A 72,089-nucleotide genomic window follows, 5' to 3' on the forward strand; every position below is an offset into this window, starting at 1 on the left:
GCGCTACAATTAAGGAAAATGAAAAACTGAAATAGATAGTGGTTAGGGTTGAAGTGGAATAGGCGAGTGGCTACCAACATTCACCTGGATCAGGTGGGAATGATATTTTGTTAGAAATTTCTATCTCAAGACAACAATAGTTCATCATGTTTTATAGTTTCCCCAAAAAAATGTCTTTTAGGGCCTAAAACAGGCTCCAGAAGTTTAGGGCCCAAAAACTGCAAAAAATACAAAATTACCAAAATAGGAAACTATAATGACAATAGGTAAAAATATAGGAAATGGTGCTAGGGGTCCAATTGGAATAGGTAGGTGGCCACCAATATCCACATGGATCAGTCTTCCTCCCTTAGGAAGAAATGCTCCCCATTGCATTGGTTGCCTCCATGAGATGCATAAACTTTCGCTAAACTTACTCCCTAATGAGCCACTTGCCTTGGTGTAGGAGTTGGACGAGATTGACAAATCAATGGATTTGAATCTTTTGTTGGCGAGTGCTCTTAATTTATGTTCCCATGATCTAATAAGTTGTGTTATGTGTAATGAAATATGGGTTGATCTCTGTTGTTTTCAACTGCTTGACAATGTCTAATGTGTCCAATAATGGTGGAAATTATGTGTGAAGATGGTCGATATTGTATAGTAGGTGTAGGCCAAGGAATGGAGGGATACTTAGCTTGAAAGAATTGTCTCCCACAACCTTGGTGATGTTGTAAGGCACGTACTAGAAAGGTTAAATCTTATTATGGGCTCTAACATGGCATTCCTTCTACACATGCAACTAAACCTTCTCATCCACTTGAAACTTATGTGGCACTAAATGTTGATCATTATCTTGTTTGTACTTAGTATTGGCTTTATCTAGTATACCATGAACCTATTAGAGGACTTGCTAAATGCATTCATTAAGCTTGATGGATTTACCATCTTTGGATTGAACATGTTGAGACTATGTTTGTGTAGTTGAAAGAGGCATTGCAACATCAATGGGAGACAATGTTATAAATCCCATACCCACTTGAAAGGTTTGGCTAGTTGATATGTCGAAAGATTTGTTGTAGTTGTGTTGCACATAGGGGGGACTCTCATCCCATGTTCATGGCTGATTAGAGTTTTTTTGTATCCAATACAACAACAACAAATAAATTTAGTATAACACCAAAATTTTGGGTCCCCCTTTTCTTTACAATATCCCAAGTAGGTATTTATAGATCTTAATTGATCATATCTTTCATTCAACTAACTGCCATCAAACCTTATGTTTTCTCATGTTTACAAGGTAAATTGCATATTCTCATGATATGTTTCATCTTGGTTCTCATTCTATTGAATGCATTAGGGTTTGATAAATCATGGGTTTACTTATGTTTTGGTGTCACAAATTACTCTATTTTTACCCCATTTCTATAAACATTAACCTCTATTTTATCTCAATTTAAACCTCTCTTTCCTGCACTAGTCCAAGATGACTACCTATTCATGCAAATGCTTTGTATTTTACAGTAAGATTTATTAAAGTGATTTATTAATCATTTTTACTTAGATTTCATGCCTATTAAGTACCTCTTGTAACTTATGTTAATTTTCTAGAAGTAATTGAGAAACTAAGTGTTAATTATGAGTTAGCCTGATCAATGCACTCAGATTCCTGCACTGCCAACGATGATTTTTTCGAGATTTCCATGTGTTGAATCTTTCCAGGCGGACATTTTGATCCATGACTCCCGAGTTTGGTTGCTGATTAACCGAGGATGGATATCAGTGGCACACAGTCAAGGATATTTGCAAAGGGTGGTCTATGACCAACAAAGTACATGTTCTATTATAACTGATAACCGATTTTGTAATGTTTGGTTGTTAGTCTGTTTGGCCGAAAGGCCTAAGTTGGATAATGACTGTAATTAGTGGAATATGGCTAAGGCTGAAAGCATGTATAAAATGTATATTGTAGGTAGAACTATCTAGTGATCCTTAGGCTATAATTTTATTTTCTATGTAATTTGGTATCACCCTCAGCTTTGGGCTCGAATCGCATTACTATGTAATACAAGGAACTCGCCATGTTATTCATATGCTTTGTTTCTACTGATCAAGTAATACAAGGAACTCGCCATGTTATTCATACGCTTTGTTTAATCTATCTTTCATGCGTACTTGAGTGTTGAATCGTCTCGTTTATTAAAAGAGAAACAAGCTGATTAGCTAGGGACCAGCCATCCCAACTCTTTTACGCTTGTGCTTTCGTCATTTGTAAAGACTGTGTGAATATTTCTGTTTGTAATTGGATGGTGTGAACAATTTTCATATTTACTTTTGAACTTCTGATTTAAATGTATTTCATAGTAAAGTGTGAGCGGATCCGTGGCTTGGAAGTTGATTGAATTTATTTCTTTCTTGTAATTCCTTTCTTGCATTTCTTTACTCGCAATTCTGGTCTAGATTTTCTTCCACTTGGATCGTGCAGAAAGCCTGTTCCTATACTAGTGCATGTACTTTCCTGCACTCTGGTTTAGTTATTTCTTTCACAACAAATATTGTATTTCTCTTATTTCTTACCATTTTAAGTTGTTTATGAAAGCAAATATATTATTAATTTCAGTAATCATCCTTAACATTAAGAGTTCATTTCTGAAGGATTTGAGAACGATTACATGAATTTATCATAGACACTTTATACTTTCATTTTATGACTTATGAACAAAGAACAAAAACATTTTAAGTGGATTGCCAAAGCTAGCTGATACATGCAGATCACTTAGACTATTGCTTTGATTACTTCAAGTTGCTTTCATTTTACAAAGTTTACTTCCATTGCAAGATTTAATTAATTAAAGCATTTCTTTTCCATAGATAATTTATCTCATAATTTTGTTTGCAATTGCAATTCTTTTCAGCACGTCTTTCAATGTTTTCGAAATTAAATTGGAAACTTTGGTGAAGTAAAATCTACCTTGGTGCAAGAGCTGGTCTCTTGTCACAGAAACAGAGTGTCCTAAGCCCTGAGGCTTTCAGCACCTCCACAAAGACATAAATCTTCAATAAGGGAGCTAAAATATACTTTTATAGAGAGGCATTGTACCTACACTAGTGCAAGCAAATTGCAATAATACAAGAAGTAGTTGTTTGTGTAGAAGGAAGATCAAGAGGAAAACAAATCTCTACAAGGGCCGACTTGTTAGACTGTTATCCATCTATTTGAAGATAAACATAGCATTTCGTTCGAACATTTAAGATTTCTTCCAGTTGTGTGAAAACTCCTTTACTTGATTTACTTGCAAATTGTTCTTTTACATTCTAGCACTAGAGTTTCTTTGGTGTCAATTCCCTTTAATATTGTTTTTTGTTTGATTCTGTAAAAAATTCCTTTAAGAAGTAGGATTATGAATATGAAAATTTCATACCACTTATGGCATTTCCTATGCTTCATCTCTAAGTTTACGAAACCCCTGGGTAGACAATTAAGTGTTGAGAAGTTTGCCTAAGAGCAATTCCTGCACCAAACATTTTGGCGCCATTGTCGGGGAGGCGATTTGAATTGGTAAGAATTTTCTGTCTTTTTGCAATCAGCGTAAGTCTACTATTATTTTTTCTGTAGTATGCTTCTATTGTTTGAAAGAATTTATAGATGCTTATTTATTTTCTGAAAATTGCATTTTTTTCGAATTTCGTTTTGTCATTTTTTGAAATGAATGCCTAAAAGAAGTAGGGGTACGAAGCCCACTATGGGAGGAAGAAATAATTCCAAATCTAAAACCAAATTTCATATTGGGCCTTCTTTTGTAGGCAGAAAGTCCAAACAAACTCAAACTCATCACACAGGAACAATGCACTCGGGCTGCAGTAGCAGTGGTCCAAGTGTGACACAACCCATAAAGGGGAAGAAGGGGACTATTGGAATCCACAGTCAGCCATCTCAGCCTGTTGAGAGATTCGTGTGGAATAACAACAATGGAAGTTGAGGAAGACAATGTAGAAAGAAGTGGTGAAAATCAGGTAAATGAGGAACAGTCCACTTTCGGATTCCCAAATGTGAATCCTAATACACAAGTAGAAATGAAAAATATTTCACCATAAACTCTTCCTCATTTCTATGGTAAGGTACATGAAGACCTAGACTCTTTCTTATTTGAGTTTCATATTTTGTGTTGAAGTTATGATTATTCATCTGATTCCCAGAAGTTAAAGCTGTTTCCCGCAACTCGCAAGGACGCATCACTCCGTTGGTTCCTAGGACTAGGAGGAAACACTATAACTTCCTGGTAGCATATGAAGAGAGTATTCTTATCGAAATATTAGAAATATTGTAAAATTAGAGATATTCAAGATGAAACTTTACTATTGTGCAAAATGATGATGAGATGCTAGAGGACTACTTGGATAGATTCCTGTACATCCTCTAAAGGTCAAAGCACAAATTTGATCTAAGTACCATTAGAACATTGTTCTTACTTGGGCTTACTAATGATGCTAGAATAATCTAAATCTGTTAGGACAAGGGGATATTGCTCAAAAACCTTTTGATAAGATCTATGCCTTGTGTAGGAAATTCTCGAGGAACCAATATAGATCCGGTAAACGAATTCAAAATAGAAACAGGAAAACCAAATCTACTGATGCTATGATTATTGGATTAGAAAACAAAATGAACAATATGAAAATTGAAATAATGAACACTGTTAGTAAACAAATAGACTCTTTGAAGTTTCAGCAAAAACTTGTAGAAGAGAAAGAGTCATTGTCTATTTTCTATCCATGATGTAGAAGAAAACATCCTTTAAGAGAATGTCCTTTCAATATTAAGGAAACTAATAAATGTGCAATTTGTGGAGAGAACCATGTTGTAGAAAAATATCCCTCCATACCTGGGCTTAAAGATGTACTTGAGGGAGGCAACCTGAAAGTGAATCACTACATGCTATGGGAGCCCAAAGAAATTGGCCTTAGGTAAGTGCAGGTATGGTTCCTGAACCTGCACCACATTTTTTTGGTTATAATGCACACTCATATTCCTATCCTAACACTAGTCACTCTCAACATTGGCAACATGGGAACAAATATCAGTATGGACAACCCTTCCAATCTTGGTGACAAGGATGGAGAGGGCCAAACGATTCACATGATTCACATCATTCCTATCCTGCATCTATGCAATCATACCCTCCTACATATGCACCTTACCCAATGCCACAACCATGATTACCTCAATTGAGTTAACTTATGCCACCATTACCTTTACCTCCACCGTTTTGACCTTCTTAGCTGCTTGATCAACCTTTACCCAACCCCAATAATAAAGTGGTACAAATGATCCATTCTATGAACTCGCTTTCTTCATCCAGATACCAGTCTACGCCAGTTGGAGTCAATGATCTCCAATTGAGATAAGAGAAGGTAGTAACCTCAGAAAATCAAAAGCAACCTATGGTGATTATCAATGAGCAAGGAGAGGAGGAAACTCCTAACCATTCCAAAGAAGATGACACCATTCAACGTATCCCTGTACCTTCTTGAGCCCTTGCCATTTTCTTCCAACTGACCTCCCTATCCAGAGAAGTTAGTTGTGGAGAAGAAAGACCCTATTCCTGAGTCTAGCCTGGCTTTTGAGCTTAGGAACCTTTTCATAAGGGTACCTTTGCTCCCAGTAATTAAAGAGATCCCCATTTGTACAAGAATCATTAGAGAATTCTATCTCAAGAAGCCAGGAAGGAGAAGATTAGAAGCTCAAGCTATTCAATTTATTGGTATGGTAGTAGAGTTAATGACGGGGTGTAGACACATGGAAAGATATACCGACACCGAAAACACTGTTGCCTCTATTCAGATAGGTGATGTCCTTGTCTCCAATGTACTTATAGACCTAGGGGCAGGCATTAATGTTATGACCAAGAAAACCATGGATCAACTTGGATTGGTCCATATTCATCCTACTCCCACTATGCTTGAACTAGCAGATAGATCTAAAATCACACCAGAAAGGGTACTGGATGATGTGGCCATTTCCCTAGACTCTTGGGAATATCCCACAGATTTCATTGTGCTTCAGCCAAAGAATCTTGTAGGAGGAAATCCCTTGGCTTGCTATGGCCAATGCTAATATCAGATGTCGTTCTGGTGATATGTATATTTCCCATGGAGATTCCACGAAGAATGTCACCTTGTATCCATCCTCTAGATCCATTTAGGAGCTCCGAGACACCTTATGGTTATACTACAGTAGTGATGAGGAGACTCAGTCTATTTCCTTGATACATCAAAACGCTGAGTCCTCGCAAGATGCTAAGATTCAACACTTCCCGAACAATGTAGACAACATGCCTAATTTTGATTCATTAAGTCATATTTTTAGTCTATATTTTCAAGAAATATATGACTCTCTACCTCCATCACCACCATCTCTAGTGACACCTTTGTGTACTCTTGAGCCTGATACCACTATTCTTGAGATTTTTCTAGGTAAATCCTTACATATCAATTCAGACTTGGATCCTTCCCAGCAAGAGTAGCTTGTGAATTTTTTGCGAAACCATCTTTATTCCTTTGCATGGGGTTATGAAGATATGAAAGGCATCCCTCCTGAAACTTGTACACACCATATTTATATTCAGGATGGAGCCTGACCTGTTTGACAACATGAAAGGCGAATGAACCCAGCTCTAAAAGACGTCGTAAAGAAAGAATTGCAAAAACTCTTAGATGCTGATTTTAGCTATCCCATTTCTGACAGCAAGTGGGTCTCTCCATTAGTATTAGTCTCAAAACAAGATGGGTGATGGCGCATTTGTATTGACTATAGAGAATTGAATAAGGCCACTCTGAAATATTACATCCCCCTTCCTATCGTCGATCAGGTACTCGATACCCTTGCTAGTAAGAAGTACTTTTCTTTTCTAAATGGATTTAGCGGATATAACCAGATTCAAATAGCACTCGAGGATCAAGAAAAAACCACTTTTACATGTCCATGGGGTACATTTTCTTATCGAGTGCTTCCCTTTGGGTTATGTAATGCCCTGACTACCTTTCAAAGGGAAGTCTTGGCTATTTTTGCTGGCCTTAAGTGTGTAGAAATCTATATGGATGACTTCTATGTGTTTGTTGATTCATTTCAGGAAGCCCTCAAGAATCTAGAAAAAGTTCTTCTTCGCTGCCAAGAAGCTCATCTCACCTTGAGTGACAAGAAATGAAAATTAATGTGCAAGGTGAGGGTGGTTCTTGGCCATCTTATTTCCAACAAAAGTATTCAGGTTGACCTTGCAAAAATTGAAGTCATTGAGTCTCCCTATACCCAAAACTCAAAGGGAAGTGGGAGGTTTTCTAGGACATGCAGGCTACTATAGGAGATTCATTGAGAGTTTCTCAAGGATAGATACCCCCCTCTTCCAACTTTTGGCTAAGGATAGTGAGTTTTCTTGGTCCACATCTTGCCAACAATCCTTTGTGACATTGAAGGAAAAATTAGTCCAGGCACCAGTTTTGAGAGGACTAAACTGGTCCCTGCCATTTCATATTCCCTGTTATGCCTCAGATACTACTATTGGCGCAGCTTTAGGACAAGAAGAATACAAACAATCTTATGTTATTTATTTCATTAGTAAAATCCTGTCACGCTCCAAACTCAATTATACGGTTAATGAGAAAGAGCTTTTAGTTTTAATTTTTTCCATTAATAAATTTAGACATTATATTACAAGATATGAAGTCTTTGTGCATAATTATCATTCCGCAATAAGATATTTAATGAACAAACCATTAACTAGTGGTAGAGTGACTAGGTGGTTGCTATTGTTATAGGAATTTAATATTACTATTGATGATAGACCAGGAAAATCAAATGTAGTAGCAGATTATCTTTCAAGGTTAAATAATCCTAGTGAAACAATTCTTGTTGATGATGATTTTCCTGACGAACATCTTTTTTCTGTGTCAACAAAATCCCCATGGTTTCCTGACATGGCTAACTATTTAGTCACTAGAAAATTACCGCTTCACTTATCCACTTGTGAAAAGCGGAATATCATACAGAAAAGTGCTGCATATCACTGGATCCAAGGAGACCTCTTTTAAACCAGAGTAAATCTCATTATCCGTAGATGTGCAAGAGAGGAAGAAGTGTTTGATATTTTAAAATCTACCCATGATGAACCTTGTGGGGATCACTTTTCCAATAAGCGGACTACATACAAAATGTTACGAGATAGCTATTTTTGGCCTTCCTTGTTTAAGGATGCCAAACAATATGTCAAGCAGTGTGATAGCTATCAGCAAATTGGCCAGCCTAATCAAACCAATGAAATGCCTTGATGTCCTCATGTTATGATTGAGCCTTTTGAAAAATGGGCCATTGATCTCGTAGGACCAATAAATCCGACATCATAAAATAAAAAGCATATTTTGGTTTGTACAAATTTTGTTACAAAATGGGTAGAAGCTAAAGTTGTTTCTTTTTCTACTGAAACAATTTTTGTTGATTTTCTTTTTACTGAAATCTTTACTAGATTTGGTGTGCCTAGAGAAATTGTTTTTGACAATGGACTGCATTTTATTTCTAATCTCGTACAGGGTGTGATGGAGCAGTACAAAATAAGGCACAGGAAATCTACAACATATCACCCACAAGCAAACAGTCAGGTGGAGTCCACAAATAAGGTGATTGAGTCCATCCTCACAAAAATGGTAAATATGCATAGAAAGTATTGGGCTGACAAATTATCGGAAGTATTGTGGCCATATCGAACCACTTGGAGAAAAATCACAGGACACACACCATATGAGTTGGTGTACAGAAAACAAGTCCTCTTACCGATATAATTCTAGATCAAGGCTTTCAGGACAACAGTCCAATTGGGGCTAGATCTCTCTGAAGCATAGGATCAACGTCTTCTACAATTGAATGAGTTAGATGAATTCTAAAGGGATGTTTTTCAACAGACCATCTTGGTTCAATAACAGAGCAAGAAGTGGCATGACAAGTCCATTCATAAGAAGTAGTTCCAACCAGTTGATTGGGTACTCTTTACGATTCTAGATTCAAATATTTTAAAGAAAAATTCCATACACTCTAGATGGGACCTTATGAGGTGGTCAAAGTGTTCAAAAATGGAGTGGTAGAAATCGAAACTATTGATGGATGGAATTCTGTGTTCCTGGAAAACGGGCATAGATTGAAGGTATATTTTCAGACACTTACTAAAGAAGATTTCATGCAGCAAGTTCAAAAGCCATTTGAAAAGGAGTTGGTAGGTGGTAACATTAACCTGTCAAAGATTTGATTCCTTCTTGTCCTTATTAAAAATAATAAAAGAAGAAAAAACAAAAAATAAAAAATGACAAAAATAAAAAGTATAAAAAGAAAAAACATTTTCTGTAATTATGAAAATCAGTTGACTGGCATGATTCCAAAAGGATCAACCTGAAAACCAGAATGTTGGCAGGAAGATCAAAATTTTAATAAAAAAAGAATGTTACTTGATCTTTTAGATATGCTGGCTGCCACCAAGAAGAAGCAGGTTCACAAAACGAAGCACTTACCCATGTTTCGGGTAACTAGCATAGAAATGTTTATTCAAGTAAATGCTTACTTCCCACTGCAATTACCTTTTTTTGCACCAGTGCCGACAAATTTCAAGGTAAAAGCTTTACCTTTCTTCTATTTCCCATTTCGAAAATTCCCACTAGTTTCTTTTCTAAAATCCCCAAAGAATTACCATCCTCTTTCTTCTAAGAAAACTACCCTTGCTTGATTTCGTAAAATCCCTCTTTTCCCTTGAATTTTTTCCACATCCCATTTCATTTATTCCCCTTGGTCATATTGTTTCTGGAATCCCTACTGTAATGTTCCTTTCCATTCAAAAAAAAAATTACCCCCTTCCCACTTTTTTATTCCCTCATAAATTGATTGCAGAATTTGATGCAGTCAATCCAAAAGGCGTGCTCATGAAACACCAAAGGATGGCGAATAAAACTTTTCTTGTAAATTGAGGAAAAAAAATTTAGCCCAGCTACAGAATTGTGTTCTTTCAGAGTTTTTTTTTTGTTTTTGTAAAAGTCCCTGGCGCAAGACGCGCAGTGCAGGAACGCAGTTGACTGTGAAAGAAAGTGTAAAATAAAATTCACACAGTCCAGGAGTGTCTTGTAAAGGATTTTTATGGATCTTTATTTTCCTGCACATGAGTACTGATATATCATAGCATTGCATGTTTCAATTAATACTCTGTTTCATCATTTACTGACTTATGAAATTTTTTTAAAGTGCAAGGTGTATAGGGTTCTGAAATCTAAATTTTTTAGTAAGTGCTGAAGTATGTCTTGATTAAATTATGAGGCGGACTATGGGATATTATTGTTGTTTGATAGCCTGTATTGACATTCCTTGAAATAATTTCACATTGCTTGTTCATTATTCCCTTACCCTGTAACTCGATCATTGTAACCGTTACGCCCCCGCTGCATAAACCTCCACTACACCGGATCATTATGACTCACCTACAGCAGGTTGATATGAATTTGCACCTAATACGAAGATTTGTTTTCATCATGACCAAGCGAGTGGGACTGAAAAGATGGAGGGCGAAAAACCTCTGGCATAAAGCTCTCGGCAAGGGTTGGTGTCACTTGCTAGAATTCTTTCGAGGTTGTGACCAGAAAGGGTGAAGTGCAGTTCGACATGGAACCCATAAGTAATGAGTCATTGTCTTTGCAGGAGATTGAGTAAATGACAAAATACCGGAACAGTCTTGCATTATTGCAAGAATCTGGGTTCCTACCATTTTTATAGAAGTTTGATGGGTTCAACATAGCTGTGGTACAAGAGTTCACGAAGACATTCAAAGGAGGCTGAGTTAGGGTCATCTCATTGAACTTCGAAGTCATAGAGGAGTCTATTGTGCAAGATATCGGCTTGCCACTTAAAGGGGAGGATCTGTTTGAAAAGGAGCGGCTTAGGAGGAAACGATGGTACTGGTTCGTCATTGACAAGAAACTTAAGGTTAACTGGAGAAAGGGACTTCCATAAAGTGCCATGATTTGGAAGTGGCGAGACATCCTGTTCATACTGCAAAAATTCGTGACTAGTGAGGGATGTTACACATTGGCGTTCGTATATCACCTTCGGTTGTTGCTCCACTTCGATTCGGGAAAATTGATTAATTTCCCTTACTACCTCCTCAGAAGTCTTTAGAAAATGGCGAAGGGCATGCAGAGTGGGAACGTAAGCCAAGTTGCAAGCAAGCTATACCATCATGGGCTTGTCATGGTCTTGGTCAAGAAGAAGCTGGAAGAAAAAGGAGTAACCTAGGGAGCATTCGTGAAACAGTTTTAGGCAAGGAGTGTAGGGAGGTCTACTAGAATGAGTACAAGTGAGAAAAGTAAAGCGAAGACATCATCTCCTGCCAAGTAGAAAGGTGAAAGCACACTGGTGCAAGCAGGGAGGAAGACTGTCGAAAACACTCCACCCTCAGCTAAGAAGAGAAATACCAGAACCTTGGTGAGGAATATGATGGTCTCTCAAGGGACGAACTAGTCGAGCTCTCCGATTATAATTGATTAATCACCCCAAATTTCCCCTAAATTTCATAACATTTCAGTTCTTGCAGATGCAACAGCACACACTGTGGAAGATGAAGATAACGCGGAAGATGACGTATTGTTGTCAACTTTTGCCAGTAGATTAAGGAAGAGGAAGACGACACCGAGTACAAGTGAAGTCCAAGCAAAGGGTCATGAGGATGAAGACGAACATCATATAGAGACCCTCCATAATTTCAGTGAACCGGACATTGAAACCCTCAATGATTTTGAGGAACGGGGTACTGAAGCCCCTACTATTTTATAAGAACGGGGTACTGAAGCCCCTCCTATTTTAGAAAGACAAGGTACTAAAACCCTGGCTCGGTCAAATGGACAGGGTATTGAATCCCCCAAGGAACTAGAAGAACAAGGCATTGAAAACCCTGAGGAATTGAGTACAAAATGTATTGAAACCCTTGGCACGATGGTTGTGGAGGGCATCGAAACCCTCGGTGATAAGGAAACCCTGAGTGAAAAATCCCTAGACGACATCATAATGCAGACATTGGACGGCCTTGACCTTGACAACGATGGGACCTATTTCGAGTCCGTTGTAGAGAAGACATTTACACCTAAAGGCCTGAGCACGAAACCCTCCACTCTCTATTTCAATAGCCGAATAGTATATTTGGAGAAGCAAGTTCATGACCTGGAGGGTTTCAACCATGTCATGAAGGAGCACAATTGGAAAAAGCAAAGCGAGGTAGAGTTACTTGCAGAGGTTAAAAGGCAGAACCAACAAGTAAAAGTGCTATGGGGTAAAATTCATGGGATGAAAACTACACTCGAAAGCCTTCCTGGGACTTTCAATAGACCGTAAGGTTATCTGCAAAAGCTACCTATTACACACATGTTCATCTATCAGACATATATTGACAGGATATGGAAAGAGGATCACCCTTGGTTCTTTCTAGATTCGCTTGGGGATCTCTGTGCGGTAAGAAGAACTCCTCCTAATCGGTGCCAAGACGATTCCTACACAAAAGAACAAAGCAAACCAATCACAGCATAGACTTCTGACAATTAATATAAGAATCCGTAACAAACATGTATAAATGTATAACTTATCTACTCAACACAACAAGCATCAGAATGAACAAATAAATGCACAATATCATCGACACTTTGGAGTAGGGAACACAACCGCAGTCCTATATTCAAAATATAAGAGTGATTACAACAACCCTGTTGTATCAGCCTTCCTTATCCCTTCTTCCTCTCTCTCTCTCCTTCTTTCAGCTAGCTCCTTCAAGAATATGACAGTATCACAACACCATTATGTGTTATCCTTCTAAATTCTCTGACCCCTCTTGCAATGGCCCTCTCGTTGCTTATATAGCAATCGAATTAGGGATGCCCAACTCCACCTGTAGTTCATTATGGCAATAACCAGAAACCTACCCTGTTTACAAGCTTTGTCGCATTTGCCTTCATTCTCGGAATAGAATTTCTCCATATATCTTGATTTTTGGAGTTTCCCTGCTTTTCTTGCACAAATTTAGGGATTTAATATCTAGATATTTATGAGTAGATTCGTTGGCATAACCTCTTTAACATCACTTAAGTTCACTAATGCTCCCACTGGTCTAACATCAAGAGTTAGCAGGGTGACTAACACTCCTTTATGCTTGGTAAAAAGCTTTATAAAACAGGTTGTCAGTGTACAAAGAGCGTTAGTGTGGATTCTTCGCCTGCAACTGTAGTCAATGATTCAATCATCTTGTATTTCTCCTCTAAGTTGATTAGGAGGTCATTTTTTCCTATAATAGATGCCCCATAAAGTATGATATTAGAGGAAGAGATGATGGCCTAAATACTTTATGAAAATACTGTAATTTGCTATCAAAATATTTGTAGAGAGAGAGAGAGAGAGAAGTTTCGGGTGGTAAGGAAAACCTGATACAACAAAAGTACATATATATAAACTGCTAAAATCATGTCCTGAGTTGAGCATTCCCATGCTCAGTAGCTATGTCAGAGTAGCTTTCTCCTCTGAGATATAACAATGCCGGCCACCAATATGGCACAGGGCGGATCGAGTGTCATAATAAATCATCCTGAAATAGCTGTCTCCAAAGAGCATTATCGCAGCTTGGGAGAGGAAACAAGGCTAAATGGTGCAGGCCTCTACCCAAGGTCTTGATTCCCATTACACTGAACAACATAGATCGGTACATGTGATAAAATGAGTTGACATTGAACATGCACAAAATCATCTGATTACCACCCAATAATGGAGACTGTTAACAGATGCGAGGAAGGCCACCGATAATGGTGATGGTCTCCAAGATGCACACTGCAAACTAGCGAGTGTGAAAGATTTTTTGTCGTCGAACACTCATAGAGTAACTTAACCAGGAGCCAATAATGAAAACCCGTGATCAAGCACAAGGTAACTCGCCACTAATGTCTGCAAGCACCAAGGCATTGAATGTGTTTTTGGGTTACCTTCCTAGATAGAGTGTTGAAGTCGATAGGAAAGAACCTATCGAAAGGTAGGCAATGACGTGTCTTACATCAATCGACACGAAACCGGACAAGGATGATTTTGTTTTTTGAAGAATCTTTTGAGTTTTTGGGTCTAAACAATGGAGGGCATGATGAAAGGATATGTAGGGTTCGTTGATCAAGGAAACAAGTAGGGACCCTTGAACAATAGAAGGCATGACAACGGTTTTTACCAGACAACACTAGACTCATGAACACTACAGATTGTTTAAGATACGGAGATGCAATGACATCACGGTATATAGGCTAAAAACTCATAGGTTGGTAGGGTTCATATTGAGAGGCTATCAAAATGACGGTTTACCTAAGGGAATGCCATGTTCAAGGGAACTTTTGCTGCCAAACCATGCTTTCAAATACAGGATATAGTTGTATTTCCACTTTCCCTGTCTGATTTTTAATGAGTCCAGACGGGTAAACTCATCGATATTTTCATGTTTAGAAAGTCTAAAAATGATCACAAAAAGAATGACTCTTTGCCCTATCTGATTAGTTTAATGATTCCAGGCAGGCAAACTCGTCGATTTTTTCATCTTTTAAGAGTCTGAAAAGTATTGTAAAAAGAACGACTCTATATCTTGTCTATGTATTTAAAGAATCCAGACTAGAAAGCTTGGTGATCTTTTCATCTTTAGAGAGTCTGAAAAGATCGTAAAGAGAGACTCCATGGTGGTCCCTTTATCATAGTTGTTAACTGGGTGCGACCAAAGGTTAATAGTATACTCGGATCGGTTACTTTTCCATATTTAATCTATTGAACCCGGATAAAGAGAAACCTTTTTCCAATAGATGTTGACCTCATTTTGTTACGAGTACGAGGCGACGGACTAAACTTGTGTTTTTTTTTGACACTTTAACGAGCTCGGTAAAAAAAACTTGGGATTTTTCATTTTTTAACGAGCTTGAAAAAAGTACCTGAAAGAATGCTCGGGTCATCTTTAGCATGTTTAACGAGCAGCAAGACACAGCTCGAGGTTTTTTCAGTTTAAAGAGCGAGAAAAAAATGCCTAAAAAGGATGCTCTATTGTTCTTTTTCAATTTATGAGCTGGAACGAGATCAAAAAAGAGGTGCTCAGAGCAGCATTTGCATATATTTAACATGTGCAAATGATGAAAAACTCGGATATGGTTATTATTTTTTAAAGAGCGATAAAATATCATAAAAAGTGCTATGATGATTGTGGTATATATGTTTAACGAGCCCTACTAAAAAAAACTTGGAGATGTTTATATATTTCTTAAAGAGCAATAAAATGTCTCCAAAAGTGCTCTAACTATCGTTGCATAGATTTAACCAGCGCAACGACAAAAGCTCAGGGATGTTTATATTTTTTAAAGAGCAATAAAATATCCCTAAAAGTGATCTATAAAGACTTGCATGCAACTTTTACTGCTTTTCATTCCTGAAAGTACTTTCATCAAAAGCAATAAAAAAGCAGCAATTCCTATTATCTAGGTTCATGCATGATAAAAAATCATGTAGAATGGACTATTTCTTCTTTAATGATTTTCAAAAAATCATGTCTCTCAAAGTTATATAAAGAAATGCTTTGAGCTTTCACATGCATCATTTTCACTAGTTTGAAGTTTGTGAGAGCTTGATGGAGCCAAAGAGGAGCAGATTTTCCACGGACCATTGCAGGAGATCCAGGAAACCATTCGACATGTCGTTAGTCCTAGGTGAGAGCTAAAACCTTGCTATATGCTTTATTAAACCTTTTTTTATCAATTTTGTGGGTGGAAATTTGCAGATCTGAGGTGCCCTAGAGCCATGTTTGTGCACTAATGCCCTCCAGCTAGCCAGTAGGGAGTGTTAAATGCTCTGTACGAGCCATTGGAGGGTGTTAATCCTCCCTGTGCAGCACTGGGAGGGGAATTAGGGGAGTAGGGCACATTTGAAACCCTCATGCATGGATTCCTTAAGTGATTTTTCCCAATATTAACTGTTTTTAGGGTTATTTTCTGTAGGTTTCAAGCTGAAATGACTCACCTATGGAGAGAACGGGCCCATGACAATGAGGAATTGCTAATGTGAAATGATCCAGCTTGCATACTTGAATTACACCGCTACGTTTTGTTGAAGTATCCAAGGCTAGAGCTGATGAAAGGACATGAGGAGTTACAAAGATGGATCATACAGCGCTGGGATGAACATGAGCAAGTGTTCAGGATTGGAGATCAGGAGCTAGCAATTGAACGAGATGACATTTACTTTTTTATTGGTTTGTCATGCCATGGGGCACAAGCAAACCTCACTGGTGGCAGGTTATATCCACGATCTACTTCAGAGTTGGTTCAAATCTACTGCATCCCTGGGAGTGGACTAGTCAGCAACAGAGTCTCGATAGAGAGGATTCAATCTCGATCTATGAGGGCATTTTTATGATTGATTATACGATTGGTTGGGTCAAAAAGTCCCCACATAGCGAGAAAGGCCCAACTGTTGCTTTCCATTGACTGTGTCCAGCCCTAGATGTTCAACTGGTGTGAAGCAATGCTTCGCTAGTTGAAGGCAGAATTGACAGCATGCAAGACCCGTACCCAACATAGTTTTGGGTACGGTACTATCATAGTCTCATTTTTCCTTAAGAGGGTACTTGTCATGTGGCCACGGGTGATCTTAGGTCCCTTTGATCCGAGGGAGCCGAGGCAGGGTCACTGGTCATCACTTGATCCTCGCACAAGAGGAGGACCACTCCGGCACTTCTTTGACGAAGACTTCTTCCAGTGGCTTCGCAGCCAGATTGTAATTGTTGACGACTATGCCTATGAAGGCATGGAGTTTACAGGTGACCCAGACTTGATGCTACTGCCCGGGACCAACTTGGGTCCTTAAGGTGAGAATAAGTTGTGATAGTGCTTAAGTATTTTTTGTACTTTTGAATTTATATGTAATCTTTTTTAACGATGAGATAATAATTAACTTGAAACTTTTATGCTTAACACAGATGTGGCGCCAGTACGTGTTATAGACATATTTGGGCACTGCAACCCCAATCACATATGTCCATAAACCAAGGACTCCTAAACCCCTAAAAGTGTTGTTTCATACCCTAAAGGAACAAGGTCAGCTAATTACATCATCTCCCAAAAGTTCTCCATGAAAAACTACTCAGAACTGGTCAAAATAGGACCATACAGACTGCTCCATGCATAGGGTGCAGTGCATCTCACCTATTACACACGGGGAGTGTGATGCATACTAGAAATCCCTTTTGTAGGGTGCGATGAGTGAGACCAGACAAATGGCAGAAGCAGTTTGCTAGGTGGAAACCCGGAGAATCTTCTAGAAACTGCTCATATGACACTTGCCTCTCTGAATTCACCCAGGGATGAGTAAGAGATCTGAAATCTCCAAGTGGAACAAAGAACTATCAGTGAAATGACACTAATCAAAATCCCAGAAGCTGACTCACTCTCCTGTAAACATATATATATGGATCCCTCATCCAAGGGATCCAGGGGCTGGAATTTTGTAATTTGCAAGGAAGTGTTGTTGGCTTCTCTTTGAAGACATTGTTGGGTGATCTTGATTTATATGAGGTGAAGAGGGCTTTCATGCTGGGAGGATGATTCTAGATTAGAAAACTTGGTTGTAATCCTCTCTTCTACTACTTTTATCAATAAAGCTATTTGAGTTTTCCTCCACATGCTCGTATATCTCTGAATCTTGTTTATGTATGCATTTATATGGTTAATGTACATCTAATCCTACATTATTTATGGTTATAGATATCTATGCTTTGTGTCACACGGAATAAGTCGATCTTGTGGACAAGATAGACCTTCCTAGAATCTAAAGAAGACCTAATGACAAGCAAACCAGCTAGACACTATCTTTCTCTAAATATGCTTTGATAAACAATAGAAAACAAGTGTTTTCAGGGCCTACCTTAGGTCCAACGCTAGCTTGTGGATGCCCTCGCTCCTTCGATCCAAATGAGATCCTTTTCGCGAATCTGCAAACACAAACAAGGCAAACAAATTAAATAGCACCTGAAAATCCAATTGCATAAAACATATTTAACATGAAAGTCAAGGAGTCCATGAAACAAATAACATAAGATACTTGTTGAGAAAAATGAGTTTGATTGTATTAATTCAAAAGAAGAAGAACCTTACAACCTTTGCCTTGACGCTGTACAAGCTCCTCCCAGGGTCCAGCAAGAAGTCTCCTCTACTTTGACAAGTTTCACTCACTCCCCAATGAAACCAAAAAGGTATGTGATCTCTCCTCTTTAGGCTTAACTAGGAAGTCTTGATTTCACCAGCATTTACCCTAAAAAATGTTCAGCTTCTAACCTCTCTAGCAACCAGCCCAATGCCTGTATTTATAGTGCAATAGAGGGAGGTTACTAGGTGCTCCTTCAAAGGGATAGCTCCTCTCATCAAGGGATTAGCTCCTTCTCTTTTGGGATGCATGAACCACCTCAGAGCGAACAATCCACGTCAAAATTCCTTCTAGAAACCTCTAGAATTAACCCAAAGTGAGTTTTTAAAGATAAAACTTATGCCTTTTGACTTTCACAGGAGTCCGCACCTACACCGTTAGGGACAGAGTGGGCAGGTACACAACTTTTGTACACATAAGGTGCGGGACCGCAGGTGACCGCGAGAGAAAGTGCGGAACCAGAGTTACATTGATTTTTAATGTCTTTCTCTCATTTCCAAAGCTTGATTTGAAGAGCTAAAGTCTGAGACTTGCTTAGGAGGACAGTACAAGTAATGATAGACCCATACTGACTGCAAATAATCATGGTGACGATATTTTTGTGTAATAGATTGCCCCCTAAAGTGCGAAGTCTATAGTAGATGAGGATTTCTTATCATTTAGGAAGAGTGAAGTACTTTATCATTTCGAGGATCATATTGTGGAGAACCCGGTTGGAACCTGTAAAAACATTCAATGCAAGATATATATATTAGATCATATCATCGCTGAGGTAGGCATTACCATACTCAGATAAAAACTGACTAGAAACTAACTACTGTTCTGATACATGAATGATCTTGTAAAACATCACAAGTATAGACTCATGTGGACACAGTATGGGCGCAGCCATCTGTTTATGAATAGTCCATTATATAATGAATACAAAATTCCTCGCAGCCTGGATTGTGGAAACTAGATCCAGGGTCTTCATTTCTTCTTCCCTAAACAGTACGATTCTATCCATGCGAATAAATGTGTTGATGTCGAATATGGTAGAAACCACTTGATTACCAGTCAATGATGTAAACTGTTAGCAAGTGTGAGAGAAACCACCAGTGATGTCTATGGCTCTCAAAGTACCCAGTACAGTCCATGAGATGCGAATAAATGTGTTGATGTCAAGCATGTCACGGAATCCTTTGATCGAAATTCAATGATGTAAACTGTCGTCAAAGGCGAGAAACCTGCCATTGATGCATGCAGATCTCAAGGTACTAACGATTCCTAGATCATCTTTCTAGATAATGAGCTAATGTCGATAGAAAGTGATCTGTCGTAGGCAAGCCCATAACACGAAATCATAGATCGAGTTGAATAAATTTAGTTGCAAGAACTGACTCAGGGATGGTCAAGATGGATGAAAGATATTTTGCAGATGAATGGCTTATTAGCAATGACCTCTTGAAAACATAACGACACGACAGAGGGCTTGGTGACAATTGACCCAAAGTTGATACCCAGAAACCGGCTGAAGACTTTCAGTGTGGTTTGATCAGCTGTTAGGCAAAGGATTTCCCAACCCAAGTGAATAAAAGTGTCGTGTTCAAGAGTGGTTACAAAGTATGACAAACAAGCTCATTTTTCTCTCTTTTCCCCCAGCATTGTTGGCAAGTACCTCTTTATTTTTGACAAGCTTGCGGAGGATAACATTTGCTTGATTATAAGCTCATCCTTTTGATGAGTCCAACCTAGTTTAAATTCAAACTCTAAGAAGGAGTGGTTCGTTCCTGTTTTTAATTGAACAGGTCCTTTACTGTGAAATTTTAACGAGTCCAGTATAGGAGAAACTCGGCGTTTTTCAATTTTAGAGAGTCTGAAAAAAACTTAAGAAGACTCCAGGGTTGACCGTTTTGGTAAATTTGTGTCTCCCAAGCTCGAAAAAGTATAAAATAATACTTGAGAGAACCGCTTGATCTTTTATGACCAAGGACTACTTTTCGTTATTAGTGCATTTGACCTAAAAAGGTAAAAAAGTGATCAATGACACGTCGTTTTATAACCAATATCGAATTTGAAACGACAAAAATCCGGCAATCTTTTCATGTTTTTACGATCGGAAAAGAGCTGTAAGTGGACCGTCTTTTAATTCCGTTTTAACGAGTTTAAAAGAAACACTCGGCAATCTTTTCATGTTTTGGGAGTCAGAAAAGAGCTTAAAGATGACTCTACATGTTTTTCTGTTGAAAATGATAGATTTCGCCTAAATAATCCTTTATTCTGCACAAAAAACACAAGCATTACTCATACATGTTTGAAATGGATAAAAACGTCACAAAATACCTTTTCAAAGTGAAACATAAAAAAATTTGTGATTTATTTACTCAAAAAACATATAAAAAGGGCCTTTGTCAATTCATTTTTACCGTTTGAGTTTGGGTGAGAAAATAGTGCTTTTGCTCAGAAAACATCCCGTGAAGATTGCGAAAAATCCGACCATCGGAATCGAGCGCCGCCTTCTCCAGGTAATCCACATCATCCTACTCTTCATTTTTAACTGTTTAATTTTTTGTTTTAGTCTTTTATTTTCATTTTTGGGAGGGTTTTTAGGCGCAAAACCCGTGCGCGCGGGCCCGCAGGTTTACCATTGCGGGCCTGCGGACCCCGACTTTTTCTCCATTGGGAAAAAGCTCGGGGTACGCACCTTCCGTGTAGACAAAGTGCGGTCCCATGCACTGTGTCTAACCCGGAAGGTGCGTACCCCGCCGCAAGGATTTTGAACCCAAAAATTCTCAAAAATGGACAAATCAAAATATTTTCTAGCAATTTAATTAATCTTTATAATTGATGCAGAGAGTACATCATGCTAGATTGGCGTGAACGAGAGCATGAGGACGTGGATGCTGCCGCATGGAATAATCAGCCTTCATTTGATGCTTTGAGGGCGTGCGGACTGTACAAATTCTGGGCCATTCCTGGCATGAGGGCTCAGGTGGATTTCTTATAGTGGCTGGTCGACAGATGGAGCATACGGGACCAGTGTTTCTTCATTGGCGGTCACCAGCTCGAAATCAAGCCGGCGGACATATATTTCTTGACTGGTTTGCCTAAGAGAGGCGAATACTTGACTCTGCACGGGACTAGGCCAGGTGGCCAGTCTGTCGATAGCCTCTGGCTAGAGTACTACAACAGCCAGGCTAGAGACAAAGGGATAGACATAAAGACAATATCCCATCCTGAGCTCATGGTGATTGCATTTACTGTCACCAGACTTTGCGGAGCTGCTGCATTACATATTGCCACCGGATCCCAGATGCGTATGGCAGTTGATTGCTTTCGAGGCACCATCTTCAACTGGTGCGATGCCGTGTTGGCTAATGTGAAAGGCCAACTGACCAGGGCCAAGAACGGACGACTAAAGACCTTTGGTTATGGGGCTTTGGTTGTGAGTTTTGGCCTGGAGAGGGTTCCTATGCTGATCCCACAACACCTTACTGTTGGAGCTGGGCTTCCTCGAGAGCCCAAACTGATGTGATAGGTCGCAGTCATGGCCCGTCACCCGGACGAGAGGACAGAGGTTGCTCGCTTCAAACCTGAGTATTTCCAATGGCTGGAAAACCAGGTCTTTTACATTCAGGACTTCCCTTATGCTGGGATAGATTTTCGTGGTGACCCAGACATGGTTCTTCCACCAAGAGAGTAGTGGGACGAGTCAGGTAAAATCCTTTTCAACATTTTTCCTATTTTGTTTTTTTTTTATTTTTCCATCGTCTCAAAACTCATAGTAAAAAATTTTAAAATGCAGATGTGGGTCCACAGTGACCAGCCGCTCTCCAACCTTTCGAGAGGAGGCAATCAGTTGCACCCGTGCCAGCCCCACAGGACAAGTCAGCAGAGGTTTTGGCCGAGTTGGAGGGTCATCTTGAGCGCTTGACAGGAGATATTCCTGAGACCACTATAGACGACATTCCTCATCGACTTCAGCGCTATGTGATTGGAGTCCCGAGACCTTTTAGTAGGTTCCTTTGCAAGGTGGCCCATGCAGTGGTTTCTTATAGAGATCATCACCAGTGATAGGATGATCGCCTTTTGTTGCCACATGTGACATTTTGTTTTTTGTACTTATCATTTTTGCTGATCATAAGGTGTTTTTCAACCTATGATCGAAGAGGATGTATTTTTTTACACACTCCGATATATATATATATCACTATTACCGGCTTATCTTGTAAATCATGTTATGGAATGGTTTTAAATTTACTTGTATGATTATTGCAAATGTCTATTTAACATTCGAGAGGCAATTGCATTTGCTAATGTCTTTAAAGATCTCGGAATATGCTGATATTCAATGTAATCAAATTCACGTTCCAAGAGACGCACTCTCAAAAAAAATCTTAATAACACTGGATTTCTAATGGCATACACTCTATTAAGCTGTAATACAACGACATCAAAATCTAACCTCACTATCAAACTCCGAATCCCAAATGAAATAGATTCAGATAATAACTCAATCACTGCACTATATTCGGCAATGTTGTTCGTTGTTTGACCGAGGCTTACCCCATGCATAGATACTAACTCGTCAGAGGGCGAATAGATAACCCAAGCTGCGGAAGAGATGTTCCATGTATTACGACAAGCACCATCAGCGAAACCAATGTATGTTTGGAGAGGCATCGACATCTACAATATCAAGAGTAAAACCAAGATAAGCAGGAATAATGACGAAAAAACACTCTCTAAGCTAAGCACACTGTTTAAACTAAAACACACCAGCTAGAAAGAAAAACTATCCTAACTAAAAAATCTCCATACCCATTCTTTTAAGCATAATACCTCTTCAAGTAAAGACCATTTCTAGGTTTACCCAAAGAGTCCCCATCAAAGTCTACCAATTCATAAACCTCTTTGGCTAGCTTTCGCTTGACAACATAGGGACCATGCCACATAGGAACGAATTTTCCAGCACCTAATTTATCATTAGCTTGATCATAAACTAAGACCAGATCTCCTTCCGAAAAATTTCGAGGGGTCACATTTCGATCATATTGAGCTTTCATGCATTTTGTGTGAGTCTCGATTGCCAATGCAGCATCACGTTGATTCTCATCTAATTGAGCCAAGTAGAACAAACGCTTTTCCTCTTCGGAAGTGGCTGGAAGTAATTCGATGGCCATTTGCAGTGACGGGATTTCGCATTCAATGGGTAACACGGCTTCCAAACCATAGACTAGTTGGAAAGGAGTGAACCCTGTTGATGTTTTTACTGAAGTTCGGTATGCCCAAAGCACTGAAAATAGCATGTTGTGCCAATTTGACCGATGAATCCCAATGATTCGTCGAATCATGATAACTAAAACTTTGTTGATGGATTCAACCAGACCATTCGCTTGTGGATAATAAGGGGTTGAACTATCATGACGTAAGCCAAGCTGGCCTGTAAGTTCGATCATCATAACATTTCAAAAATGACGCCCATGATCAGTGATTATCACTTGTGGGACACCAAACCTAGCAATTATATGATTGAACATGAAAATTGCAGCTGTCTTGCCATCTGCCTCGAATGTAGGCATCGCCTCGGCCCACTTAGTAAAATAATCTACCGCAAGGATGATATACGGATGCCCCCCGGCCGAGTGAGGGTTACATGTAATAAAATTGATACCCCATTTGGAAAAAGGACCAATGGAAATTATAGGGTGGAGAGGAGCAGCTGGAGCGCACATCTTACGATCAAAAATCTGGCAGTTGTGGCATTTTCAGACCACTGTAATACAATCTTTAAATAAATACGGCCAGAAGTAGCCAGCGCGCAATATCTTTTGGGCTGTGGCATACCCAGACATATGACCGCCACACGCTCCAGAGTGACAGTCATTTAGAACCCTTTTAGCTTGCTTGTGAGTTAAGCAACGTCGAAAAATAGAATCTGCCCCACGACGATAAAGAGTATCTCCAATAATTCTGAATTGTTGGGACTGGAATCGAATTTTCCGACGTTCTGACCTTGAAATTTCCAGCCGAAAGGATTGGGTCTGGAGATAAACGATGATATCCCCATACCACGGATCTAAAGTGCTGATTAGAAACAAGGATTCATCCGCAATGGGCTCCCCCACCACAGTTTCCGTGTCAGCACGCGGGAAGTCACACATTAACTCCACAAAAACTAAAGATTTCTTAGACATAGATTTTTCAAATTCCAAGTCGAACTCTTGCAGGATAACGATCCATTTAGAGTACTTGCCCCCTAGTAATTGCTTGGTCAAAATGTAGATCATAGGGTTGCAATCCGAAATTACCGAAGTTTTACGTAGTAGAATGTAGTGACGGAAATGTTGGACAGCTTGAACGTCTGCCAATGCCAATTTCTCCACATGTGAGTATTTTAGCTCAGTTGGATTTAACGTGCGATTGAGGTAATATATCACATGTTCCGTTGCGAATTCATCTTCCTGAACTAAGACCATTCCAATGGTGGAATGAGAGGCTTCGAGATACAAGAAGTAATCCTGGTTGTAATTGGGAGGATGCAACAACGGTGCATGGGTCAACGTGTGCTTGAGTGCATCAAAAGATTTCTGAGCTATCTCATCCCAATAGAATTGAGTGTTTTGCTTCAACAACCGGGTAAAACCCTTTGTAACCTCAGCGTAGTTAGGAATGAATCATTGTAAAAAGTTTGCTTTCCCCTGCAAACTTTGGAGTTGGGGAAGATTCGAAGGAGGAGGCAATTTGATGATAGCTTCGACCTTCGAGGGATCAACGCGAATGCCGGCTTTCGAAACTACAAATCCCAGCAATCGACCCGTTTCTATACAGAAGACACATTTGTGTGGGTTCAACTGAATACGATAATGCCTACACCTCATAAAGATTGCTCGTAAATGGACAAGGTGATCAGCTCGATGTAATGAATGAGCAGGCAAATCATCGAGATACGGTTGGACAATGTGCTTGATGTCATGAAACGCATGAGACGTCACCCTTTGAAAATTTGCTCCGACATTCTTAAGCCCAAAAGGTAATTTGCAATAAGCAAAGGTCCACCAAGGACAAATGAAAGCCGTTTTTGGTTGATCGGTAGGTAGAATGTTGATTTGATTGTATCCGGAAAAACCGTCCATAAAGGAAAATATTTCGCTGCCGGCACAATCATAAATGATTTGATCGATATAGGGGGTTGGGTAATTGTCCTTTGGACAGGCTCGATTAATGTCTCTATATTCGATGCATATTCTTATTGTTCCCTACTTTTTGTTAACCGGAACAATATTCGATACCCAATCCGTTAACGGGATCGGATAAATGAAACCTGCTTTCAACAAATTTTCAACTTCTGCTTTAATTGCAGCAGCTTTTCGTGGGTGAATCTGACGCAAACGTTGCTGGATGGGTTTAGCGTCCGGGTAAGTCTTGATCTCATGAACAACAATCGTGGGATCAATTCCTGGCATTTCCTCATAGGACCAGGAAAACACATCGCGAAATTCTTGAAATAGGGCCTTATATAATTGAATTTTGTCATTTGTACACGAGGCACCTATATGAATGTTCTCAACAATTCCGGGCTTAACCGAAATGTCAATAGGAATAGCTCGAGAGATGTTTCCCAAATTTAACTCTGAATCGGGATGTTTCATTGGATTATGAAGTTCCTTGACATATTCAGTTGTAAAAGTTGATGAGAAATCATTTTCAAAACGATCATCCTCAGGTAAAAACGAAGATCTGTGATGGAGATCTTCCCATGGTAAATCATCTACACATAAGATTTCACGAATTTGCTCATCAGAGTGAACAAGTTCAGAAAACGTGGTTAAATCCAAGGTTGATGTGAAAAGTGATTCCTCACAGACCACATTCATTAAGTCATTTTTGGTTGAACACGGGTCAGCAAAAGACTGCACGGCTTCATAGGCAATTTCATATGGACTTAAAGGCAAGGAATTGCCAAATGAGTCTATCTTAGATTCAGAAGGGATGATCCAAGGATCATCATAAACAATGGTGTCTGATGTAATCATATGAATGGTTGCAAATGAAGATGATGCGTTGATTGGAGGAAAAGGAAAAGTTCCCAGTAAACCGGCATCTTTAACTAGTCCTACTCCAACATCCTTATATGGGATAGTCATTTTACCAACATGCTATATACTCTCCGAAGAGGCTGGGCTGGATGAAAAGTAAGCCAGCTGGTCTATTGTTACAATCTTTCCATTGTGTGGAAACTTTATTACTCGAAAGACCGATGAAACGACCGCTGTCATAGCGTAAGACCAACTTCGACCCAAGAGAAGGTTGTAATCTAGAGGGGCATCAACCACCTCCACATCTAGACTAACAGTTTTTCCTTCAACCCCTATAGGAAAATCCTATAAAATGCCAAAAGAATGAAACCCACGGCCATCAAAGGCATTTAGAATCGTCGAGGATTGATTTAGTGAAGGAGAACCAAGTGATCTCCAACACTATATCGACATAATACATGTTGAGGCTCCCTCATCAATTACAGTCCGATGAATAGGTATGTTTTTGACTATCACTGGAATCTGGAAAGCCATTTGATGAGGCAAACGCGGTGTACTATTTTCCAGATCAAAAATTATTAGGTTCGGGTCCTGAACATCAACAGCTCCTATAGCTGACAAAAGTAATTTACGTTGTGCTGGGAATGATTGCAACACTTCCAAAGCCGACATTGCCGAGGGTGAAACAGCTAAATCCTCAACAATGCTATAATTCTGAGCCGCTCTCGCATGTGGATTGAAAGCTGACTTTCGAAGTATACCCTTGGCGGGCGGTTTGATTACCAAGTCCGGATTAGGTTTCTCAATCTGTAGTGGATCGGAACTGGGAGCTGAGGTTGATGGATTAGAATGAGAAGATTCTGCTTCTTTACCATCAACAGGACTCTTACTACCATAATCTTGCGATCGAGTCACAATCCTAACATGGGACATCATCAGTATGGGTTCTTCATTGGCACTCGAGGATGAACCTATCATCTTACTGTCTTGAGCCAGAAAAGGATCCTTCAAAACAGCAGGAGTTTGGGAACCCTTGACAATTTTCGCAACCTCTGCACGATGAGGGCAGTCTCTTGTAAAATGTTCATCATCACAAATGAGACAAGGATAACGAGGTTTGCGCTTTTCGTCATTGGATTTCGCCTTTTCAGGTTTCTCCTTTGAACTTTTGTCTGTTTTATTCTTCTTCTTTCCTTTCTTCTTCCCACCGGATTTTGATTTGGCCGTAGATGATTCTACAAAGTGAATATCGGCGGAAATCTCTGCAGAAGAATCTCCTGTTGGGGAATCAGGCAAGTTTATGATAGGGGAAGAATTCTTGGAAGGCTTCTTCTTACTTTTAGTGTTAACCGAGCCAATCATACCATCGGTGGCATGAGATCCCGAAGGATCTGCAGCGATTTGATTTTGCTTGGGAAGATCGGGGATTTTTTCGTGTAATGTACCCGACTGAGTATACACCAAGTCAAGGTACTGTGATTGAGCAATGACTTGCTCCTCAGTAACCACTCCGGCTTTAGCAACATCTTCAGTGATCTTTGGCAACAAAGATTTTACAAACCACTTAGCCAAGATCTGATCGCAAATCAATACCTTCACTAAACGACGTGGACATCTCCACTCATGAATATGATCTGAAATGTATGTGGATGTCGACTGTTTTAGCAAAGTTAACAATTCTGTGCCATTGTCATATCGGACTGGCAACTGAAAATGAGTTAAAAATGAGGTAGCTAATTGACTAAAATTATAAAAAGTACCTCACGGTAACTCGATGTACCACTTGGCCGCGAGACCAATTAGAGTGCGCTGGAAAAGTCTAAGATGGATTGAATCATCTGTGATGGAGTTAGTCGCACACCAGAGGTGGTAATTCGTCACATGGTTCGACGGGTCCTCTCCTGATTTACCTTCGAACTTGGCAACGTCACTAGGCAACTTATTCGGCATTGGCGGCCAAAACGGAAGATAATTAATGGGAACGTTCGTTAGGCGCGACAAGTCAGGCAAGTCCAAAGTTGCGATAAACGGTAACTGCCGATTAGGATCCCTAAAACTCTGGGTCATGAGACCAGCCCCAGGAGGAGGATATCCAGGATAACTAGGAATAGGAATCGCGTTCGGGATATTGTATCCTCCCAAAAAACCAGGATTAACCAGACCGTACTGGGGTTGTTGAGGTTGTTGATAAGTGTACCCAGGATACGGTTGATACTGATAAATTGGCTGCTGGACAGTAGGACCGAATTGGTACTGTCCCTGGTACGGTTGATAGGTGAATTGTGGTTGACTTGTGACAACCGTACTTAAACCAGGTTGTCCTACAGGCATCTGAATCGAAGTTTGAATCGTAGATCCAGACGGTGGTAAAGATGTCTGAAGAGTAGATACAGGAACAGTAGAAACCGGAGTTGTCGATACTCTAGAAGTAGGTGGGGTAGATTGAACAGATGTAGCGGCAGTTGTAGCAGTCGTTTGAGGTGGAGTACGAGGTGTACTGGGCCCAAGCTGAGAAACTACCAAAGGTATAGAAGTTTGAATGTTAGACTGGACTGGTTGCTGGGGTGTACCAGAAACTAGGGGTTGTCTAGTTTGAGATGACAACTGTACACTTGGTTGCAACACCTATTGGGTTTGCGATAGATCCCACACTATATTCATTCCGGGGTACTGACCCATAACTGGTTGAGAATACTGAGGACCATAACCAGGTTGAGGGTAGGATTGACAATTGAAAGGTACATTTCCCATTCCTTGAACATACGTTTGACCTTTGGGTGGTTGGAAACCTTGGTTCGAGTATTGACCTTGGGGTTGATACCCTTGAGGCACATATTGATACTGGGGTTGACCTTGAGGTATAAATTGATACTGAGGTTGACCTTGGGGTACATATTGAGTCTGGGGTTAACCTTGAGGAATGTACTGTCCCGTAGGTATGTACTGTCCTTGAGGTTGCCCCCCAGATGCAAATTGTGTACCTTGAGGTTGCCAACTAGGCGTTAATTGAGGCTGCCCCCCAGGCGGTAACTGGCCACCTAGAGGTTGAGGGTTGGGAATAGAACCTGACATCATAAGAATGTCTTCTACGCTCAATGACTTTGTACCATTGCTTCCAGTTAATAACCCTTGTTCAATGGGTTGAGGAGATGCTCCCAAAAAAGTACCAGAAAGAGACTGATACCCAGAGGGAACAGAAGGACCGGCGTACAAAAAGGATTTGGGTGATTGAGTAAACATGCATGACTATCCTACCATATTGACGAGAGTGTAAAAACCTCTAGGTGTTGGGTGATAAGGAGCATGAGGTGGTGAAAAACTTAACCCTGAGTTTTTTAAATAATTAGTCAAAGAAAGATACCAAGAACTACTCCTAGGTGGACTGTAAAAAATTAATTCACTCTCCCTTAGTTCAATAACAGGTTGATTTTCAGGGATAGGGATGCCTACTTCTTCTTCTTCCAGAGCAAGTTCTTCAATAGAAATAAGTCCAGAAGGAAGATCTTGAGTGATTACTCTTTCTACCCTAGGTGAACCAGGAGCACTAAAAGTTGGAGAAACAAACCCCGATGTCGGAGTAGCAGCAAATTCACTTTCAGGCTCGGATTATATTATGCTACTGGCATTTGAAAATCAGGATGTACTATCAAAGAAGATTCTCCTTCTTCCGGTGACCCAACTCTACTGTCTCTAGGAGTTACAAGGACTTTTAAGCCTTCAAGATGGCTTGGTACTTCCTCAGGAGGTTGGCCCCGAAGTCTACGGGACTTCCTCAGTAACTCAGCCACGTTTACAATCTCAGGAGACTGGCCCCGAAGTCTACGGGACTGTCTTAGTAATTCAGCCACAGTTAAAAACTTTTAACTACTTCACATGCAAACAAAGTAAAATCTCAATAAAAAGCACCTAAGGTCTCTAAAGAACCAAACAAATTTGAATCACACGCGTAAAGAATCTAGGAGATCAAACACACACAAACAATAACTTTCCGGATCGAAAACACTAGTTGGTGATGAAATCCAACGTCGCGGAGTTCAGTACAGAAATGGTGGTTGGAACAGTTACCCCAACAACCTGCTTAATGAATAGACTGGTACAAGTTCCTCCACTTAACCATCTCGAGTGAAGTGAACCCCCCAGAAAATCCAAGTGAGTCTAGCCGATGTCTGCTCCAGGTACAGTGGGATTTCCCACCACTGTCACCTCAGGAAGAGTCCTAAAGAATATGGCCACTAAGGTTACCAACTGAGACAAATACAGCTGGGGGAACAGTCTACGATCCGATACGCATGCAAGGGCAGAGTAGCAAGCTCAATCCCCTTGAAGGCTCCGTGACATGATCCAAGGTTTACCAACAAGTGACCCCAGGCTCCTCGACAATGGTTAATCCGAGGTTTACCGTTTTTAATACGTGAATATCTGGCATCATTCCCAATGAGGAAGGATTGATTCCCACACTGGTTCAGACACGATCTCGTGCTTCTCCTCTAAGAGGAGCTTTCCCAGAGCATAAATGCAACAATTGGATTTCTTCCCTACCACAAGATACAGCTACTTGTTTGTTTTTACTGTCTTGGAGAGTTAATTACTCTCCTACTCCAAGACACTAGCCTAAGCTAAGTTGGTGTATGAGAGCCCTAGAAATAAAAATGTTACTAGGTGAATTTTACTTTAAGCGTTAATTTTAGTGGTTTTTGTTTAAGTCCAAAGGTGCGGAGATGAAACTCGTGGTACGAAGACTCGACTCAAAATCACTAAAAATGCACCTAAGATGATCTAAACAATCTTTTTCTCTTCGATGAATTTCTAAACTAAGAAAGAGTTTGAGAATGCAAAAACTTTGTAAACACAAATCTTTCTCAATTAAAAAAATTAAAAGAAGAGCTTTTCCTTTCCAAAGCACTCAAAACGAGACAACTAATTATTTCACAAAATTTTCCATTTTTCATTTCAAAGCACTTAATCACTACAAAAAACAAACTTTTTCCAAAAGAGATTTTTTATATTTTTTTTTTTTGCAAAACACTCAAAACTAATGAAAATGACTAACTTTGAGATCTACAAACTATAAAAACCTATTTGAAGTCAAAGCCTACTAAAAGTATTTTTTTAAGGATGTTTTACTTAGCTAGATGCAAGCTAAGGACTAATTTATGCAGAATCACAAATCAGTCAAGAACAACCAATTTTGTTTTCTTTTTGAAAATGAAAATCCAAACTTTCAAATACAAGCTTTTTGAAGTTTTGAAATGAGAAAATACAAAGTGGATTCCTCAACAAGGGGAGATTTCATACGTGGTCAGACTCATAAGAAGGCTGGTAGACACTAAGGTGATCTGAAGTCCCTACAGCTTCTAAGCTCAGAGCCACTACACAACCAAAATGAAAAAACAAACCCAACAAGCAAAACTCCTAGGAATTTCACCTAAAACCCTAACACTAGTGAAATTAAACCAAGGAAAGTTTTTGACAGGGTACACGCAGGTCTGGGCAATGGCTAAAACCTATAAACAAATTCTAAACTGATAAAAAAGAGAAAAATTTAAAATTTCTCAAAATTTTGACAGGGTACGCAGGTATCCTGTTTACACAGGTGCGTTCACGCTCTGTGCACAAAGCAAAAATGCGTACAGGTACGCACTGTGCTTAACTTAGAGTGTGCTTACTTCTCCCAAAACTATGAAAAACAAAATCTAACTCAAAATTAACTAAATCCACCCAATCCCACAATCATCAAGTCAAAAACAGAAACAAAAAATACAGTTTCTCAGGTCAAAGTATAAACAAGGAAAACAATCAATTCCCCAATGGAGTCGCCATTTTGTCACACGGAATAAGTTGATCTTGCAGACAAGATAGACCTTCCTAGAATCTAAAGAAGACCTAATGACAAGCAAACCAACCAGACACTATCTTTCTCTAAATATGTTTTGATAAACAATAGCAAACAAGTGTTTTTAGGGCCTACCTTAGGTCCAACGCTAGCTTGTGGATGCCCTCGCTCCTTCGATCCAAATGAGCTCCTTTTCGCAAATCTGCAAACACAAACAAGGCAAACAAATTAAATAGCACCTGAAAAGCCAATTGCATAAAACATATTTAACATGAAAGTCAAGGAGTCCATGAAACAAATAACATAAGATACTTGTTGAGAAAAATGAGTTTGATTGTATTAATTCAAAAGAAGAAAAACCTTACAACCTTTGCCTTGACGCTGTACAAGCTCCTCCCAGGGTCCAGCAAGAAGTCTCCTCTACTTTGACAAGTTTCACTCACTCCCCAATGAAACCAAAAAGGTATGTGATCTCTCCTCTTTAGGCTTAACTAGGAAGTCTTGATTTCACCAGCATTTACCCTAAAAAATGTTCAGCTTCTAACCTCTCTAGCAACTAGCCCAACGCCTATATTTATAGTGCAATGGAGGGAGGTTACTAGGTCCTCCTTCAAAGGGACAAAGCCCTCCTTCAAAGGGGTAGCTCCTCTCATCAAGGGATTAGCTCCTTCTCTTTTGGGATGCATGAACCACCTAAGAGCGAACAATCCACGTCAAAATTCCTTCTAGAAACCTCTAGAATTAACCCAAAGTGAGATTTTAAAGATAAAACTTGCGCCTTTTGACTTTCACAGGGGTCCGCACCTACACCATTAGGGACAGAGTGGGCAGGTACGTAGCTTTTGTACACAGAAGGTGCGGGACCGAAGGTGACCACGAGAGAAAGTGCGGAAGCAGAGATACATTGATTTTTAATGTCTTTCTCTCATTTCCAAAGCTTGATTTGAAGAGCTGAGGTCTGAGACTTGCTTAGGAGGACAGTACAAGTGATGATAGACCCATACTCACTACAAATAATCATGGTGACGATATTTTTGTGTAACACTTTGATGGTATTTTGATACCTTGGCTCTACAAGTTTTCTTTGAAGCAATTCAAGTGAGAAAGGAGTGGCGAAAGCTCTATCAAAGGAGAGAGGAAACAAGCAAGGAGACTAGTGAAAGACTGAGGTTGGTGCCCTTTGATTCTCTCACATCTATCTCTCATAAAGGAAGACACAAGTAACTTTAATTTGTTTGCTTCTAAGATAGCTACCTGTCTTAGTGGGACTAGTAGGTTTGAATGGACACTAGTTTTCCCGATAACAAAATGGCGACTCCACTAGGGAACGAATAATTTGTTTGTTTTGTTACTATTGTTTGCTTTATAAACCACAGACGGAGCCTGAAGTTATGCCAGCTAGTCTTCGAACTGCTTTTGCTATGAAACTGCAAAGTAGATCAACATTGCTTCAGTCAATCTCCAGGTTGGTTTATGAACTGACCATCTAGCTTGCAAACATCCTAAGTGCCCTAGTGGTAGCTCAAATAACCTCATTAGATCAGCCCCTATACTTTGTGTTTACTGACAATCATTAGCTCAGCCTAAATCCCTGAACTTAGCTGCAAACTGTGAGTGAAAACCAAGCATAATCTCGTCCCTAAACCATCGCACTCTCTTCTTGGCAACCTAGATGCATCACACCTCTCGTGTGTTGCCGCTGAGTTGCATCCCTATTTCCCTGTGTTACAGGTGCGATGATTGACTAAGACTATTTCTACCTCCAGATTTTGGTTTTTTCTTCATTGTCTTTAGCTTTATTCAATAGTTTTGCTATCTGTGATCAGTATATCTCTGTTGAAACCATCTTCCTTTGCATTATTCAGCCTCCATCAGAAGGAATTGCGAATTTTTTTTATGTATTTTTCATCATTTACATCTCTCCTTTGCAAATAGTAGCTTAATCGAACTGTCATCTTTTGATTTGAAAGTGTCGCAAGTGTCATTTTTAGTCAAGAAAAAGAGTATTACAAAGCATTCCTCTTTTAAATAATTGATTACACTTTTGCCATTGTATTTGATTTGAATCATTAGTATTTCAAGTGTCAAAAGTAGTTTAAAATTCAAAATCGCAAAGTGTCATCTTGACCTTACTTTCGTTTTTGAAAAGAAAATTTTTAGTACTTTCGCTTTGAAAGAAGAATTTTCAGATCTATACATTGTTTTCTTTTTGTCATTCTCACATTAAGGAAACTGAAAAACAACACATGCATGTGCATTTGCATTAACACTGCATGCTGAAATTGATTTAGGAAAAGTGCATCTAGTGTGTGCTCTCTGCTCATGTTGAAAAAATTTCATTTCTCTTTCCTTAGTAGCTAAGATTTTCATTACAAAATGAAAGTAAACGATTGTTTATCATCTTAGATTGCATATTTAGGAATTATATATCAACAAAACATGGTGAACCTTAAAGGAAAACTTCTTAAGAAAGATCAACTGTAAAATAAACTTCAATAAACATAAAAACGCTTTGGAACCTAACACACAACATTTATAAGTTTAGGCTAGAGACATATTCTGGCGTCGTAAAGCCTGGTAACTATCGCTTTCATCGTAGGTTGGGTGATTCCTCCTCTTTGAGACAAAAAGTTCCAATACGAACTTATGCTCCCATGTACCGTCGAGTATATATTGGGAGACCACAATAGGCTACATCCTTTATCCTTAGGAGGTCGTCCTTGTCGCCCTATCGATCGCAATGCACTGAACATAGCATTCGGGAAGATTGACTGCCGTACTGTAAAAGGTATTCTATAGTTTTGCGATTCGTTTGGTAATCCATCTGTCTAGATTTCTAGAGTAGTCACTTTCATTCCTTTTCAGATGCCCTAAAAGAAAAGATCCATCTGAGCACTTATCACTTTAGGCTCATTAAAAATCAAAGGCGACTAGAGTCATCTTTTTCTTTTTCTCGACTCTTAGAAATTGAAAAAGCAAGTTGTGTAAAAGCGTCATAAAATTCATTTAATTCGAAATAACATTTTCCCCTTTTCTATTTTTAGTTGATCAAGTAATCCACAATCGTGGAAGAAAATCAATCAAAACCCCGTCGTTCGCAGAGACTAACGAGTCAACCGTCTTTGACTCCGGAAACGAAACCATTCTGGGCTAAGCGATCTCATTTAACTGGGTCAACATCTACTGGTTTGTTTGAAACTTGTGTTTCAACATCCTCAGAAACTCGAGTTACCCCAACTATTTCTAGTATCCCTACCTCTACAGAAGAAGTTCCACAGTTACAAGAGGGCACTAGAATTGATCCTACTATAACGGTAAACACATCTATTCCTGAACCAGCTCTATCTAGGACTGATTCGGAAGGTGTTAACCCTCCAACATCTGTCGCTGCAGAGTGTGCACCTTCTTCAGCACCAAAAATATTTTATGGACCTGACGGTCTGCCTCTTCCACATGGACTGATTGCAATAGAAGAGATTGTGGAGGATATTCCATCCAGTACCCCATTACATTTTGGAACTGGGATCTGCCTATATCCTTCTAATTCAGAAGATAGTCAACCTTCATCGCAAGTTCCTATAGAATCGATAGGAAGTCTTTTGGATAGACTCAATATGTCTGAACAACCATCGACATCTAGGACTGTGTCATCCGATACAGCAGTAGCAGAACTTCCTGCCACTACTCCGACAATGTTCGCTGGTGTACCATCTATCCCAACTAGCTCTCCACTGCTAGATGGAATCCGCCCAGGGACTATTTCGATGGTATGGTCTGTTCCCGTTTGTTCGTCAGGAACAATATCTGGAATTTCTTATGTTAGGTCTCAACAAATTGATCCTCCTCAACAGTATCAATTTGGGCACTACAGTCTAAAGGGACCAATTTTTCCTTTAAACACTGGATTGCCGCCATATATGGGGCAGTATGCTTTTTCATTTTTCCCTCCAGGAGAACAACCATATGAGAGCTCACAACAAAATTCGGGTCAAGTCAGATTTGCATCTAGTGGTTGGGTGCCAATGCTACCTCAACAACCAAGAGTTGTATATTCAATGCAACCGAATCTACCCATGTCAAATATTCCCACTACACCGGCTATTGTAATGGTGTCACAAGTACAAGCACTGCCTATTGTATGTCAACCTCAAGTCTCTCAAGTCGTAATACAATAGCCTCTTATCTCAACGACTCAACCACAATCGTCGATTAGTGGCTCCTTAACTGAAGCGACTCAGGCTCAAATGGGTACTATCACCCCTCATCTTGCTCAAACATCTAGTATTGAACAACAACAAATGGTTTCACAACCATGGCTGGTGCAATATCAATAACCACAATTCCAGCAAGGTTACCGAGGACCTGAGAAACAAATCTTTGCGGGTAATGGGCAGCCGTATATTCAAAACAGTCACCATCAATCATATCATAATGGTTATGCCCATCAACCTCATCAAAGTTATCAGCATCAAATACATTGTGTTGGTATGCAAAGACCCACTACTCAAGCGATCCCATCTTATCCCGGGTGTGCTTCGCCAAACCCAAATCAATAGTTTCCTTTCGTCGCAATGTTGGAATTACTAGATCTGAATCGGTGAACAAATGATCCAATTGCTTATGCCCCTTGGTGGCCGGCGATTCCTCATAAACTTCCGTCAGATATTCCTAAATTCAATGGAAATCCAAGTGAAGATCCGTAGAATCATGTGATGACCTTTCATCTGTGGTGTTCGTCCAACACTCTCAATGATGATTCGATTAGGCTTTGCCTCTTTCAGCGAAGGTTATCTGGTCTGGCAGCAAAATGGCACATCGAATTGCCTAGAGCTTCATTCGATAACTTCAGCACCCTTGCCAGAACCTTTTTAACCCATTTTCAGTTACCTATAAGGTATGAAACAAGAACAGAGCTTCTTAACAATTTTAAGCAAACCACAGCCACTCACATATCTGATCATATTCATGAGTGGCGACGTCATCGTTGAATGATAAAAACATATGTTCCTGAACAGCTGCTAGCTGAATGGTTTATTAAGTCATTATTACCTTCTATTACAGAAGATGTGGCTAAGGGGGGGGTTGTCACTAAAGAGCAAGTCATTGCTCGTGCGGAATATCTAGACTTGTACTCAGTCTGGAATGCTCTATGACAAAATCCCTGATGCTCCTAGACCAAAGTTTTCTTTTCCTCCTCCTCCTCCTAAATCAAGCAAAGACTCTCATGCCGACGATGGTGTTATATGTACAACCAGCACGAAAACCACAAAGGCTACATCTAAAAAAGCCAGCACGGTTTCTGGTCAAAATGCAAATGAAGAACATCTTGCCTCGAAGGTTAATGCTGTGTCGACAGACAAAGGCAAAGAACCCAAGAAACCAAGAGACAAGAAGAAAGGGAAAAGCAAAAAGAAGAAACAAGATGATTCATCTCCTAAAAAATCTTTTGCAAACCCTTCTGGGCAAAGGAAACCTCCTGGGCCATGTCACATATGTGATGAGGACCATTAGACAAAATATTGTTAGTATAAAGCTAAGATTAAGAAGTTCATTAAGAGTTCAAAAACCTCAGTGGTATTCACTGATCCATTTCCAAACCTAGAAACCAATCTGGTTGCTAGCGACAATGCTTCCCCTTCCCAAGTTCTTATGGTGTCCATTTCGAAGCAAAAAAATGATGCTTTGATATCGACAAGGAATAAAGATTACGAGAATCCATAACTGTCGAACAACAAGGATGCAGATCAACCTAGTGGTTCGACAACAACTTCAACGGAAGTTGTGCCACCCATCATTCCTGAGCTAACAATAAAGCCACTGAAGGGAGTATTACACAAATCGACATTTAATCCTCGTGCCAAAGTAGCACAGAATTATAATATAGTAGAGGATCTGGCCCAATTGTTGTCCGCTATGTCAACACTTGAAGTACTGCAAAATTGTCCCTCCCAAAAGCAAGCTCTATTATCATCAATAGGTTGGATTGACCCAGAGGATTCCAATCTAGTGTCCTTTAACCGTAAATGATTTGAACCTCAGTTACCAGCTCAACTCGTTTTCCTTATCCAAGTGAAAGCCCTCAACAAAAGTGTTCATCGAACAATTATTGATGAGGGGGCATCTACCTGCATTATGTCAATGAGTTGCTGGAAAACTTTCGGATCACCACCCTTGTCAAGATCATCAACGACATCAAAAGCATTCAATGGACATACATACGCCCCGTACGAGATTATAAGTAACTTACAAGTTGAGCTGGGGGGCAAGATAGTAGAAATTGACATCGAAATTATCAATGGAAACCTCGATTATAATATCTTACTAGGAAGGCCTTGGATTTATGCCATAGCTGTTGTTGTATCAACCTACTTTAGAAAGATTGCATTTCCTTTCCAAGGAGGAATTACAATCGTTGATCAACAAACCTTTCTCCCCAACAGTTCACAAGTTACAGGAAGCATTCCAATGATCCATGGAAGCTCTCATTCGCTTCAAAATGTCAGAGTAGGCCTACTGAAAGACCCTACCTTGATGGGTACTTTTCCCCTACCACCTCCTAGTGATCTAGCGGAAGTGGCAACAGTAGGAACCTGCAATATGATATCTTCCATTCAGAAGATTTCTGAACATTTTATTAGCATGGATCATCAACAGGTTTTGCCTCCAAGCCCAATAGAGATTTTGTAGCAATCAATTTTCTCAGCCTAGGCAACAAACCCAAATCAACGGTCATCAAGTGTCTGGGTAGATAGGTCAAAGGAATATGGCACCTCTTCAGATCCTTGGTCACATGTACATTCTACAAACGAAAGAATTATTCAGTTAATGATGATAGGAGAGGCACCATGGGAAGATTACCACTATCGTTCCCATCTTCTAGATTACAACGAAGATTATTCAACGACCTTGATCATCCTTCAGTTTTTTATTTTCTATCAAATACTGTAAATACAGTGGATTCCAAGCGAAATTTGTCCCATATTGAAGAAACTATCGCCATAAATATCTCAATCAAACCTAATTTTGTAGAGAATATTCATGTCGGCAAATCTTGTTCTTCTTCAGAACTAGAAATATATTGCACTCTCTTTCGTGAATTTAGAGATGTCTTTGCATGGTCATACGAAGAAATTCCAGGCATTGACTCAAGTATAGTTGAACACAAAATCAAGATGTATCCAGATGTTAAACCAGTACGACAACGGCTTCGACAGGTGCACCTGACGAAATTTGCTGCCATCAAGGCAGAAAATGAAATTTTTTTGCATGCTGGTTTCATTTACCTGGTTCTTCTAATTGATTGGGTATAAAATATTGTTCCCGTGATGAAAAAGCAAGGAACGATTAGAGTGTGCATCGATTACAGGTGTTAACAACCAGGTTGTTCCCTATGACTCCCAAGGGAATACGGCCGGGGTAACCACTAACCAATCTTTGGATCACAGTTTCTAGCCAAACTGTAATCAGAGAGGGCTCTCTCTTTATAATTTGTCTCTGTTATGATGGTGTTTTAGGCTAGGTATTATGCTCAGGTTTTGGTTTATGTTTTGGTTGAAGGATTTCTTTCAGGGCTTAAGATGTAGTGTTTAGAGAGTAATATATCATTGGGCAATGGAGTCTGGAGTTTTGTGAAATGCTTTGAAATGCAGGATTGGTGATGTTCAAACTGGAGGGCCGATTGTGTATCTCAGACAAACAAATTTAACTTGAATGGTGAGGCATGTCAGCCAACAGAAAGCAATTAAGAATTTTCTATTAAGCTGGTGAGGTGAAAGTGAAATACGTCGCACAGGAGCAAACTTGAATTCCTGTGACAAAGGTCACTGTGAAAGATGCATTCTGAAAGTGCAGCAATTAAGAATTACACTTATCAAGAGTACAGCTGAAGAAAACATTCGTTAACAACACAGATTGAACTCAGGGTATTCATTGAATAAATCCTGAAAGTTATTCTTTTTCCTTGTTGCTAAATATTCAAAATTAGAAACATATATGGATCAAAAATACATAACAGAGAGAGTTACGGAGACTTATTGTATTGTGTGATACACAGGAATCCAGTGGTTTTCAACAAACACCAGAACGCATTCAACACCTCAGAAATCCGAGAAATTCCATCACTTTCTTTATTAAACTTCTCAAAGGATTACAACATAAGAACTTCTTCAAGAGAAATCAACAACAACCCTTGCAAACTCATGCGAAGGGGACTTTATAGGAAAGCTTACACAAAATATCTCAGGCATTGAGTCATCTGAGGGAGAAATATCTTCATTACTTTGTTCAGAAGGTAGAAAAGAAGTTATTACAGCTTTGAATGCAACATAAATGCTCTTTAAGTCTTTCAGAGGATATTTTGACCTTTGGAGGTCACTGAGTCGGTTGAAATGCTTTGCTTTAATGCTGATAAATGTGCCTTTATATTTGCTGCGCTGCTGTAGCTTCTCGGCCTGGACACCTGTAGCTTTATACTTTGCTTTTTTGGCCGAAATTTCTGCTGAGTTGGCTCAGCTTTAATCTTGAATGTATGCTGATCCTTTTTAAGCTGTCCTTTGCTCAACAATTCATATTTTCAAAAACAAAATTTGGTGAACTGCTCACTGTCTATAAAATTCTCTGTATTGCATCTGCCCACCTGTCTTGTGTAGGGAGTTGATGCCTGAGAATTGCATCCATAGTCTCCTCTGCCTCTGTATATTTGAAAAAATTGGGAGCCACCTCAAACAGGTGATTGATCTCATGCATTATAAAAAATAGATGTTCTACCTTGTTGTAGATAGTCTGTCCTGTAGCTGGCCCTGTTTCTTCTGAGTTGCTGGGCTTCTCATTGATTTTGTTTGTGGCAAATGCATTCACTCTTTTGGCATACTGCTCATGAATGAGCAGTCTCCCTGCGCTGTTCAGTAAGCTAGGGAGTCCTCTGTTTTGCAGCACCAGGAATTTATCCATGAACCTCTTCACCTCTGTCTGCATGTCCTGGGTTCTTCTATCTAATGTCTGCACCAAATTTCTCAATGTGAGAACCCTTTTGATCAACTGAATGGTCTCAGTTCTGTTGGGAATTCCCATTTTTTCCAACTGAGTACTTGTTTTATAATTCAGCACATTGATCATCCTGGTGGCAACTTCAGGCATGTTGCCTAGAGCAGCCCTTGACTTGTGAATTTCAGCTTGTGCTCTTGGGATGAGTTCTAGCTGCTCGTGGATTGTCTCTATATACTGCCATTGGTCAGTAATAGACTGACCAATGTTGGCCCATAGCATTGCCTTAAGCCCAGCTATAACATTATCTAATTTGAGCTCATTTTCTAGCTCTTTTATCCTGTCTTTGAGGGCTTTGATTTCCCTGCCCTTTTCTGCCACTTCTCTCTTTGATTTATCATGCCTGTCATTTACCTTGGCTAACTTTTCCCTGGTCTCATTTAACTCTGTCATTTGAGCTTCCAGGATTTGGATTTCTTTCTTCAGCTTTTGCATATCCAGGCTTTGGGCCTGCTCCATAGTTATTGGCGCTGCTGAAGTAGATGTTGCTGTCTGTTCGGTCTGTTGAGGAGGAGGAGCAGTGATAGGAGTAGTTTCCTCAAGATTGATGATCTGAGGAGGAGGCTGAGAGGTCTGACCCTCTTCTCTTTGTTTCAGTGCTGTCTGCAATGCTACTTGTGCGGCCTCTGATTCTCCCAGCTTGTCTTGTGTTTGGAGGAGTTGCTTGTAGAGAGATATGAGCAGATCTGTGGCATCCCGTTCATGTCTCTGCTGAGCCACTTCATCTGTTTGAGGGTGAATTGTGGCTGGAAGTTTAATCTTTCTCCTCAAAGCTGCCATATCTCCATCCCTCAGCTTTAGTATCTCTTGTATGCCCTTGATATCTGTGGGATCATGCCCAATCTCTATGATGATATCCTCTAAGGACCTTATTATGTTGTCCTTTGCCTGAGATGATGCTCTCTCCAATTCTAGTTGAGAGGCTGTATTATTAAGGCTATTCTGTAGCCTGTAGTTATCCAATGTTTGGTCTGCTAAGGAAGCATAGACCATTTCACCTATTTGCTTGTGCAGTTCTATCTTATCCATTGGGTGGATATCTTTGGCAAGGACTTCCAGGTTAGTCCTCAAGTAGTCAGAGGCAGATTGGGGCTGCACTGCTGTTGGCTTAAAATGACTCATGATCATTTTGCCTTCCTGCACATCAAAGGTAGACATGAGTCTTTGTTGATTGGTGGGAGCCATGTTTAACAGATGGTTATACAACTGTATCCGGATGGGCTCATTTCTCCTTTTAATGTCTATAAATTGCTGCTTGATGCTCTTTTCTCCTTCCCTTTGCTGGCTGGAGGAGCTGACCTCTCCTCCCATAGTTCTGTCCTGTTCCTGCTGGCAGGAACTGGCTGAAGCTTCTCTGCTGGGTGGGCCCATACCAAAAGATTTCCCCATTGGCATCTCTTCTTCTGAGAAGGGGTTGACTCTCTGTCTTTTCTCCCCATGAGTTGCTGATGTTGTAAGGGGAGTCTCTCTGTCCCTTTTTCTAAAAATAAATGTATCCTCCCTTTGAGGAGTTTGGAGGATTGATGCATCAGCTGGAGTTTCTTGCCTTGGAGGCACAGTTTGTTCAGTGGTCTTGGGGGTTTCCACTGTTTCTTCTTGCTGGGCAGGCTGTTCCTGCCTTTGTTCTTTCTGTTGTTGCTGTTCTTCTTGCTGCTGCACCATCTCTTCTTGTTGCTGCACTAGTGTTTCCACTTGCTCTTCTGTCATAGGAGGTGGTTGTTCCACCTGCTTTTCTTTGCCTTTGCTGGATGTCTGTGCAGTATTGACGACAGCTTGCTGATGTGTTGTTGACGATGAGGTGGCTGCTCCGAGTTGCCTTCTATATGAGAGGGGAACCTGTGCACAAGTTTCCAAGTCAGCTTCTTTTTGAATATTTCTAGCCTCTCTTTCTAGCAGCTCTTCATCAGTAAATTCCTCTTCTAGGGTGCCCTCTGTCCATCCCAATGTATTGGCATACTGCTCAATCTCTGGCAGTCTCATATGTGCATAGGTACCCAATTTGTATTTTATTCTTCTCAGGGAAACAAAATGATTGGGGTCATAGGGTATCCACTCAAAGCTAGTTTGCAATTTGAGAGCCTCTAGGATATCATTTGCCTCTTTCCATCCCTCTTCTCTTTTATTATATAGGAAAGGGCCCAGTTGGCTCCTTACCTTCAGCTGCACTTTCTTGTTCTTGCTTTGGAAGTGGTGGCAGTCAGCGTTTCCAAATTGCCTGAAGTATTCTAAGGCAAAAAGTCTCATAGGGACATACTTGGGCAACCTATAAGGCCTCAACTCACAGCCATATATTCTGATTACTGTGTGGTGTTGGTAGAAGTACCAATCACCAATGCTGTATTTTTTAGAGAGATGGAGAACTCTCCTCATGTCATCAGTTAACCTTGGAGGGGGAACACCATACAATAATGTCAAAGCTGGATGAATGAACAAGTCTATGAACTCACAGTATGTGTATGGTGATACAGAGGTATGATGAAAAACTGAGGTCCAAAACACAACTGACCTTGGATTCCCCTGAGCATTAACTTTCTTCAAGGGAATTGGCAAGCTGTCTGGTTGATAAAACAAGAGTAGATGGTAGATGTATGAAGAGTATCTAAACAATCTCTCCCTTTGCAGATTCATTAGCTGCTCATGGATCTTGTCTGCAATGTATGTGGCATAGTCATAATGTACAGCTGGAGTCTTTTCGGGAGAGAATATAGACAGCATTGCCATTATACTATCATCCACATCCTCAATTCCCCTGAACCCTAGGACATAGCTGATCAAGTCCACCAGCATTCTACCCAAGTCATTCAGGTATGGATATCCAATAGGAGGAGTTCTGATGGCTTCAGAGCCTGATTGTATAAACAGTTGATTAATTTTGATGATTTGATCATTTGATAACTTGGTCCCCTTCTTTATCAGATTCTGCATGTAGAGGGGGGTCAATGATTTAGCAGTGTAGAAATGCAGCATCTCATTTATGCTCTCTGGGGTGATATGGAATAGAATTGAGCCTGTGGGGCTGAGAACAGCTCTTTGGCATGGATCATAACACTCTTGGCATCTGTGGATCAATTCTGGCATAGGATTGACCTGAGGGAGGTTGTAGATGGGCAAATTTGAGTCCCAAATCCCTAGGATATCAGCTCCACTAAGGTGTTGGGCTTTCAACTCATTTTGCATCTGAATATTATATTTAGAGCGCATTGGGAAAATGTCTAACATTTGATAATCCATATCTCCCAGAGCTTTCCATTCCAACTCCCTTTGAGGGGCATTGAGAGGCTTGATGTTTAGTGCAATTGGAGTTTCCATGGCAAAAGAGGATTCTGAATTGAGTGTAAAGTGGTTTCAATTGAGCAGGGCAGTATAGACGAATGTCTCTTTACCAGGGAGGTGAATTTATAAGGAACAGAGAGTATTTCTAATAACAGCAATTGAAATACTATTTAGAGTGTAAAATAAGATCAATGCTTGGCCATCACTCTGCCTCTCTAAGTGGTTAAACTCAGTTTAAATGATTCTGTCGCGTTTGCGCGAACAGAGCTTGATTTCTCGATGAAAATGCAGGCGAACAAGGCTCGGCTAGTGTTCTTCGAGTTCACAACTGTCAAAGGGCCAGGTGCAAGGATTTCTGCTGGTGAATTCAAGAATTTTTTCTATTATAAGCTCTTTTGAGGGAAATAACAGACAAAGCAGGTACGTGAAGGATTTATAGCGGAGAATACCTGGTGGGGAGTAGGCAATGGTCACGGATGACTGTGGAAATGGCGCTCCGCCGGTCTCCTGGTCAGGTTCTGCAGGTTGGTGGACTCTGGACGTGAAAATCGCATGCAGGCGCAACAAAGTCTTTTGTAAGAAAATGGGAAAAAACACGAAATTTCACCATAATATTGGTTTTTTTGGACTTTTGGCGCGCTTTTCTGGTGACGTCAGCATGATGTCATAGGTGGGGTCAGGGCCGGCTGACGTCATAGGTGAGGTGGCGGGCTCTGATTGGTCCACGGGGATGATGCTGTGGTAGGTGAGTTGGCCCAGAAGCAGACAAAAGTGCTGATGCGATGGCAGGACGGAGATGTCGTGGGCATGACGTGGGGCCAGCAAACCGGGCGGGAGGTACCCTAGCGGTTACGGTTAAGCGCTAGCTGTTACAGTTTCTCGGGACGGTTATGATACGGCCTGGCTTGTGTCAGAGTCTGACCCGAGAAAACGAGAAGGGGACGCGTGGCAGAGGCCTGACGTACCACTTCGTCACCTTCTCGGGTGCTAAAGCGTGGACGCCGGGCCCAATCCGATATCAATGAGGGCCGTCGGATCCCGTGGGTCCGATCTGACAGTAGTCGGGAGGGTGAGATAATAGGTGGATACGGACGTGGGCGTAGGAATAAACAAGTATTTCTTTCGGGATACGTGCTTAGCGGGGAAGGTTTAGATATAGTGTTCTTCAATGTTTTTTTTCAATATATTCCGAAAAATCAAATATACGCGCCAACTTTGGTTAAACGGCGGAAAGTGGGTTTTTTGGGTTTTTTGGTAGTTTCAAAGGGGTTTCATGGGTAAAGGGGATTTGTAAGGTTTTTCCAATGCGCAATAATACAGCCCCAATACTTTGGATAAGAGAATCAAGTGGGTATTTAGGGGTTATTTTTGCAAATGAAGCGGGTATAGGTAAAACAAGGTTTTTACAAAGTTTATGTGCAAACGAGGGGTAATGAGTTAAAAGGTGGATTTGGAAATGGGGAGGAGTTTAGGCTTAGGTTAATCAAGATGACCAGGTGTCATTTGATCCCTAACATAGGACTTATTGGCTATAATTCCAAGGGGAGGGGATATTTATACAAAATTTGGGGTTTATACACCATGGTGTTAATACTAGTAGGGGAAAGGTAATATAGGGGATTTACATAGTAAAGTTAGAGTTAATATGGGGGGAGATGTGAATGAGGGGGGAAAATCACTAAGTTTATTTGAAACTTACTTAGTTTAGGGAGTAGATCAAAATGAAAAGAGTTTAAACAAGAAATGTGGCTTCTAAAAGATTAAGAACCACCATGAAACCATAATCTTCTTCCATGAGTCTCAGCTGATGAGGGAGTGTTAGTAATGAAGTGGAAAGGGGAAGAAGGGAGGTCAGACATGCTTCCTGCTTGCTGCAACTTGATGAAGAAGAACACCTTCTCAATTGTTTTGACTTTTCTTTAGTAAACAAAGTTAAAATACCTGCAATGGTAAAGATAACCTTTCTGCAACCCCAACTACTTACCCAGCTACTTTGCCTAGCATTTTTTATTTCTTCTTGGAGGGTGCACTTGGACTTGCAGACCCTTACTCGCCTTTTCTTTTCTTTGGCTTTTTCTTTTGTTTTTCTATCTACTACTACCCTTATTGCTTCCAAGGTCCCAGATTAAGCAGTTGGGAACCTTAATTTCTCTACCTAAGCTACTTGTCTGCCAAGATTAAACAGTTTGGACAGACTTCTTTCTCTATTCTACAACTGGAAATTTAAACCATGGAATGATCCAGATTAGACTGTTGGACCATCCATCAAAATTGGGACACATTAAGCTATTTACACACCTTGTATTCTCTAGGAAATATGGGATCTTTGCATAATCAAAGCAGAGCATATTTGGAATTTCCCTTATCCATCATGAAATATGAAACCTATTGGTATAGGTAGCTAACAGTGGCTCCACATGGGGATGGTTTTTCATTTGAAAGACCAAGAACAGCAGGTCAGATTGCCTTGGCCCTTGACATGTTTTATCCAAAACTTGCCGTATGCTGCTTTGAAATGCCAAAATTGTGCTTTTCCTTCTTGGTTTATCTCTGATTCTATGTGCCTTCTGCTGATAGTCAATAATCTTCAAAAAACTGCATTTTTACAATCTAAACAGAAAATAATATATACATCTGCATATATACAAGGGAACCTCAGGCTGCACTCATGGGAAATAGTCAAAATAGTGCTTCAGCATCCTGCCATTCACAGGACCTTCATCCAAGTCAGTTTCACTAAGACTTTTTAGGAAGTAAGTGTTGTTACCTTGCACTGCTTGGACAGCAAATGGTCCTCTCCATAAGGAATCAAATTTTCCATGTTTTCCTTTGTCTTCTCTCCTTGCATCCCACTTGAGGACTTTGTCACCAATGTTAAAATCTTCTGCTTTGGTTCTTCTGTCAAAGGCCTTCTTCAATTTCTCTTGTAGAACTTGAACTCTGCTGAAAACTTGGTCTCTAGTTTGCTGCAAACATATGATTTGATTGATTCTCCTTTGCATATCATTTGGTTCAGCTTGGCTTTCTTGGAGAAGTTTCATAACAGGCACTCCTAGTGATGAGGGAAATTTGGCTTCTAGTCCATAAACCAACTCATAAGGGCTGGTCCCAATTGATCTTTTGGTTGTTAGTCTATCTGCCCATAAGGCATTGACTAGTTTCTTATGCCAATTCTTTTTATTTTCTTCCAACACCTTCTTTATGATGTTCACCAGGCTTTTATTTGATGATTCAGCAAGGCCATTTCCTTGGGGATAGTATGCAGTAGAATGGCCCAAAGTAATATGAAATTTATGGCAAAAGTTCACCATTTTCTTGGATCTGAAAGCAACAGCATTGTCTGTTATTATTTTGTCTGGACAGCCAAATCTAGCCAGTATGTTGTTCTCCAAAAACTGAATGATTGTTGAATCATTTGCTTGTCTACATGGGGCAGCTTCAATCCACTTAGTGAAGTAGTCTGTAGCTGTTAGGATCCATCTATGTTGTCCTGAAGATGAGGGATGAATTTCCCCAATGAAATCCAAGCCCCATTGCTGAAAAGGTCTCTCTGTTGCAATAGGTTTTAAGGGAAGAGGCTGTAGCTTTCTTTTTCCCTCAAACACTTGACATTTATGACATGAGGTAGTGAATTTCTTGACATCAGAGAACATGGTGGGCCAGTAATAACCGGCCCTCAGTATTTTGTCCACAGTGGACTTCCAATACAAATGTCCACCACAGTCACCTGCATGAAATTCTTCCATGATTTTGTTAGTTTCATTTTCAATTAAACAGTGCAGCAATATACCTTCATGGTTTTTCCAAAACAAATTGCCATCCATTACACAAAATCTTGATGTTTTCATTTTTAAGAACCTACACTTAGTTTTGGACAGTCCTGGGGGAGCACACAGGTTTTGTAAGACATAACAGATATCAGAGTACCAAGGAGATTGTTCAAAGGCTACATTGATCTTTGGAGTCGCCAGCTCTGTTTCACTGTCCAACTGATTGATATCTAGGGCTTGGAAATTTGCTTCTGTCATTAACTTGGCCAGACCTTGCCCTTTTATTAGTTTAGTTGGTTTTATCTCAATATCAAATTCCAAAATGTTGGCAATCCACTTTCCTCTTCTGCCCTCTAAGTTTTCTTGGGTGAGAATGTCTTTGACAATAGGACTTGGTACATAAGCCACAACATGGGAATAAAGGATGTAAATCCTAAAGTCTTTAATGGCCTTGACCAAAGCATAAGCCTGCTTTTCCATGATCTGATATTTCAGAGGTGCATCTCTAAGAGCTCTGCTAAAGAAGGCAATAGGCTTCTCATTTCCTTGGTCATCTTTCTGTAATAAAACAACAGCAATAGTATGCTGGGAGGCAAAAGAGAAGATGATGAATTCCCTGTCAAATTGAGGATTGGTCAGGATTGGGGTTTGGGTAAGGGCCAGCTTTATACCTTCAAAGGCTTGATTTGCTTCAACTATCCATTTCACCTTTGAATCTTTCTTTAGCATATTATTAAGCAATCTGATCAACTCGGCCAGATTTGGGATAAATCTCCTTAAGAAGTTGATTTTTCCCAAGAATCCTTGCAATTCTTTTATATTTCTTGGGTGGGGCATTTGTAGGATAGCTTGTATCCTATCTGGATCAATTCTTATGCCATCTTTAGAAATGATGTGGCCCAATAGTTTACCTTCCTCTAAACCAAACAGGGATTTTTTGGGATTCAACGAAATTCCATATTTCCTACATGTTAGGAAGATCTGTCTCAAATGTTTCAAATGTTCTTGGTCAGATTTGGAAAAAGGTGTGAGGTCATCTAAATAAATGACAAGGAAATCATGAATCTCCTTCGCAAAAGCAATATCCATTGCTCTTTGAAATGTTTCCCCGGCATTCTTCAACCCAAAAGGCATTTTAACATACTTGAAAGTTCCCCATGGGGTTGTAAATGCAGTTTTGTCTTGATCATCAGGGTGTACTAGGATTTGGTTGAAACCCGAGAATCCATCAAGTAATGAGATCCTTGAGGCCCCTACCACTCTTTGGAGAATATGATCCATCTTAGGTAAGGGATAGTTGTCTTTGAGGGATACTTGGTTCAGATTCCTTAAGTCCACACACAGCCTAATTTCACCGGTCTTCTTTCTTGTAGGGACTAAGTTGGAGATCCATTCAGAGAATCTGATTGGTGCTATGATGCCTGCCTTAAACATTTTCTGTACTTCTTGTTCCATTGCTGGGAGAAGCATAGGATTGATTCTCCTCAATTTTTGTTTAAAGGGCTTTTGATCAGGCTTGAGAGGGATAGTATGCTGGATAACAGAGGTGTCATAGGACTTTAGGCCCTCATAACTCCATGCAAAGACATCCTGGAATTCTTTAAAGAGGTCAATGTATTTAGGCTTTTGATCAGGCGGCAAAGATGCAGACAATTTAATTATTTTGGGTTTGTCAATTGTACCTATGTTGCATTCTTCAATAGCTGCATTCAAGGGCTGCATTTTTGGTTTTCTGGGAATATCATTTGAGTCAAAGATGTCTTCTAGGGGAGTTAGGCCTGTTGGTAGAAAATTGTCTTTCAACTCTATGATTTCAGTTTCAGCATTGGCTACTCCCTCACAATTGTTTGATTGAATTTGTTGAATGTTGTCTATGTTCAAAATAGTTGGATTTAGTATTTGCTTTGCTGTTCTGGGTGATATTGGGTGAGTAATCTTCTGAAACTGTATTTGTGATTGACTTGCTTTGTCAAGTATTTGTGATTGACTTGCTCTGTCATTGTCAATATTTAGTCCTGAAAATTCTTGCTGCAAAGTCAAGAAATTGTTTATTTGCTTGTCATCATCAAACACTTGCCAATCATTGACATTGTTTGGGACAGATGGTCTGTGTTTTACCTCAGCTGTAAAACAATGATGGGGCTCAAAAGGTAACTTGCAGGTACTTGCAAATGTGGCCAAACTACGAGCATGCAGATTATGGGTCCTAGAAATCTTGGTGATTTGGAATTCAAAGAAGGAATTTAGTACATCAGCAATAGCAGACTTGTAAGACCTCAATCTTTTATCATTGGTGACAAAATTTCCCTTCACTTGTTGGATCACTAGGTCTGAATCTCCTGGGATTGACACTTTTATAGCTTGTAGGGATTTTACTAACTTGAGACCTAGTAAAAGAGCCTCATATTCAGCCATGTTATTGGTGCATCTGAAGTTTAATCTATAGGCTCTGCCTTCTGCATGACTGTTTTCCTTATTGTGTACCCAAACTCCAGCTCCCGCCCCTAATTTGTTGACTGAGCCATCAAATTCAAGGAACCATAGAATGTCCTGTTGGGAAGGAGTTTTAATGATTTTTTCATGGGCTGGCAATGTGAGTAGAAGTTGTGGTTTCTCCTTTAGCTCGTCTTCTAGGACAGTTTCATCATTTGATTGGGTATGCTTGAGATTTAGAACAGCAGCAGTATCTAGTGTTTGATTGACTGCTGTTTCATGGGTGGTGATACTTTCATTTGAGTCTTTCTCTTGTATGAATATCTTGGTTTCAACCTCACCTTTTGAGGGAGTTGTGGTGTCATTGAAGAGAATGTATGAGTCTATGTCTGAATGGACAGCATATATAGGAAAGTTTTGAGGCTTTTCTTCACTGCTGACCATGTATTTCATTAGTGTTTCTCTGTAGAGTCTTTTTGGTTGCCCAAAAACAGAGATGGTGGCATATGACATGTCTAATTGTAGGGAACCTTGGAGTTTAGCTCCCCATGATCTTGATAACAGCATCCCATACTTAGGTGGGATATCAGCAACTACCACATCCATTAGGATTGTCTTGTTTGGGTATTGAACCAAAGACACACATAAATCTTTTATGAGACCTAGACACTTGACTTGGCTGGAGTCAAAGGAAAACAGGTCCTTGTATGGTCTTGTTATGTCCAAATTCAGTCTTTCCATGACTGATTTTGGCATGAGGTTGTGAGAAGCACCTGAATCAAACATTGCATTGTGTAGTATTTTGTCATGAATATGTAGGCTGACATAAAAAGGTAGTACCCCTGTGACTATTGTTTTTCCATCCACTTCTGGGCCAAATAACAATTCTGGACTGTCATCCAGCACATTGACATCATCTTTGTTGCTAGTGAGTTGAAGGGACTTTTTGATTTGTAGCTTATAGATGTCATGCTTAGCTAGTTCCAAGAGAGGAATAGCTATCTTTATTTTGCCAATTTCAGTTTCTAGATCAAAGGATTTTTCAGATTGGGTCCTGGGGTTATAGGTGACAGTCCTCTCCTTATTCATTAAATCTTCTTCTTGATTGTTTATCTTGATTTTGGGACTTATCCTTTTTACTCATCTCTTGAGGAGAAATAGTTGAATAAGGATGAGAAGGGGGAGTGACCATAGGCTGCTGTTTTATGGACAGTGGTTCGGTGATCTCCTCAACAATCACTTCTTGTGTATGTGAACTTATTTTGTCATTAGGTTCTGTGCCTGTGACTCCTTCAGGCTGCCGATTATCCTTTTTCTTTTCAGGCTGGTTAACATTCACAGTTCTGCTCCTCAGCTTGTATTGTTTATGGACTTCATAAACAGCAGTGTCATAGCCTTGTTTAAAGTCAAAGGATTCACTTGATTTAGTTTGGAACAGTTTGATTTCATCATCCTCATGATCTTCTTGTGTTAAGAAAACTTGACTTTCACCGTCTAGACCCATTAAATTGATCTCAGGATCTTCATTGGGCTCTGTTGATGTGGAATTTTCTGCATAATTTTCTTGGAAAGGGGGTCTTATGTCTTGGTCAGCACTGGCCTTGCCAATGTTTGGGTTTGGATTTCTCCTAAAATTTGGATTCCTAGGAGGATTGTTTTGTGGTGCTTCCCATGATGCTTTTCTCTCAACTGATTCTACCCTATCACCCAATCTCTTCATACCATTAAGTATTGCATCAAGTTTTTGATCAAGGGCTGTAGGTTCTTCTTTGTATATGCTTTTCTTTTCTAACCTTGCCCTGTTTCTTTTGGCAATCAGGTTTGCCTCCACTGTGACAGCAACCTTTTGACTGTCTTCAAGGGTTTTAGGTTCTCTTTCCTTCAACTGATATGCCATGTCAGGATCAAATCCATCAGGGAATTTGTACAAGGCCAAATCAGGAGGAGGTCTTAGGTTTTGCGGAATCGCATTATACACATTGTTGAATCTAGCACAATACTCCAGAACGGTCTCTTGAGGACCTCTCTTGATTGTTTCATATTCACCAAGTATGTGCAGGGGATCTTTCTTCTTTTCCCATCTAGTAGTAAAGGCTTGATACAGTTCATCAGGAGTTGTAATGGAGTTTGCATTCAGGGATCTAAACCAAGTTCTTACATCCCCGGTTAGGCTTTGAACAAACATCCTCATTCTGACACTGTCATCGTCTATTTCATAGGTCTCAAAATGGTCTTGCATCTTCTTTGCATGCTGGACAGCTGTTAGAGGGCCTTTGGAGTCAAAATATGAGATTTTGTTTTGGTAGTCTTGAGGTAGAGCTGCAACATTAGCTGGTATCTGCAAGGGTGCATATCTGTTAGCCATATTTACAGGATTTAGAGGATTAACAGGGGCAGCTGGGATAATAGGAACAGCGGGTACCACAGGGGTGACAAGTGAGGGTGAACCTAGAGTGTTGATCAAGGGGACATGAGCAGTGGATGAGGATGTGAGAGGAGGAGTTTGAGATGTGGATGGTGAACTAGGGGAACTAGGGGTAGACCGGAAAAGGACCTTGCATGGAGTAGGGATGAGGCTGGGATGATCTGATTCTGAAGTCAAATCAGCAGGTTGATCCTGCCTTTACTGCCTCCTAATGTTTCTAGGGATGGTATTTGGGTTATCAACAATGATGGGTGGATTAGGGTCAGGATTTGCCCTAGTGTGCCGCGGATTTTTCTTAGGAGCCAGCTTCTAACTAATTTTTTTTTTTTTTGGAATTTTGCAGGAAATTTTTATATCTGAAAGGACTGGATGAAGATTTTAGAATGGCTATATATTCTCAGAGCTAAGATGAAGATTCCCTAAACAAGCTCCTCCCTAAAGCTGTTAATGTGATACAAAAACAGATTAAAGGCCTCTTGGCTGATTTCAGGCTTGATAGTAGCTATGAAAATATATGGTAATTGAAAAAACTCAAGCACTCCCCAGTGGAGTCACCAATTATGTTAACACCCAGGTTGTTCCCTATGACTCCCAAGGGAATACGGCCGAGGTAACCACTAACCAATCTTTGGATCACAGTTTCTAGCCAAACTGTAATCAGAGAGGGCTCTCTCTTTATAATTTGTCTCTGTTATAATGGTGTTTTAGGCTAGGTATTATGCTCAGGTTTTGGTTTATGTTTTGGTTGAAGGATTTCTTTCAGGGCTTAAGATGTAGTGTTTAGAGAGTAATATATCATTGGGCAATGGAGTCTGGAGTTTTGTGAAATGCTTTGAAATGCAGGATTGGTGATGTTCAAACTGGAGGGCCGATTGTGTATCTCAGACAAACAAATTTAACTTGAATGGTGAGGCATGTCACCCAACATAAAGCAATTAAGAATTTTCTATTAAGCTGGTGAGGTGAAAGTGAAATACGTCGCATAGGAGCAAACTTGAATTCCTGTGACGAAGGTCACTGTGAAAGATGCATTCTGAAAGTGCAGCAATTAAGAATTACACTTATCAAGAGTACAGCTGAAGAAAACATTCGTTAACAACACAGATTGAACTCAGGGTATTCATTGAATAAATCCTGAAAGTTATTCTTTTTCCTTGTTGCTAAATATTCAAAATTAGAAACATATATGGATCAAAAATACATAACAGAGAGAGTTACAGAGACTTATTGTATTGTGTGATACACAGGAATCCAGTAGTTTTCAACAAACACCAGAATGCATTCAACACCTCAGAAATCCGAGAAATTCCATCACTTTCTTTATTAAACTTCTGAAAGGATTACAACATAAGAACTTCTTCAGGAGAAATCAACAACAACCCTTGCAAACTCATGCGAAGGGGACTTTATAGGAAAGCTTACACAAAATATCTCAGGCATTGAGTCATCTGACGGAGAAATATCTTCATTACTTTGTTCAGAAGGTAGAAAAGAAGTTATTACAGCTTTGAATGCAACATAAATGCTCTTTAAGTCTGTCAGAGGATATTTTGACCTTTGGAGGTCACTGAGTCGGTTGAAACACTTTGCTTTAATGCTGATAAATGTGCCTTTATATTTGCTGCGCTGCTGTAGCTTCTCGGCCTGGACACCTGTAGCTTTATACTTTGCTTTTTTGGCCGAAATTTCTGCTGAGTTGGCTTAGCTTTAATCTTGAATGTATGCTGATCCTTTTTAAGCTATCCTTTGCTCAACAATTCATATTTTCAAAAACAAAATTTGGTGAACTGCTCACTGTCTATAAAATTCTCTGTATTGCATCTGCCCACCTGTCTTGTGTAGGGAGTTGATGCCTGAGAATTGCATCCATAGTCTCCTCTGCCTCTGTATATTTGAAAAAATTGGGAGCCACCTCAAACAGGTGATTGATCTCATGCATTATAAAAAATAGATGTTCTACCTTGTTGTAGATAGTCTGTCCTGTAGCTGGCCCTGTTTCTTCTGAGTTGCTGGGCTTCTCATTGATTTCGTTTGTGGCAAATGCATTCACTCTTTTGGCATACTGCTCATGAATGAGCAGTCTCCCTGCGCTGTTCAGTAAGCTAGGGAGTCCTCTGTTTTGCAGCACCAGGAATTTATCCATGAACCTCTTCACCTCTGTCTGCATGTCCTGGGTTCTTCTATCTAATGTCTGCACCAAATTTCTCAATGTGAGAACCCTTTTGATCAACTGAATGGTCTCAGTTCTGTTGGGAATTCCCATTTTTGCCAACTGAGTACTTGTTTTATAATTCAGCACATTGATCATCCTGGTGGCAACTTCAGGCATGTTGCCTAGAGCAGCCCTTGACTTGTGAATTTCAGCTTGTGCTCTTGGGATGAGTTCTAGCTGCTCGTGGATTGTCTCTATATACTGCCATTGGTCAGTAATAGACTGGCCAATGTTGGCCCATAGCATTGCCTTAAGCCCAGCTATAACTTTATCTAATTTGAGCTCATTTTCTAGCTCTTTTATCCTGTCTTTGAGGGCTTTGATTTCCCTGCCCTTTTCTGCCACTTCTCTCTTTGATTTATCATGCCTGTCATTTACCTTGGCTAACTTTTCCCTGGTCTCATTTAACTCTGTCATTTGAGCTTCCAGGATTTGGATTTCATTCTTCGGCTTTTGCATATCCAGGCTTTGGGCCTGCTCTGTAGTTATTGGCACTGCTGAAGTAGATCTTGTTGTCTGTTCGGTCTGTTGAGGAGGAGGAGCAGTGATAGGAGCAGTTTCCTCAAGATTGATGATCTGAGGAGGAGGCTGAGAGGTCTGACCCTCTTCTCTTTGTTTCAGTGCTGTCTGCAATGCTGCTTGTGCGGCCTCTGATTCTCCCAGCTTTTCTTGTGTTTGGAGGAGCTGCTTGTAGAGAGATATGAGCAGATCTGTGGCATCCCGTTCATGTCTCTGTTGAGCCACTTCATCTGTTTGAGGGTGAATTGTGGCTGGAAGTTTAATCTTTCTCCTCAAAGCTGCCATGTCTGCATCCCTCAGCTTTAGTATCTCTTGTATGCCCTTGATATCTGTGGGATCATGCCCAATCTCTATGATGATATCCTCTAAGGACCTTATTCTGTTGTCCTTTGCCTGAGATGATGCTCTCTCCAATTCTAGTTGAGAGGCTGTATTATTAAGGCTATTCTGTAGCCTGTAGTTATCCAATGTTTGGTCTGCTAAGGAAGCATAGACCATTTCACCTGTTTGCTTGTGCAGTTCTATCTTATCCATTTGGTGGATATCTTTGGCAAGGACTTCCAGGTTAGTCCTCAAGTAGTCAGAGGCAGATTGGGGCTGCACTATTGTTGGCTTAAAATGACTCATGATCATTTTGCCTTCCTGCACATCAAAGGCAGACATGAGTCTTTGTTGATTGGTGGGAGCCATGTTTAACAGATGGTTATACAACTGTATCCGAATGGGCTCATTTCTCCTTTTAATGTCTATAAATTGCTGCTTGATGCTCTTTTCTCCTTCCCTTTACTGGCTGGAGGAGCTGACCTCTCCTCCCATAGTTCTGTCCTGTTCCTGCTGGCAGGAACTGGCTGAAGCTTCTCTGCTGGGTGGGCCCATACCAAAAGATTTCCCCATTGGCATCTCTTCTTCTGAGAAGGGGTTGACTCTCTATCTTTTCTCCCCATGAGTTGCTAATGTTGTAAGGGGAGTCTCTCTGTCCCTTTTTCTAAAAATAAATGTATCCTCCCTTTGAGGAGTTTGGAGGATTGATGCACCAGCTGGAGTTTCTTGCCTTGGAGGCACAGTTTGTTCAGTGGTCTTGGGGGTTTCCACTGTTTCTTCTTGCTGGGCAGGTTGTTCCTGCCTTTGTTCTTTCTGTTGTTGCTGTTCTTCTTGCTGCTGCACCATCTATTCTTGTTGCTGCACTAGTGTTTCCACTTGCTCTTCTGTCATGGGGGTGGCTGTTCCACCTGCTTTTCTTTGCCTTTGCTGGATGTCTGTGCAGTATTCACGGCAGCTTGCTGATGTGTTGTTGACGATGAGGTGGCTGCTCCGAGTTGCCTTCTATATGAGAGGGGAACCTGTGCACAAGTTTCCAAGTCAGCTTCTTTTTGAATATTTCTAGCCTCTCTTTCTAGCAGCTCTTCATCAGTAAATTCCTCTTCTAGGGTGCCCTCTGTCCATCCCAATGTATTGGCATACTGCTCAATCTCTGGCAGTCTCATATGTGCATAGGTACCCAATTTGTATTTTATTCTTCTCAGGGAAACAAAATGATTGGGGTCATAGGGTATCCACTCAAAGCTAGTTTGCAATTTGAGAGCCTCTAGGATATCATTTGCCTCTTTCCATCCCTCTTCTCTTTTATTATATAGGAAAGGGCCTAGTTGGCTCCTTACCTTCAGCTGCACTTTCTTGTTCTTGCTTTGGAAGTGGTGGCAGTCAGCGTTTCCAAATTGCCTGAAGTATTCTAAGGCAAAAAGTCTCATAGGGACATACTTGGGCAACCTATAAGGCCTCAACTCACAGCCATATATTCTGATTACTGTGTGGTGTTGGTAGAAGTACCAATCACCAATGCTGTATTTTTTCGAGAGATGGAGAACTCTCCTCATGTCATCAGTTAACCTTGGAGGGGGAACACCATACAATAATGTCAAAGCTGGATGAATGAACAAGTCTATGAACTCACAGTATGTGTATGGTGATACAGAGGTATGATGAAAAACTGAGGTCCAAAACACAACTGACCTTGGATTCCCCTGAGCATTAACTTTCTTCAAGGGAATTGGGAAGCTGTCTGGTTGATAAAACAAGAGTAGATGGTAGATGTATGAAGAGTATCTAAACAATCTCTCCCTTTGCAGATTCATTAGCTGCTCATGGATCTTGTCTGCAATGTATGTGGCATAGTCATAATGTACAGCTGGAGGCTTTCCGGGAGAGAATATAGACAACATTGCCATTATACTATCATCCACATCCTCAATTCCCCTGAACCCTAGGACATAGCTGATCAAGTCCACCAACATTCTACCCAAGTCATTCAGGTATGGATATCCAATAGGAGGAGTTCTGATGGCTTCAGAGCCTGATTGTATAAACAGCTGATTAATTTTGATGATTTGATCATTTGACAACTTGGTCCCCTTCTTTATCAGATTCTGCATGTAGAGGGGGGTCAATGATTTAGCAGTGTGGAAATGCAGCATCTCATTTATGCTCTCTGGGGTGATATGGAATAGAATTGAGCCTGTGGGGCTGAGAACAGCTCTTTGGCATGGATCATAACACTCCTGGCATCTGTGGATTAATTCTGGCATAGGATTGACCTGAGGGAGGTTGTAGATGGGCAAATTTGAGTCCCAAATCCCTAGGATATCAGCTCCACTAAGGTGTTGGGCTTTCAACTCATTTTGCATCTGAATATTATATTTAGAGCGCATTGGGAAAATGTCTAACATTTGATAATCCATATCTCCCAGAGCTTTCCATTCCAACTCCCTTTTAGGGGCATTGAGAGGCTTGATGTTCAGTGCAATTGGAGTTTCCATGGCAAAAGAGGATTCTGAATTGAGTGTAAAGTGGTTTCAATTGAGCACGGCAGTATAGAGGAATGTCTCTTTACCAGGGAGGTGAATTTATAAGGAACAGAGAGTATTTCTAATAAACAGCAATTGAAATATTGTTTAGAGTGTAAAATAAGATCAATGCTTGGCCATCACTCTGCCTCTCTCAGTGGTTAAACTCAGTTTAAATGATTCTGTCGTGTTTGTGCGAACAGAGCTTGATTTCTCAATGAAAATGCAGGCAAACAAGGCTCGGCTAGTGTTCTTCGAGTTCACAACTGTCAAAGGGCCAGGTGCAAGGATTTCTGCCGGTGAATTCAAGAATTTTTTCTGTTATAAGCTCTTTTGAGGGAAATAACAGACAAAGCAGGTACGTGAAGGATTTATAGCGGAGAATACCTGGTGGGGAGTAGGCAATGGTAACGGATGACTGTGGAAATGGCACTCCACCGGTCTCCTGGTCAGGTTCTGCAGGTTGGTGGACTCTGGACGTGAAAATCGCATGCAGGCGCAACAAAGTCTTTTGTAAGAAAATGGGAAAAAACACGAAATTTCACCATAATATTGGTTTTTTTGGACTTTTGGCGCACTTTTCTGGTGACGTCAGCATGATGTCATAGGTGGGGTCAGGGCTGGCTGACGTCATAGGTGAGGTGGCGGGCTCTGATTGGTCCACGGGGATGATGCTGTGGCAGGTGAGTTGGCCCAGAAGCGGACAAAAGTGCTGATGCGATGGCAGGACGGAGATGTCGTGGGCATGACGTGGGACCAGCAAACCGGGCGGGAGGTACTCTAGCGGTTACGGTTAAGCGCTAGCTGTTACAGTTTCTCGGGACGGTTATGATACGGCCTGGCTTGTGTCAGAGTCTGACCCGAGAAAACGAGAAGGGGACGCGTGGCAGAGGCCTGACGTACCACTTCGTCACCTTCTCGGGTGCTAAAGCGTGGAGGCCGGGCCCAATCCGATATCAATGAGGGCCGTCGGATCCCGTGGGTCCGATCTGACGGTAGTCGGGAGGGTGAGATAATAGGTGGATACGGACGTGGGCGTAGGAATAAACAAGTATTTCTTTTGGGATACGTGCTTAGCGGGGAAGGTTTAGATATAGTGTTCTTCAATGTTTTTTTTTTCAATATATTCCGAAAAATCAAATATATGCGCCAACTTTGGTTAAACGGCGGAAAGTGGGTTTTTTGGGTTTTTTGGTAGTTTCAAAGGGGTTTCATGGGTAAAGGGGATTTGTAAGGTTTTTCCAATGCGCAATAATACAGCCCCAATACTTTGGATAAGAGAATCAAGTGGGTATTTAGGGGTTATTTTTGCAAATGAAGCGGGTATAGGTAAAATAAGGTTTTTACAAAGTTTATGTGCAAACGAGGGGTAATGAGTTAAAAGGTGGATTTGGAAATGGGGAGGAGTTTAGGCTTAGGTTAATCAAGATGACTAGGTGTCATTTGATCCCTAACATAGGACTTATTGGCTATAATGCCAAGGGGAGGGGATATTTATACAAAATTTGGGGTTTATACACCATGGTGTTAATACTAGTAGGGGAAAGGTAATATAGGGGATTTACATAGTAAAGTTAGAGTTAATATGGGGGGAGATGTGAATGAGGGGGGAAAATCACTAAGTTTATTTGAAACTTACTTAGTTTAGGGAGTAGATCAAAATGAAAAGAGTTTAGACAAGAAATGTGGCTTCTAAAAGATTAAGAACCACCATGAAACCATAATCTTCTTCCATGAGTCTCAGCTGATGAGGGAGTGTTAGTAATGAAGTGGAAAGGGGAAGAAGGGAGGTCAGACATGCTTCCTGCTTGCTGCAACTTGATGAAGAAGAACACCTTCTCAATTGTTTTGACTTTACTTTAGTAAACAAAGTTAACATACCTGCAATGGTAAAGATAACCTTTCTGCAACCCCAACTACTTACCCAGCTACTTTGCCTAGCATTTTTTATTTCTTCTTGGAGGGTGCACTTGGACTTGCAGACCCTTACTCGCCTTTTCTTTTCTTTGGCTTTTTCTTTTGTTTTTCTATCTACTACTACCCTTATTGCTTCCAAGGTCCCAGATTAAGCAGTTGGGAACCTTAATTTCTCTTCCTAAGCTACTTGTCTGCCAAGATTAAACAGTTTGGACAGACTTCTTTCTCTATTCTACAACTGGAAATTTAAACCATGGAATGATCCAGATTAGACTGTTGGACCATCCATCAAAATTGGGACACATTAAGCTATTTACACACCTTGTATTCTCTAGGAAATATGGGATCTTTGCATAATCAAAGCAGAGCATATTTGGAATTTCCCTTATCCATCATGAAATATGAAACCTATTGGTATAGGTAGCTAACAACAGGGATGTGAATCAAGCTTGTCCAAAGGACAACTATCGTACACCCTTCATCGACCAGATAATTGATGAATGCACCGGATGCGAAATATTTTCATTTATGGATGGATTTTCCGGGTATAATCAAATAAATATCCGCCGACAGGACCAGTCGAAGACTGCATTTATATGTCCGTGGAGCACATTCGCGTACTGCAAATTACCTTTTGGTTTAAAAAACGCAGCGGCAACCTTTCAAAGGGCTATGAATTATGCCTTCCATGACATCAAGAACATCGTTCAACCATATCTCGATGATCTTCCGGCTCATTCGTGAAAGCAGACTGATCATCTGCGGCATTTGAGAGCGCTATATTTCTGCATTGCCAACACTATAAGATTCAACTCAATCCACACAAGTGTGTGTTTTGTGTCGGTTTTGGTCATTTACTTGGCTTCGTAGTTTCTAGGGATGGAATTCGACTTGAACCATGTAAGGTTTAGGCAATCATTGATATGCCTCCACCTTCAAATTTGCTTCAAATTCAGAAACTCCAAGGGAAAACGAGCTTTCTGAGGAGATTCATTCCAAATTACACCGAACTTGCTAAAGGTTATACGCATCTTTTGAAAAATTAAGTACCCTTCAACTGGGATCAAGTTGCGCAAGCTTCCTTTGATGCTCTAAAGGAATCCCTAATAAAAGCATCATTAAGGTATGCTCTTGATTATCAAAAAGGCTTTAACTTGTATCTAGTTGCAGCAGATACAACCATCGCAATGGTTTTAGTTCAAGAAGAAAATGGAATCAAACATGCTATCTATTATTTAAGTCGAAACTTAAATGATACATAAAAAAAAAACTCCTATGTTGAAAAGCTGGCTCTCGCAGCTGTTCAAGCAGTATAGAGATTTCGACACTATATCCTCTTTCGCAAAACTACCATTTTATCAGATTGCAACCCAATGACTTAAATTCTATCGCGTTAGTTACCTGGGGGAAAATATTCAAAATGGATAACTATTTTGCAAGACTTTGATCTAGAATTCGTCAAGTCCAAATCAAAGAAATATCTAGCTTTTGTGAAGTTACTATGCGATTTCCCATCGTCGTCCAATGATTCAACATCCAAAGCAATAATCGTGGATGAATCTTTGTTTCTGATATCGCCAAGCGATCCGTGGTATGGAGATATAATCATCTATCCCCAAAACCAAACATACAGGCCTAATACCTCTCGCTCTTAACAACGACGTACTCGATGATACGCTTTACCATCGCGGTATTGATACAGTTCTGCGAAGGTGCCTCACCCATGAGGAAGCCAAAAAAGTCCTGAATGGTTGTCATTCAGGCATGTGTGGGGGGCATCAATCTGGTTATGCTACGGCACAAAATATTTTATGAGCAGGTTACTTGTGGCCAACAATGTTCAAAGATTGCATAACTACAATTAGAAGTTGCCATGCTTGTCAAATCTTCGACCGCAAAATGAGAATACCACCCGCACCTTTGCAACCATTAGTTGTTGTTGGGTCATTCGCCAAATGGGGCATAGATTTCATGACATGTAACCCCACCTCGACCGAGGGGCATGGGTATATCATAGTTGCAGTTGACTATTTTACGAAATGGGCCGAGGCGATGTCTACATTAAACAACAGCGGCGAAATGGCTGCTCTTTTCTTTTTCAATCATGTAGTCTCTAGGTTCGGGGTTCCACAGGCTATAGTCACAGATCATGGATCACATTTTCGCAATCACATGATGGTCGAATTCGCTACCAAACTAGGATATTCCCATGATAGTTCTACTCCGTATTATCTGTAAGCTAACAGACAAGTTGACACCATCAACAAAGTCCTAAAGCGCATGCTGCAAAGGATGATTGGAGTCCACAAATGGAGTTGGCACCTAATCCTGTACTTGGCCTTGTGGGCATACAGAACCTCGGTAAGAAATGCGATTGGGTTTACACCCTTCCAGCTGGTGTATGGCCTGGAAGCCGTCTTACCAATCCAATGTGAGATTTCATCTCTCAAGCTCACAATCAACCTTCTCCCCAGAACTTTAGAGGAAGAGGATCGTTTCTTGGAACTAATCCAATTCGATGAAACCTGTTGTGATGCCGCCTTGGCTAACGAAGCCCATGAGAAATGAGTTAAGGCACAGTTTGGCAAAAATGTCAAACCCCATGCCTTCTCAAAAGGTGACCTGGTCTTGCTTTACGATCAGGAATCTGATAAATTGGGAGCAGGTAAGTTCTAATCTCTGTGGATGGGTCCCTACATTGTTAAACAAGTGTTAGTAAAAGGAGCCTACGAGCTAGTAAATTACGATGGAATTCCACTGGCGCAACCCCACAACAAGTTGTACCTTAAGTGTTACTATGCTTTACTAACTGTAGTAACCTCTTTATATGCTTTTGTTACATTTTTGTTTTCATCAAGAGTGATCATTTTGGTTAGGTAATCCATTCTTGCATTTGTTGCAGATGTCGAACCTATTGGAATCATTCGTTGGATATGTCGACGGAGCTAATCGTAGTATGCGGAACCTATCTTCTGCGCCCTGGGCCATTTTTGATCCAAGCGGCGAGTTAGTGAGTTTCAAAGGTGTATGTATTGGTCGATCAACGAACAACATCGCTGAGTATAGTTTGTTGATAGAACTTCTCTCTGATGCCATCGCACGTGGCATACATAGACTTTTTGTTAGGCTAGACTCACAACTTGTCATCCTACAACTTACTGGCATATATTTTGTTCGGATTCCAGCTATCTATCGTATGTTCCTAAGTGTCAGGATTTTGGAAAGGCAATTTGATTCTATTCGATATCTACACATTTCCGGAAACTTAAACACATTAACTGATTCATTAACAAATTATGTGTTAGATAGACATTTGCAGCATTTTTAAAAGAAAGCATTTCAATCAACATTTGCATCAGGATCATATAACTTAACCAAAATAAAGCTCTGAAAATAAAAAATATATATAACTGTTTATAGTTTATAAAAGATGTTCTGTGTCCAAGACAAAATCGGTCACATGACCCCAAAACTCAAAAATGCAGAAAAGCACCCTAGACTAATGGTGCTGGTGATAGAAAGTCATCGCCTGTGCGATCATACGTAAGAGCCTAGTCCATTGACTTGGCACGTCAATAGTATGGCGTTGTAATCTCAGAAGTAACTCGTCGGTCCTCACATCCTGGATACCAAGAGTGAGACCCTCGATATGATCCTGCAATACTACAAGGGTCTCGGCTACGTCCAGATCATGAAGGACAGCCCTCCCTACAGCCTCTCCTGCTGGAATGGCAGTTGCTGCCCTCGAGCGCACTGCTGGTCGCACTGGTTCAATATCTGCACGAATATATGTGTTTGATTAGTCTTGATATCATGTAAAAGACATAAGAACATCAAAAAAACAATAAGCAAAGATATAGTCAGATCTTTTACCTATAACACCCCACTACTCACCAGTCGGCAGCGCCAAATCTAGGTCACCTCGGAAATCCATCCCAGCGTATGGATACTTAGCAAAGACCATCTCTTGACGGTCGAACCACTCAAAGAAGGCATTAGAGAATGAAATCTGTGACTGACCAGCATATCTGGCCATAAGATCGACCCATCTCTGCATCCGTGGTTTCGTTGGTACTGACGGTTCGAGTGAAATGTATTGTAGCTGCATCATTGGGATCTTCTCCAAGGCGAAGGCGGTGAGAATAAAACCATAACCAAAGTTCTTAGGTATTCCTTTCTTCACCTTGGTGATTTGTTCTTTTATAACCGGAAGTACTGCATCACACCAGTTGAATACCTTTGGTTCAAGGAATTCCAGAGCATACTGCATATAGGACCTGTTGGCCAAATGAAGAGACGCACTACTAGCCAGTATAGCAAAGGTGAATAAGATAGTCCTCAAGGACTGGTCAGTGACATCTCGAATACTGATCTTGCTATCCCTGCTTGGTTGAGATCCATCTCTACAGAATCGGCGAATATAATCCCTCACGAATTCACCTCCATAGGCGGATTCTGATAGTGAGAGAGGGGCACCACGTCTCAATAAACCGGTCAAGAAGTAGATATCCTCAACTGTCAAAGGGATGGATTTACCTCGAATCTAGAACACTTGGTTCGTAAGACACCATGCACTGACAAAATATTGCAAAAAATTTATTTGTTGCCTCACGTTGGATATGCGGAAGAATTTGAGCAAACCACAGTTCCGCAAAGCAGTCACCGTACCCAGATCATGTAAGGCAACCATGTCCTCTTCTTCATGTTGGCTTTCATGCCATGTAACGACCATCTTAATCCAATGAATCTCTGAAAAACAAACATGAGAAGGATTAGGGTATTGATTCAAGCAAAAAAAGGAAACATTTCCATGAAAAATCAATGCATAAACTTTCCCTTTTGTGCCCATCGCACCCCAGCTGTGTACTGGGTGAGATGCATCCTGACTGGCCAATGGCCAACTCAGTATGAATCGCACCTTTCGATGTACATTGGGTGCGATGGGGAGATAAATAATTGTTCAAACACCAGAGGCCCAGAAAAACAGTAAAGCATGCTCAAAATCAGAAACGAAAAGAATGAAATTGAAGAGCTCAGGGTTAGCTCCTACTTGGTCCAGACGACGCCGAAAATAGTCCACAAAATCTCCTGGAATCAGCTGGTGAAAATCAAAGGGGAAACACCTCCAGAGCTCCAAAAATCCCAAATTTGAATGAAATGGTAAAAGTGAGAGGTAAAAACTGTTTTTATGTTACTATTCACGTAGTTCGAGTAAAATATGGTTGTTTAACTCATTTTTCAAGAATGTATTCACATTTCTAATCAATTTGATGGAGTAATTGAATAGGCAGCACGATCGTCAAAAGAACATAATGTTAATGGTGAAATCAACGTCTCTGACTATTATCACAAGTAGTTTTACGCAAAGTTCAAGCTCGTTAAAAAATAAACCTCGCCATGAGAAATTTTACATGAAGTTCAAGCTCGTTAAAAAATAAACCTAGCAATGAGTAAGTGTTTCCATAGAGTTCAAGCTCATTAAAAAAATGAACCACACCTCCTGTAAATAACCATTTTGATCGCATTGCTATCAGTGTTTGAACCTTGGTCGTGTTCTTACCATCACCTCCACTCTTTTTAACCGATCATACGCCTCCATTTGATTGTTTACCCTTTTGAGGAACAGCTGCGACAAGTGATTCTATTAGCCACCCTCTTTACACTGCCATGATTGAAAAGTTCCAAACCTTACCTGGAACTAGTTGTTATCCAAAAAAATCACTCATTCCTCGAAAAACGAGTCTCCTTTGAGCTCTTTTCGTCTAACTCATAAAATATGAAAATACTGCCAAGAAATTGGCCTCTCCAGCTCGTTAAAGTGACCGGAAGTGCCATCCCTCCTCTAGATTTTAATCTTTTTGGACCTGAGGGATTATTACACAAAAAGATCGAGCGCTTGTTTTGTTAAGCTCGTTAAAACTATCGAAAAGTCATCCCTTTCGTATTAGTTTACACTTTTTTCGGACTTAAGGGATTACATTACGAACAATGACCATTGGAGTTGCCTTTACGTCCCCTTTTAGACTCTCTAAAATTGAAAAGGACCGAGTTATCTTTGTCGTTAAACTCATTAAAACAATACCGAAAAACTTGTCCATGCAGACAAGAGCAAGTTTCACTGTCGCTTGGCTCATTAAAACATAGTGATGGGTTTTCCTGAAGGGAAAATTATAGAACAAGCATATGTTATCCTCCTCAAGCTTGACAAAAATAAAGAGGTACTGGTCAGCAATGACTGAGGAAAAAGGGAAGAAAATTTGAATAGCTTCATTGGTAGCAAGTCACTCTTGAACATGACACTTTCACTCTGTCACCATGATTAAGTCGGGTTGGGTTATTCCATTCACTGGTCATATCACCATTGGTCCATTGTACCATCCACTTGGGGGTTAACGCTACCAATCCATTTCAGTATCGCCGATATGTTAAAGATAAGTTGCTCAGAGAATTCACCAACCTAGCTAACATCTCATCCGCTGCAATACCTTCACTCTCCATTTTTCGTGACCGCCACCCTGAACCTTATATCATCATATTGTTTTCATCTCCACAAAATCATTTTCTCCATTCTATTTCGTAGATTTGGGATTCATTAAGGCCCTCCTACGACGAGTCACCTCTTGTTGACATCAACTCATTATCCAAGAAGTTGACTTAGGAACAACCCTTCCAGTACTTTGAAGCTTGCATGCCTCAATGGCAAGTTTCTCACTTCCGGCGACAAGTTTACGTCAATGGCCTTTGACAGAAATATTTTACGTGGTGTTCGACATCAACTCATGTATTCACACCACGTGAATTACACTGCAGTACCTTGAGGGTCATCATCATTATCAATGATTCCTCTCGTTCCTGTTAACAGCTTACATCATTGGCTGCTAATCAGGCGATGTCTTTCCATGTTCGACATCAGAACATCTTTTCACATGGATCGACTTGTACTTCAGGAAAAGATTGAACGAGTTTGAAGACCCCAGATCTAGTTCCATCCATCTGGGTTGCGATATATTCAGGAAAATAAAGACATCAAAAGTACATCACAGCTGCACAGATAATCATCCAAACTAAAGGATGATGGCTCTACCAGAATCATCAGTCTACCACACAGAAGATTTTCTGTCTTATGTACATGAGTACGAATTTATAAAGCTGAGCATGGGAATGCCCGCCTCAACTAGATCATGAAAATATTATGAAGATAATGTATTGTATTGTATCTTATTGCAAGTCACCTTCCAGTTCAAAAAACCTCAGATCCTCATTATAAAGCATTTCACCTGACATCAAAAGGGTTTACGACCTCATGCTTTAGGGGGCAACTATTATAGACATATTTGGGCACTACAACCCCAATCACATATGTCCATAAATCGAGGGCTCCTAAACCCCTAAAGTGTTGTTTCATACCCTAAAGGAACAAGGTTAGCTGATTACATAATCTCCCAGAAGTTCTCCATGAAAAACTACTCAGAACTGGTCAAAACAGGACCATAAAGACTGCTCCATGCATAGGGTGCAATGCATCTCACCTATTACACACGGGGGGTGTGATGCATACTAGAAAGCCCTTTTGTAGGATGCGATGAGTGAGAGCAGACAAATGGCAGAAGCAGTTTGCTAGGTTGAAACCCAAAGAATCTTCTAGAAACTGCTCATATGACACTTGCCTCTCTGAATTCGCCTAGGGATGAGTAAGAGATCTGAAAGCTCCAAGTGGAACAAAGAACTATCAGTGAAATGACACTAATCAAAATCCCAGAAGCTGACTCACTCTCCTGTAAACATCTATATATGGATCCCTCAGCCAAGAGATCCAGGGGCTGGAATTTTGTAATTTGCAAGGAAGTGTTGTTGGTTTCTCTTCGAAGACATTGTTGGGTGAAATTGCTTTGTATGAGGTGAAGAGGGCTTTCATGCTTGGAGGATGATGCTGGATCAGACAGCTTGGTTGTAATCCTCTCTTCTACTACTACTATCAATAAAGCTATTTGAGTTTTCCTCCACATGCTCGTATATCTCTAAATCTTGTTTATGTATGCATTTATATGGTTAATGTACATTTGATCCTACATTATTTATGGTTATAGATCTCTATGTTTTGATATTCTTTTGCTACCTTGGCTCTACAGGTGTTCTTTGAAGTAGGACAAGTGAGAAAGGAGTGGCAAAATCTCTATCAAAGGAGAGAGGAAACAAGCAAAGAGACTAGCGAAAGACTGAGGTTGGTGCTCTTTGCTTCTCTCTCATCTATCTCTCATAAAGGAAAACACATGTAACTTTAATCTGTTTGTTTCTAAGATAGCTACCTGTCTTAGTGGGACTAGCGACTCTGAATGGACACTAGTTTTCCCGATAACAGTATGACCTGCGGACGAACCTCACTATGTGTGATGAGGTGGCCAACTACATGCTGGAGGAGGCGATGCCGACAGTCTCCACGAGGTTCTGAGGAACCTAGAGGCTTTGACTATGGGTGTAACCCCCCTTCCTTTGAAGGATATTCTTGCTCATATGCAGCAACACACCGTTGGTGTACCTGAGTGGTTTTTGGTTCCTCTTCGGAGGGTAGCTAGAGTTGTTTTAGCTTTTCTGGAGCAATAGGCTCATTTTAGCAGGTGTTTTGGCGTAGCCATATGAGTGTTTGTAGCTGGGCTTTGAGCCATTTTGTACTTAAATCATCCAAGTTTTGGAATATTTTGATGTAAAAAACTAGAATTCGATCTATATATATATATATATATGGTATTTTGGTGGTGTAAATGTGTTTTAAAATGTTTTTTGTGAGAAAATTTTAACTTTAGTAAATGTCTTTACTTATCATGCATGTTGCTATAACAATGAGACAAATGCCAATCTAATACATAGTTAGCTAACAAATTAGCAACAGTATTTAATTCTCAAGAAACATGCTCATATGCGATTATGTCAAATCGGCGTTCCAAGAGGCGTACCCTTAGATAGTAACGTAACAAGGCTAGATTACAGACGTGATAATGGTTTGTCAATTACATAACGACTAGCTAGGAGTCTAACCTGACCAGCAAATTGGAGATGCCCCTTGATGACGCTTCCGTGAGAAGCGAAATTATGGACATGTACTCGGAAATATTATTGGTGGCAATACCAAGCAAGACCCCCCCCCCGGGAGAAAAATAGTTCCGACTCGGGTGTATAGATGACCCAAGCAGCTGATGCAATGTGTCGTGTGTGACAAAGGGCACCACCCGCGTATCCTACGTATGCTAGAGGCAACGAAGACATCTGCATTTCGAGCAGAATGCATGAGACAAGTACTCCACTAAATAACAAAACAATCCAATCACATCAAAAAAGGTAAGCAAAACTTATGAATACATAAAATTACAAAGCACCTGCCCAGCACGACACTAGGCAGAATACTTTTTCAGATAGAGCCCGTATGTGGGCTCCTTGAGTGGGATTCCATCCCAGTCCTGTAGTTCATATTCTCCCGAGGGAAGGACTTTAGTTATGACATAGGGACTTAGCCAAATGGGTCAAAGCATGCATGCCTCCAAGAGATTATCTTTTTGATGATAGAGCGATACAAAATCACCCTCTTAGAAAGAAGAAAACCTAACCGCTTGTGCAAATCGGGTTTGTACTCACTCCTTGTGAGCTGCGAGTGCTAAATCGGTAACTCGACAGGTTTTTGTCCAGTTGTTTGAGGTATAGTAAGCGTTCCTCTTCGGCTGAGGGGCCGAGCATGGGTTCAACGGCTATTTCGAAGGAAGGAAGTCACCATCCATTCCATTTTGCCTCATTGTAAAGTTAGATCTCAAGTGTGACAAACGACGAGTTAAAGTTAGGCATTTCTCGTGAGACCAAACAAATTCATCATGGAATTCCTCATGTAGGCAGGTGGAGCTTGCAATTTCCTTAGGACTACAATCTGCTCGCATCTGGGTGTCTTCCATGGTGCCTGTCGTGACTGAAATATCTATGGGCATTGACCTGGAAGTGTCGTCCATATTTTCTTCCAACCCATAAGTTTGGATGCTTGTATAGGGTGGGGAAATGATTTCGTTTGTGTTAGAGGACAGGACTTGAAGAGGCATCATGTCCGAATCAGATGTCGAACCCCAAATATGCCAATCCTCCCAATGTTGCTCTCCAAAACTCATGATTTCTCTAACGACTTCGTCCATTGAGGGGAGTCGATCACATGGATCTAAAGGAAGAGTGATTATGGGAAGGGGGTGGTACCGTCAGCGATAGCCAACATGACCGGAGATGTGGATGCAAATTGAATGCCTTGGTACGCCTATTCAACTAGTGACAGCGACATCTGGTCTCCGAATGTGTCAAGGTCTGAAGGTGCCGTTGGGATCGAGGGATCGGTAAGTTCATGAGGAATTAATGAAAGAATGTTCATCGATTGTGGAACCTATGGCGGCCGTAGAGGAAAACAACCCATCAGGGAGGAAGCCTTCAACAAACCAATACCTACACTGACAAAACTATTGGTTACACCTCCTACTAGGGCTAGGGAGCCGTTTGGTAATGGTGAATAATCAAAGGTGTAGAAAGACAACTGATCCACTGTAATGACCTTTCCATCCAATGGAAATAAGATGATACTAAAGATAGTGGATACGATGGCCGTCATGGGATATGTCCAACTGCGACCTAGCAACAGATTATAGTCGAGTTTCCTGTTTACGACTTCGATGTCCACTGTTACAATTTTCCTAGCCAAAATGAAGGGAAAACTGGCTAAGTATCCTTTGGGACAAAGGTGTGGCCATCGAAAGCTTTAAGGGAGTTCGACGGCAAGGAGAGGGTTGGGGAACCCAAGGCGAGCCATACCTTTGACAGTTTGGCATATACCTTTACCTTTTGAAGTGATATGCACTTGAAATGCAAGCTGGTGGGAAAGGGGAGGTCTACACTTGTCCATGTCGAAAATAGCAAGCATGGAATCCATAGGGTCAATACCCCCGATAGCCAAAAGCAAAGATTTCCTTTGGCTGGGGCATGTTTGTAATACTTCGAGCGCTGACATCATTGACGAGGCTTGCGCCAAATCCTCTATGATGTTGTAGTGTTGGGCAGCATGTGCAGATGTGTTGTGCGTTATGCATCGAAGTGCCCCCTTGGGGGGTCGAATTACAAAGTCCTCAACTGGCCATTCGATTCGCAAATCGTTGGGCAGCGATGGGTTTTGACCTACGGATGGTTCTGCTGCCGAAGTGACAAGAGCTTCATAAGATTTGGCTCTTGTGTTTAGTTCTACCATTTCAAATGTGTAAGTGATAGAACTTCCTTCACCAGCTGAAGGGTGTTGCGAACCGTCGCTGCCCCCTGACGTGGGTTGTGGTTGGTTGGAAATGAGATGTTGTTGTTATTGATTAGGAAAAGGATTTCTAAGGACTACAGGTGTCTTACTAGAATCTTTCTTGGTAATGTAATCTATGCATTCTTGAAGACACGGACAATTCCAGGTTACGTGATCTTCAAGACAGAGTTTGCATGAATAGTTGGTGCCTTTATCCTTTTCTGTATTAGTAGGCACAACGGCCTTCCCTTTTGGGTTGGGCTGCTT

This window comes from Pinus tabuliformis, chromosome 8 (genome assembly GCF_031772625.1).
Source record: "Pinus tabuliformis cultivar Carrire ecotype Pingquan chromosome 8, CPIR1, whole genome shotgun sequence".
Taxonomy (NCBI): Eukaryota; Viridiplantae; Streptophyta; class Pinopsida; order Pinales; family Pinaceae; genus Pinus; species Pinus tabuliformis.